This window comes from Mixophyes fleayi, chromosome 10, assembly GCF_038048845.1.
Source record: "Mixophyes fleayi isolate aMixFle1 chromosome 10, aMixFle1.hap1, whole genome shotgun sequence".
Lineage (NCBI taxonomy): Eukaryota > Metazoa > Chordata > Amphibia > Anura > Limnodynastidae > Mixophyes > Mixophyes fleayi.
The window spans coordinates 15,866,229-15,919,427 of NC_134411.1; the positions used below are offsets into that span (position 1 = coordinate 15,866,229).

The following is a 53,199-nucleotide window of genomic DNA, read 5'->3' on the forward strand; positions in this document are numbered from 1 at the left end:
CAAGAACAGTTTTGTGATGAACAATGCCCTTTCCAGCATGATGGAGCATCTTTCCATAAGGCAAAAGTGATAACTAAGTGGCTCGGGGATCAAACATCAAATTTTGGGTCCATGGCCAGGAAACTCCTCAGACCTTAATCCCATTGAGAACTTGTGGTCAATCCTCAAGAGGCAGATGGACAAACATAAATAAAACCCACAAATTCTGACAAACATTGATTAGGCAATAATGATCGGCCATCAGTCAGTATGTGGCCCAGAAGTTGATTGACAGCATGCCAGGGTGAATTGCAGAGGTCTTCAAAAGTAAGGGTCAACACTGCATATATTGATTCTTTGCATAAACTTAATGTAATTGTCAACAAAAGCAACATCTGACAAAAAGGTCTAAAAACACTAATCTAACAAACTTTGTGAAAACCAATATTTGTGTCATTCTCAAAACTTTTGGCCATGACTGTAGATGCACAACCTATAGAAGGTCTATAAAGGTCATATTTTGCGGCTCACAGTAAATAGTACAGATGCAGATGGACCCGGGACACCTGGACAGAAATATTGCAGTAGTGTTTCTGTTCAGGTGTCCCGGATCTCATTGTATGTGTCTGATCCCGCAATTCACTGGGTCTCACTGTGGCTGTGAGCATTGGAACTAAGACAGTGAAGATAGACAGTCTGACAGTAAATGAGAATCAATCAATTGCACTCTGATTTGCTGCCTCTTCCACAGTCATCCCAATTTCGCAAAATTGAAAGTTTGAAAATTTTAGCTTAGTCTTGCGACTGGGGCATGAACAAAGTCTCATTTTCAATACCTGTGCTTAGGAGCCAGCTCAGGACAGGTACATAGAGTGATAGTAATAATGCAGACAGCGAGCCTGAATGTGGAGGAGATGTGCTCCACGGGAGGGCTGAATGTAGACATGTACTACAGGTCAGGGGTGGGGAGAAGAAATGTGCTATAGAGGTGAGAAGGAACTAAGGGGCACATTTATCAATATTAACATAAAGTGAAAAATAGTTTTCAATCCTTATCGCAATGATAAGGATTGAACTATTTCTCACATTTATGTACAACCCAGCACAGAAACAGCAGTTCCGAAAAACTGCTGTTTCTGTGATAAAAAAAATCATACTTACCCGCCTCTTCGGAACGCGATGTCCCTGGATCACCTCCTCGTTCTCTTCACTCTTCTTCTTTCAGCAATTGCGCATGTACAGTTCTAAGAACTGGACATGCGCACAAACATCTCGCTCGATCTCTGCAACTATAGTTGCAGAGAGCGAGCGGTGATTGACAGGGAGGGCTCTGCTCTGCTATTCGGAGCAGAGCTGACAGCACTGAGATATCTCATTTATGATAATGTACGCCAGCTTCAGCTGGCGTACATTATCAAGACAAGTTCCCGAAAAAAAATATTTTTCGGAACTTGTTAGATTGCAAGAGGGAGCAGTCACCATACTATTGTATGGTGACTGCTCGCAAAAACGATGAGGAGTGCAGAGCAGCAGATATCCATGATATCTGCTGCGATGCACCTTTAATAAATTTGCGTAGGAGACATGGTGGCCTAATTTACACGGTAAGTGCACGATAGTGTACTACCGTGGTTTCTTAAATATACCCCTAAATGTGTTACAGGGGAGGACCAAACCATACTATCTATGTGACATGGCTACACCTCCAACGTGTCAATACCACGTCCCGTCCATCACTTCTCTATCACCACTGGGACTGCCGCAGAGTAAATTAGTATGACTTAACTGCAAAGAGGCTCCTCTTTTCCTATAGTGCATTCTAAATATTTTACATTTTTAAGCAAGGTAACATTTTATTGCAGCTTCATCAAATTAGTATCAAATTTTCCAATGTGACCAACAGACAAAAAAAGCTTGTGTCCCCCTGCACTAAAAGATATGTGGGTCAATAGATTAAAAAAACCGTATGGCCTAACAATCTGGCCTTTTAGATATGTGCTTGTGTGGCTAGATTTATTGCCATTGTTCACTTTGAAACAACCCCCCTCCCGCTTCGTCCGACACATTCTTTAATGTTTACCTAGCTATTAAAACCTCCAATGAAGGTGATTGTTTCACTGCTGCATGAGGGATATTTATAAAAAAATAAATCAGAAAAAGTATTTTCTGAACATTTCTGCTCTAGTGTTGCAGCTCTCTGTGAAGATACAGTAAAAACATCCCTGCCATAGTGAGAATTGCCTAAAGCACTCCGTGAAACATATGATGGGTTAATTTAGACTTTTTTCCATGAGGAATCTTTTTCGGGAAGGAGAATTAATAAGGATTATATTAGACAGACCCCTGTGCTTTATTGCAAAACAGGATTACAGGGATCAACTAATGTAAATAAAAATGTAACTTAAAATAACTGGGGCTGAGGGCAAGGTTAAAGTTATGGTGTGTGTTAAGGAGGGTGGTTTGGAGAGTTTGGGGGCTTTATTCTGTTTGTAATAAGCTAGATGCAGAGATTAATGGAATTGAGTGACACTTTACAGTACAGAAATTGTGCTGTCGAACAAACTTTGATAGGAGTAAAGAATCATTCACAAGAAAGAAATATTAAAGGCACATTCATGAACATAAAAGTTTCTATGAATGTAGAGAATTCAAATACAAGAGAAGTCTGTGACAGGTCATTATTACTAGGATGACTGAGGCTACTTATGATAAGAATATGTTTTCCAGCTTTAGACTAGTTAAGAACGAAGTTTGTTACAGTTCAAGAGCTGCAGGTTTTAAACACTTGATTCGGTTGAAATGAACAAGGTCAATGGCTCTTGTTGTGTCAGATGTGGTATCTCACAGCTCACACACTGAATGTGCACCAAGAGATGTCTACATACACTTTACATCTCTACCCCCTTCTCCCGAATCCTCAGTCTGCATGCACTTGCTGACTCCTGCAGCTACAACAATTTTTTTTTTATATTTTGTTTTTTTTGGAAAGAGAGAAATCTGATCTAAATTTAAACAGCAATCATCAGGAGCTTTCTCCCATTTTTGTTAAATGAAGGAAATGATTCACTGCCTTTGGAAACGAAGTATGCCAAATCCCAGGCACGTTCCTATATAAGGAGTCTGGGGAGTGAGGGAGGGGGAGAGGGTTTGTGAGGCTCCTCCTGTTAGGATCAGAGGTTTCTGGTCCTCTGGGAAGCAGTGTCTGATCTGCACAGCTTCGGGCAGGGGGTCTCACTCCTCCCCCAGGGAGTTCCCACACTGCAGGCGGAAGCAGAGGGATCCTCTCTCCATCAAGGAGGTATCAGACATGGGGTCATTTGCCCCTTTACTTGATTCATTTTAACACCATCAATCACACTATTTCTGCATTATCCACTGGGCAACCCATTAATAGTGATCCACCTGTATGCTTGCATCACCCTCTCACCCTTCACTTTACCTGCATGATTACATCACTATACATGTTTACTTACATCACTACCTGCATGATTACATCACTATACCTGTTTACTTACATCACTTCACCTGCATGATTACATCACTATACCTGTTTACTTACATCACTACCTGCATGATTACATCACTATACCTGTTTACTTACATCACTACCTGCATGATTACATCACTATACCTGTTTACTTACATCACTACCTGCATGATTACATCACTATACCTGTTTACTTACATCACTTTACCTGCATGATTACATCACCATACCTGTTTACTTACATCACTTTACCTGTATTATTACATCACTATACCTGATTACTTACATCACTACCTGCATGATTACATCACTATACCTGTTTACTTACATCACTTTACCTGTATTATTACATCACTATACCTGTTTACTTACATCACTTTACCTGTATTATTACATCACTATACCTGTTTACTTACATCACTACCTGCATGATTACATCACTATACCTGTTTACTTACATCACTACCTGCATGATTACATCACTATACCTGTTTACTTACATTACTTTACCTGCATGATTACATCACTATACCTGATTACTTACATCACTACCTGCATGATTACATCACTATACCTGATTACTTACATCACTTTACCTGTATTATTACATCACTATACCTGTTTACTTACATCACTACCTGCATGATTACATCACTATACCTGATTACTTACATCACTTTACCTGCATGATTACATCACTATACCTGTTTACTTACATCACTTTACCTGCATGATTACATCATTATACCTGTTTACTTACATCACTACCTGCATGATTACATCACTATACCTGATTACTTACATCACTATACCTGCATGATTACATCACTATACCTGTTTACTTACATCACTTTACCTGCATGATTGCATCACTACCTGCATGATTACATCACTATACCTGTTTACTTACATCACTTTACCTGCATGATTACATCACTATACCTGTTTACTTACATCACTACCTGCATGATTACATCACTATACCTGTTTACTTACATCACTTTACCTGCATGATTGCATCACTACCTGCATGATTACATCATTATACCTGTTTACTTACATCACTACCTGCATGATTACATCACTATACCTGTTTACTTACATCACTTTACCTGTATTATTACATCACTATACCTGTTTACTTACATTACTTTACCTGTATTATTACATCACTATACCTGTTTACTTACATTACTTTACCTGCATGATTACATCATTATACCTGTTTACTTACATTACTTTACCTGTATTATTACATCACTATACCTGTTTACTTACATCACTTTACCTGTATTATTACATCACTATACCTGATTACTTACATCACTATACCTGCATGATTACATCACTATACCTGTTTACTTACATCACTTTACCTGCATGATTACATCACTATAACTGATTACTTACATCACTTTACCTGCATGATTACATCATTATACCTGTTTACTTACATTACTTTACCTGTATTATTACATCACTATACCTGTTTACTTACATCACTTTACCTGTATTATTACATCACTATACCTGTTTACTTACATTACTTTACCTGTATTATTACATCACTATACCTGTTTACTTACATCACTACCTGCATGATTACATCACTATACCTGTTTACTTACATCACTACCTGCATGATTACATCACTATACCTGATTACTTACATCACTTTACCTGTATTATTACATCACTATACCTGTTTACTTACATTACTTTACCTGTATTATTACATCACTATACCTGTTTACTTACATCACTACCTGCATGATTACATCACTATACCTGATTACTTACATCACTTTACCTGTATTATTACATCACTATACCTGTTTACTTACATTACTTTACCTGCATGATTACATCACTATACCTGTTTACTTACATCACTTTACCTGTATTATTACATCACTATACCTGATTACTTACATCACTACCTGCATGATTACATCACTATACCTGTTTACTTACATCACTACCTGCATGATTACATCACTATACCTGTTTACTTACATTACTTTACCTGCATGATTACATCACTATACCTGTTTACTTACATCACTTTACCTGTATTATTACATCACTATACCTGTTTACTTACATCACTACCTCCATGATTACATCACCATACCTGTTTACTTACATCACTTTACCTGTATTATTACATCACTATACCTGTTTACTTACATCACTACCTGCATGATTACATCACTATACCTGTTTACTTACATCACTTTACCTGTATTATTACATCACTATACCTGTTTACTTACAGCACTACCTGCATGATTACATCACTATACCTGTTTACTTACATCACTACCTGCATGATTACATCATTATACCTGTTTACTTACATTACTTTACCTGTATTATTACATCACTATACCTGTTTACTTACATCACTTTACCTGTATTATTACATCACTATACCTGTTTACTTACATCACTACCTGCATGATTACATCACTATACCTGTTTACTTACATCACTATCTGCATGATTACATCACTATACCTGTTTACTTACATCACTACCTGCATGATTACATCACTATACCTGTTTACTTACATCACTTTACCTGTATTATTACATCACTATACCTGATTACTTACATCACTACCTGCATGATTACATCACTATACCTGTTTACTTACATCACTTTACCTGTATTATTACATCACTATACCTGATTACTTACATCACTACCTGCATGATTACATCACTATACCTGTTTACTTACATCACTACCTGCATGATTACATCACTATACCTGTTTACTTACATCACTACCTGCATGATTACATCACTATACCTGTTTACTTACATCACTACCTGCATGATTACATCACTATACCTGATTACTTACATCACTTTACCTGTATTATTACATCACTATACCTGTTTACTTACATTACTTTACCTGTATTATTACATCACTATACCTGTTTACTTACATCACTACCTGCATGATTACATCACTATACCTGATTACTTACATCACTTTACCTGTATTATTACATCACTATACCTGTTTACTTACATTACTTTACCTGTATTATTACATCACTATACCTGTTTACTTACATTACTTTACCTGTATTATTACATCACTATACCTGTTTACTTACATCACTACCTGCATGATTACATCACTATACCTGATTACTTACATCACTTTACCTGTATTATTACATCACTATACCTGTTTACTTACATTACTTTACCTGCATGATTACATCACTATACCTGTTTACTTACATCACTTTACCTGTATTATTACATCACTATACCTGTTTACTTACATTACTTTACCTGCATGATTACATCACTATACCTGTTTACTTACATCACTTTACCTGTATTATTACATCACTATACTTGTTTACTTACATCACTACCTGCATGATTACATCACCATACCTGTTTACTTACATCACTTTACCTGTATTATTACATCACTATACCTGTTTACTTACATCACTACCTGCATGATTACATCACTATACCTGTTTACTTACATCACTTTACCTGTATTATTACATCACTATACCTGTTTACTTACAGCACTACCTGCATGATTACATCACTATACCTGTTTACTTACATCACTTTACCTGTATTATTACATCACTATACCTGTTTACTTACAGCACTACCTGCATGATTACATCACCATACCTGTTTACTTACATCACTTTACCTGTATTATTACATCACTATACCTGTTTACTTACATCACTACCTGCATGATTACATCACTATACCTGTTTACTTACATCACTTTACCTGTATTATTACATCACTATACCTGTTTACTTACATCACTACCTGCATGATTACATCACTATACCTGTTTACTTACAGCACTACCTGCATGATTACATCACTATACCTGTTTACTTACATCACTTTACCTGCATGATTACATCACTATACCTGATTACTTACATCACTACCTGCATGATTACATCACTATACCTGTTTACTTACATCACTTTACCTGTATTATTACATCACTATACCTGTTTACTTACATCACTACCTGCATGATTACATCACTATACCTGTTTACTTACATCACTTTACCTGTATTATTACATCACTATACCTGTTTACTTACATCACTACCTGCATGATTACATCACTATACCTGTTTACTTACATCACTTTACCTGTATTATTACATCACTATACCTGTTTACTTACATCACTACCTGCATGATTACATCACTATACCTGTTTACTTACATCACTTTACCTGTATTATTACATCACTATACCTGTTTACTTACAGCACTACCTGCATGATTACATCACTATACCTGTTTACTTACATCACTTTACCTGTATTATTACATCACTATACCTGTTTACTTACAGCACTACCTGCATGATTACATCACCATACCTGTTTACTTACATCACTTTACCTGTATTATTACATCACTATACCTGTTTACTTACAGCACTACCTGCATGATTACATCACCATACCTGTTTACTTACATCACTTTACCTGTATTATTACATCACTATACCTGTTTACTTACATCACTTTACCTGTATTATTACTTCACTATACCTGTTTACTTACATCACTTTACCTGTATTATTACATCACTATACCTGTTTACTTACAGCACTACCTGCATGATTACATCACTATACCTGTTTACTTACATCACTTTACCTGTATTATTACATCACTATACCTGTTTACTTACAGCACTACCTGCATGATTACATCACTATACCTGTTTACTTACATCACTTTACCTGCATGATTACATCACTATACCTGATTACTTACATCACTACATGCATGATTAGATTGCTGCACCTGTGTATCTACATCACTGTATATTTCCACCACTAAACTTGCACAATTACTGCTTATCATTGTGTCTCTACATTTACCTCATTGTAACGGTATATTTATATTACTGTACCTGCTTAATTACTGTACAGTATTTATCCTGTATACATCTATGACAGCAGCTGCATGTTTTCTGTACATGACTGTACCTGCTTGATTACTGTACATCCCAGTACCTGTATAGTTACATCACTGTATACTTACATTATTATACCTGCATGATTAAAATAACCAAAACCTTATTTTTCACTATACTCATTCAGCCATTAAACTTACATGTATATTTTTTTTTTTATCATTCTGTCTTCATGTTTATATTGCCCTTATTGCATACCTACATGTTTACATGTTACACCACCTTGACTTCATGCTTACATCTTATTACCTGTAAATTTATATCATCTCAACTACATGAGCAGATCACCATGGTCAAATGCTTACATCCATTTGCATGATTACCTTATCAATAAGCTTACATCACCTTCATGACATGCAGAAACCTCAAGTCACCTTGTATGCACCAACGTGATCTGCACCTTACCTGCATACTTACATAATCTTATCCACATATCTATATCACTTTACCTGCATCCTTACATCATATCAGTATACCTATATCACCTTACCTGCATACTTACATAATCTTATCTACATATCTATATCACTTTACCTGTACTCTTACATCATATCAGTATACCTATATCACCTTACCTGCATACTTACATAATCTTATCTACATATCTATATCACTTTACCTGTACTCTTACATCATATCAGTATACCTATATCACCTTACCTGCATACCCATAGATTGTAAGCTAGCGAGCAGGGTTCTCTTACCTCTCTGTCTGTATGTATTACCCAGTATTGTTTTATTCCTGTTTGTTCCCAATTGTAAAGCGCTACGGAATTTGCTGGCGCTATATAAATATATGTTGATAATGATGTTGATGGTGATACTTATATAGTCTTACCCGCATATCTATATCACTTTACCTGTACCGTTACATCTTCCTACCCACATTGCCTTACTTGCATACTTATATAATATTATCCGCATTTCTATATCACTTTACCTGTACTCTTACATCATATCAGTATACCTATATCACCTTACCTGCATGTGTAAAACTCCCATTGTCCAATAGATTGTAAGCTTGGGAGCAGGGCCTTCTCACCTCTTTGTCTGTTTTACCCAGTTTGTTTATTAGTTTACTATGTTTGTCCCCAATTGTAAAGCGCTACAGAATATGTTGGCGCTATATAAATAAATAAATGATGATGATGATACTTACATAATCTTATCCACATAACTATATCACTTTACCTGTACTCTTACATCATCATATCAGTATACCTACACCACCTTACCTGCATACTTACATAATCTTATCTACATATCTATATCACTTTACCTGTACTCTTACATCATCATATCAGTATACCTATATCACCTTACCTGCATACTTACATAATCTTATCCACATATCTATATAACTTTACCTGCATACTTACATCATCTTATCAGAATACCTACATCACCAAACCCACATGCTTACTTCCACTCATATGCATGTTTACATCACCTTATCGATAAACCATTATCACACACATTTACATGGCTATACCTGCATGCTTACATGATATTATCAACATGCTTACATCAAGCTTACATCACCTTACCTACATGCTTACATCTTATTAGCATATCTCACCTTACCTAATACCTGTATGCATACTTACATTAACTTATCAGCATACCAACATCATCATAACCATATGCTTACTTGCTCTTATATGCATGGTTATATCACCTTATTTAAACATTTAGATCACCTTCGTTACATATATACATCTTCTTAAAGAAATACCGTATTTCCCCATGTATAAGACGCACCTTAATTTTGGCCCCGAAATTTGAAAAAAATATATATTACGGTAGCTGTCAAAAAAGGCAGAGAGAGTGTAATGGCCGGCTGCTCTGATTGTGATCAGAGCAGCCAAGCAGCACTCTCCTTGCAATCAATCCCCCCCCCCCCCCCCCCCTGCTGCCACTGTGCCTCTGTCCCCCTCCTCCTGGATCCCTGCTGCCACTGTGCCTGTCCCCTTCCTCCTGGATCCCCGCTCCCCCTCGATCCCCCCCGCTGCCCGCTCCCCCTCGATCCCCACTGCTGCCCTTGTAACGCTGCCCCACTCCCCCTCAATCCCCCCACTCTGCCCCTGTAGCGCTGACCCCCCCCCCCCCCCCCCTGCATCCCCGCTATCCCTGTATAAGACGCACACAGGTTTGAGACCCAACATTTTTGGGAAAAAAGTGCGTCTTATACATGGGGAAATACGGTACATGTGTCATCTTCCCTACATGCACAAATCACTTTACTCGTATGCTTAAATAACCTTAGGTACTTGCTTACATCACCGTACCTGTATGCTTACCTCACTGCTCCCGCAAGCCTCCTTTATTCTGCCTGCATATATACACTATTTCACCATTCAGTATTCCTTAGGTAATTTATTATACATAGAAAGAGCTAGCAGCAAACTGCTCATATGGGCAGCATTATACTCACATGACTCTACGTATATGCATATACTACACACACTCTGGGCCTGATTCATCAAGGCATGCAAAACGAACATAATGTGCGTTTTTCCAAAACGCGCGTAAATCGGGAATACGTAAATCCGTATTAAACTGCAAGTGGATCTGAAGAAAGGTCTCTTGTTGACTTCGGGTCTAGGTACGCTCTGCTGTAACAATACATTGAAGGATACGTACAATACATATGTGGAATATAAAGACCCAGCCGAACGCACAGAAAAAAAAGCATTCAATTATTCTCACCTGTTAATAAAAGTTATTAATGAAAAAATATTGAATTTTTTTTTTCATCCCCCCCATAACATACATTGATCATGATGTTATTAATGTCTCCTGTACATCAAATGCATTTCTACACTTGCTGCTGATTATAAACATATGTCCTACGTACAAACGCGATCGCCATCACTATCACTTGTAAAAATCACGTACCTTAGAGATGCCCAAAGCTTAAATCGTATGTTGCTGCATGCGCTCACGCTTGGCACGCCCTTGCGTTACATTGACTGCGTGCATACTCCTTTTCCCCTACCTGTTCCGCCCATGAAATGATAGGCTGTCGCAAGTGTCCTCTGCGCTCGAAGATGAATTGCATGCACTTGCATTTTCAGGCGTATAGTTCAGTTTAGTGAAAAATACGGCAAGTATCGGCATTAGGTTCCTTAATGAATCGGGCGAAGTATGTTTCTGTTATTCACTCACATGCATGTCTTTTGGTTGCTTACTTCATTCATTATAGTCATCCCCCCACCTGTATGTGTCTATCATTCCCCTCTCCCCAACCTGCATCTTACACACTCAGGCTACTCACTTTGTTACATTACACTCTATTTATGTGTGCTTACATTTACATTGCTCATCTTAACTGTACATCCAGTATTATGTATCTCATTATAGCAGTCTTTATATTACATACTTCCCAACAGGGTCAGACTGGGCTGGGGGGCAGGGGGGGCATATGGGTTGGGCCACCTGAATTTTTTTCCCTTTAAAATAGGATGCTGAGTCAAGTGTTGCCCCCCGGGCTAAAATTTGTCAGCCCTCCCTTGCTTCCCAACATTACAGGTTTTGGTATCGGAATACCGGAGTATCTACCTCATGATAGAGGCATGACTGCACCACAATGAGAGTGTGGTGATGCCCTCTCAGGGGCATGTCTGGCACCTCTGAAATGTTAGGCTGTCCACATTCCCCTACCCTCCCTTGAAAAACACCCTTGTACCTCCAGCACCCACTGTGGTATGCAGAGCAATGGTGAACAGGACATAACTATCAATATTCCCAGCAGTCAAGACAAATCTCCTAAGTGTCAGGAGGGCTGCACAGTCCCCCAGTGTTCTTATTTATCCCTTTGTGGGGTGGTCACTGACATGAAGGGGCAGGAGTTGGCAGCTTCTAAGAAGAGAAGATGCTGTCCTGCCCCAGGTCCAAACAATGTAAAAAGTGTGGTGGTGTGTGTGTGTGTGTGTGTGTGTGTGTGTGTGTGTGTGTGTGTATGGGGACGGGGGAGGGGGGGTGTATGGTGCCTGGGGAGGGGTTGACTAGTCTGAAATAATTAATCCATAACAGGTTCTTATTGTATCATTATATAAATGGTGCCAGTTGTACTACTATCCCTGTATAACTAATGATAGTTGACATACCTCCAGTTGGTGTATGATTTGCTTGTATCAATCAATGTAAGGAAAATTCTTTAGAAATAGAATAAATAATACAATTTAGCTCTATAAATAACATTGAAGAGTGTGCACACATGCCCTATTTTTACGGCTCATTTAATAAGGGTGTGAGCACCTTTTTTTTGTCAGTTTTTATCTCCTGTTTGTGTGTAATGTTTTCTGAAGTTGCTGGGGATAAATCAACCTGTAGCCAATCAGATCATCAGAATGTTCATAGCATCATGGTAGATGAGTGTAGTAGGCTTGTGTGAGACTGTGGTCAGGTTCGAAGGAAGCTTAACAGGCACCCTAGGTGCTGCCCCTCACCCACTTGAAAGTGGCGCCCACCCTTAGAAATGAAAGCTGAATCTCGGCTGCTTCTTATCTTATAAGGTGGGATGTTGAGGTGTCAAAAGAGTGGGAGTGTGGTATTGAGCAGTTATATAACCCAGTATCACAATCCCAGCGTATCACTTACATTGAAGAGCAGCAACCAACAGCTTCACAGGTGAGAAGCAGTTGGTTGCTTCTCCTTAATGTCAGTAGCCAGCACTCCATGTTGGTGTCACAAACAGCAGTCACCTGAGCCTGTGTGACGTGTGTGTGACAAAGAGTTAATCACGGCAAACCCACCTTGTCTGTCTAGCAATCATCATCATCATTTACTTAGCGCCAGCAAATACCTTAGTGCTTTACAAATGAGAACAAACACATAAAACAATACAGGGAAATAGAGACAGTCAGAATGGTAAGGAGGCGCTGCTCACAAGCTTACAACCTATGGCAATGATTAAAATCCTCTTTTTTATATTACACACTTACTATTTATCCAAAAAACTGCCACCACCAAGATTTATTTTCAAAAGATCCCGTTCTTGGGTTACTCTACTTAACTCAAAATACTATCACAAGTTATATCCCACTATAATTAAACTTTAAATCAACCAGAGTTATCATTAACCGTATAATACCCTGCGCTTCAGCTATGTGGAGTTATATATGACCAAGCTTAATTAGCACATGAATTAGTTAAGAACACAGAGACATAACCTTATTACATGAGGCTTAATATGAGAAAATTCTCACAATGCTTAATGTATCAAAATTAAGATAAAGTGACACACAGTAATATAAAATGATAGAAGTGAGTTTCTTGCAAAAAATAAAAAGGAGAAATTCAGAAATGGAAAATTCCTGTCTATTGCGGGAAGGCAGAGAAATATGGACATATTCCCTAACACAGATTGGCTTCTTGGAATATGACCATATTTTATAACATACCATATACATATACCTTATAAATCTAATCCTTCAACTCAACCCTCCTGTCCTGTAAGGTAAATATGAGTGGGCTGTGTGTATGCTAATGGGTTTTTACAACAGCCTTTTATAACTGCTACTGCACACACAATTTATTTACAATCACGTATAAATATTTATATACAGGACTTATAGAAGAATGTTTGATATTTTAAATAATATATTTTGTCTAATTTACTTCTGTATGTCTTGAATTTAGAAGAGATGCTTTGCTGTAAGTATACAGGGAAAGACGTTTTCTCTATGCACAGAATGTGTCTGCAGATGTGTGCTTTTATGTCTGTATTTTGAGTCTATATCTATGTGCAACTTAAATACCACACATAGATGGGTCCTGTACAAATATTCTGTTCCGAGAAGCACACTTTCCAGCCATCTAAATAATATATTTAAAAGATACACGTAACTCAAAATACTAATGCATCTCAAATAGTGTAGCTAAAGACCTTGTCCACACTCTTACTGTAGTCCACTTGCACATGAATGCCCATATCCGTCTTGAAAGTGCAAGATGCCGAAGGTGTCAGATACATGTGGATGAAATTACTGCTGCAAGTTATGTACATGCCCAGTGCTACAATTTTTACATCAAGCGCAAAATGACATCACTCGGATGCACTTCCATCCAACATTAAATTAGATGCTATGGGCAAGTCAAAAAAGGAGTAAATGTGATCCTGGACAAACCATGTTATAATACAAGGGGTGCAAATTAGTTTGTAATTTTACACATAAGGTAAACACTAACTGCTTTGTCATGTAGCACACAAATACTTGCTAGCTTTATTTTTACACTGAAACTTAAAGTTGATCTAGGACATGCCCTATCCCAACTATAAATTTGTCCCCACATTTTAAATGTACCTCCAGCTCCAATGCAAAATGGTTTTAACAAGGTGCAAATTTACTCCTTTTTTCGCTTTGCTCTCTTTAATGACTCAGTCCTATGTGTCTAGTTAAATCCTATCTTAAAAATGTGCATTTTTCCTAAAACAAACAAGCAAACTTTATTTAATAATGCATCCCAGGCCATTGCTTATGTAAACTTCTTTTTTATCCATAATATTATACTTACGCTACTGTGATTGTACTTTCAATGGTTTTGTTATAGAATCCAATGCTGTCAAGAGATACGCTACTGTGATTGATTGTACTTTCAATGGTTTTGTTATAGAATCCAATGATGTCAAGAGATACCAAGTGCAACAGTGCAGAGCAGGTTCCATTTTTGGAAGAATGGAAGGCACGTAGAGAAAGAATGAGGCTTCGCTCCTCTTCCTCTAGCCTTGTTGGGAGTAAGTCCATAGAGATACAGGTCCATCAAGAAGTGGATCTCCAAACACAAACCTGGGCCTCACATGCTGGGCAAGAACATGAAAAAGATGTTGAGATATTAAAGGTAACAGCAGTTAGTAACAAAATCCAGTCTCTTGGGTCTGCAGATGTTGAAGCCCATGATCCAGTAACATCTAAAACCAAGGAGAAAAAAGGGAGTACTCAGAAGAAGCATCGTACTCAAATTGAGAAACGGAAACTAAGGGAGAAGAGGCGACCCACTGGGGTAGTAAATATGATTCCATCAGAGGCAAGTGAGAATTTTTTTTATCTTTTCAGAGTTGTAGGACTCATTTCTAGATTAAAAAAAAACCTTAATGCAGGCTTATTTCATGCAAAAATGAAAGTTCAGTTTTGAGTGGAATACCATTCAGTGGTACATTACGACAAAATATTACTTATCTGGAGTCCAGGTTGTCCCCCACTTTGGTGACTCTCCCTATATATATATGTTTCTTACTCCTACAGGCTTTCTTCATATAGGCAGAGATAAGGAAAGTATTGTTGGCTCACGGCAAACATGGAGAACCCACCAGATTGGATGGATTTACAGACCTAATATTTATTAATGATATATTATTTCATTTCTATATATATATTATAGAGTTTTAACTTATAGCATTCCATCCACACTGCTTTCTTAACCACAATGGCTTTTTCCTTTAGCCCAGTTGAAACTTAAATTGCTACTTATAACTCATAACTAATGACATCTTAGGCCCTTTTAAGATCTCCAGAGACCTTTGTGTGTAGTCTACCATATTAACATATACACAGAATGTGGAAATATGTAATCAGATGAAAGTGAAAAGACCAACTGGTATTCCAAATGTGTTGCTATTGTTTAATCTAAACTGTACATAGGAAAATCAGATCTTTAAATTTCATTTTTTATTATTTAGCAGTTTTAATACTCTACCACTTGAAGTTGCAAAAAGTCACAATGTTACTCCTGAATTTTTCTTTGTAAATGCATTAACTTCTTTGGATGAGTTTCTTATATACAAAATACTTATTTTCCGATCCTTCTTGTGTCATTTAATATATTTGCTATTTAGCGACAGGGAGGGATTTATTTAAAATCAGTTGTCTAATTTTTGATATCCCCTCCGTAAATAAACTTGGCCCCAATACCATAAACTGAAGCAGAGATTCAGTGAGCGTTGAATTTCTGCAATCAGATTTAAAATATCCATATCACTTACAAGGTTTTCTTCCCTCCATGCTGATTTCCCGTACACCATGCTCCGATTTAAAATTTAAGAGCAAATCCAGCTAAAGTGTGCACAATTACTCCAAGGAAAAGCATGTTGTGATGCAAAGGGAGCAAATACTTTTTTTGCATGCATGAAAAATATTGCCTGCACACAAATACTGACAAGATTTACTTTAACATTCGATTTAGAGGTCATCTGGGATGTGCTCCCTCCCAATTGTAAATCTGTCTGCACAGAGCAACATTTTGCAAAACTGTACCCTCTAGCTAGATTTATTCTTATCTCTAAACGAGGCTTTGTATGTCTAGACCAATCTCGGTCAGGTGTACCACATGACTGTTAAAATAATTTATCTTCGCCTTCCAATGGTTGCCAGGTGCTTACTGGCCTCAAAGCACTCGTAGAGGGTCACATATTTTCACATCATCCTGTTCATTTGTATCCTGGCCTTATGAAAACCATTATAAAATCTGTAATTCCGACAGCATTTCCTTGCCACCATCCCATATCATACCACTATAGTGTTGGAAAGCCGCACTCTAATCTATAACAGGTGCTCCTTCAACTTCATCACTCATCCTATTCTCAATGCCCCAAAGAATCCCCCGGAAAGAGCCAACTGGAAAAACTTCAGTTTTAAACTCTGAGGAGAGCATCCGTCCCAATACTACTTCCAAATGAGTTTGCCTGTCTTTGGCAACAGAACTTGTCCATCTTCATGCAAAATACAAGTTCAGCTACCCTGTTTTCAATACTTGGTACTGGCCCTCGAAAGCCCTATATTCTGCTCCACTGGTATCCATATAGCCAAAAAGAACTGAAAAATTTGCCAGCCTCTTTTCGCAAACCACAATAGCCAAAATCACAAGCCTGTGACAACTTCCCCATTGTCCTGGAAATAATAATTTTTTAATAACTTCTATCATCCTCCTCTCTCCTGCTCTCGTCCCTTCCCATTTGGTCTAGATGAAATCGTTCCAACGGGAGTAAAGAAAATATTTTCACATACTCATCTCTCCAAACCTTTTACTTAACCTCCTGTTTGAGGTGGGCCTCAAGCTTCCCTTCAAAGCAAACATATAGAGTCCCCTTGGCTATGTCAGATAATTTACCTGCCCCTCCATTTGCTGATCCCCCCCAAGCTCACTCACAGGGCTGTGCTACCCGAGTGCTCTTGCTCACATATATTATACCCACATACCTGCACTAACCACTACCTGGTCCCTGATAGGTTGACTCTATTGGGGCTATAACATCAATGAGGATACAGTACTTGTTGCAATGAACGGCCATGACATTCATACTGTATTGCCTGATGCAGTGGCCGCTACCTCATAATGCATCACATAGTCTCTGAATCCACTCAACAAGCACAAGAGCTTTTATCATGACCCCCTGTATTAATAACACTGGCTCCCTCTCTCGGACACACACATTGCACAGTCCCACATCAGTTTGTGAAGAATAGAATGCTGCACCTGGGAGTTATGGTGATCTGCCACCCTCACTTGTTGTGCCTCCCGATACAGCCATACCTGATCCCAGTTCAGGGCCCCTGACACAGCTGTTTATCAAGTGCTGACACCTGTTCCTGGGTCTCCTCTGCTCCTCTAACACCAACCTGTCTGCAGACCTAAGATGCCCTCCCTTGTGGGACCAAAGAAGCAGCTACACTCGGTCTCCACTTCTCACAATGATTGGGTGTCTGTATGATCCTGATCTTCTGCACTCTTTCACCGAGATCTCCCCTGGCTCTTCTCTCCTCCAGTCATGAGCCATGATGCCTTGCATGATTCCAACTGTGTAGACCGTGGCCAGTGCAAGAATTCTTCCTGGGTTGCCTTCCTGCCAGAGCTCTATGCTGTGGGATGTTCCTACAGGAGGGGCTCCAAATGAGGTGCAGACCCAGAGGGTGGGTGATGAAGGGGGGGGGGGGGGGTTTAAAGGACAAAGACACTCTGTCAGCTGTGATCATCCAGCGTGTGTGGAGGATCCAAGCTTTTCTTCACTGAATTACTCCCCCATATAAAAATTCAGACCACAATGTGTGGTATTAAACCACACTCTTCCTCTACTTAGCATTGTAACTGCAGTAGAGCCAGAGCTTATTTAATAGCAGCAATGCTGCAATGATTCTAGTGAAGAACCCCAATCGGACATATAGATGCTATCACAGGCAGACTACCATCTGAGAACACTCCTCGTTCCTCTACACATAACCCCACTAGAAACATAAGCACACCCTTTAGCTGCCTCACCAAATTATTGCTCTTCATTATACAATATGTCTTTCCCAGTATACCGTCACCGTCTTATTCCCCTTCCAGAAATGCTCAAATGTTCCATAATATTTTTAAATGTCAGAAAGTCTTTACAAGCTCTTTCATTTTGTAAACATCAGCGATGCCATTGTGGGGTAACCCCAGCCACTTCATAGCAAACATCTGGTAAGTTTATGGATTAATTTAGAAGAAGAACACTTGTTGCTGTTAGTGAATAACTCGTATGGTTACTCTTTAGGACCCTGATGAGAATGAAGATGTTACTGCAAATAATGATTCTAATGAGCAAGAAGCTGTCAGTCAGGTGAGAAACAATCTCATGAGCCTTCACCGGTAAGGAGGAACAGTATAGTTCTTATTCATCTCCCTACACTTTACTATTTACTGTCAGTATATTTCCTCTATTTCTAATGTGTGCCCTACACCGAGTCATTTTGTGAGCTGAACAAAGATGGCAGGTGCACTTTTCAGGTCTGGTTTCCTCTCTGACTCAGCAAAGAAATCAAAGGTAGGAGTCATTGAGGTGTGAAGGTGCTGGAGAGGTAACAGAGGAGGATCCTCCATGCTAGCTATCGACATTTTTTGAATGCAAAAATGTCGCCAAACTCCTTTGTGTCTTCTAGTATATGAGTTATGGGTAGTCAGACGTTTGCCGGGTCGTTACACAAGTGGGTAGTCAGACGTTTGCCGGGTCGGTACACAAGTGGGTAGTCACAGATGCAAGGAAGTGTAGCAAGTAGCAGGAGCTGAACAGGCAGAATACTCAAGCACATGTCTGATCCAGGAAGTGCCTATTATAGGCCCAAACAGGAAAAAGGATCCAAGATGGATTTTCCTTGATGCCATTCTGACCATCTTGGATAACAGCAAATCTAAGGGTAAGTTTATGAATACAGAGACCTCTAGTGGTCGGAGGTGCAAATATCAGAGTAATTCCTTAAATTTGTTCTGTAATGTAAATTGTAAGGAAATTACTGTACAATTCACCAAGGTGCAGTCTGGTTAATATATGATGGAATGTAGATGTTAAGGATCTTAACTAAACCTGGGATACTGCTATTAATTTCAACCACCAAGGCCAGTACCTGAAGTGAGGGGCCACAACTGCTGCCATAGTGATGAATAGAAACCAATTCTAGATACCAGTTTTATACGAACGATATGTCAACTATAGTAATATTCCCAGCTACAGTAATATCCCCAGTTATGGTATTATGCCAACAATACGATTAATTATAGTAAGATGCCAGGCTATAATATCCAGCTATAGCAATATGGCAATACTATTCATAGCAGTAGTAAGATTATCAGTAATATGCCCAGCTGTGATAATATGTCCAGCATTTGTGCCTGCTCCAGTCTTCTCCTCCTCTGACATTGTCCACTCATAGTATTGTTGCCTTGGCAGTGCTCAATCTTTGTCAAACGTAAGGTGACAGTGCATCTAATTGGCCATAGGCGATACTCTAAACAAGTTTAACCCCTCCCCCCTACACCCACACCAGCATAGAGAAGAAGGTGGTGAATAAAGAAAATCTGTATTAACATATGTCACAGGGTAATTGTGACATGGAGATAGAGACTCAAGGAACCTGCTTCTAGGACCTAGAGACGCCCCTGAATAGTACAGGAATGCAAAATGATTTATTTTACCCAGCCTGTGGAGATTCAAGATGACTTCTAATATGATTATCTAAACAGTATAATGACTAATTTTTGTGAAGTCTGTAGATGTCATTTAAGCTAGGTACACACTACACGGTTTTCGTCCAATAATCGGCTCAATCAGCCGACATACGACCGCTCGTTCAAAAATCGGGTCAGTGTGTGTTGTGACACGATGGTCGAAAGTCTGCCCAAGTGGACGATTGTCGCCTCATTTGGTTGGTCGTACCGTTAAATATTTTCGTTCCAATCTCGTTTCCATTGTGTAGTGTGTATAGGTTTCCGACCGATCCACAACAGTGAGTACGAAATTACAGTCATTGCTCACGACAACATGGCTGTAAAAAGTCACTAAAGGGACGTCCGCTCTTCCCTCTATCGTCCTAAACAAGGCTAGTGTGTATGCAGTCCATTGACCGTGCGATCGGACCATTAATCGCATGTAAAATTACTTGGCATAAAAAGTTGGTCGAAAATTCTATAGTGTGTACCCAGCTTTAGGCAGTGTATAGCTGCTGTGACCAGATTACCTTGTTAGTTATGTAGTGAAAAATATGTGCAAAATAGCTTTAGAATCAGAGAGTTCTGTTGTCAGAACCCTCCAATTTTAAAGTTGTTTGTAAAGTATATTATTTTCTAATATGTATTAAACCATTATAATTTATACAAGAGGTACAATTTTCAGATATTAAAATAACAAATGACTTGTCTATTCTAATTTATTTCCCGAAGACATTTATAGTATATAATTTATTTGTTCATTCTGTTTTCTCAGGAAGTGTGGCTATCTGAAGGAACAAACAGGTATGTGTTTGTCCTGTGATTGGTAGGTTATCTAACAAACTTCTTGAAGCCATTCTATTTTTTTTCAATCAAGCAATTGAAATTCCAATCAAGAAATATTCATAAAATGAATAACTAATAAAATAGTAAAATAAAATATTAAATAAATAAAATTATAAAATAAAATAATAGTAAAATAATAAAAAATAAAGTAAAAATATCCTTATAATGGGATTTGAAAATGTGACAATATTTTGTAGGAAAACACATTCCACATGAACAACTTTAAAGATGTTACATGTTTGAAAGATATGTTATGAGTACTTAGGTTCATAGGGCCTGATTCATTAAGGCAAGCAAAGGAAAAAAAAGGAGTAAATTTGCACCTTGGCAAAACCATGTTTCATTGGAGGTAAATTTTAAAATGCGGGGACAGATGTATAGTTGGAGTATGGCATGTCCAAGATCAACTTTAAATTTCAGTGTAAAAATAAAGCTAACAGGTATTTGTGTACTACATGAAAAAAGCAGCCAGAATTTTCCTTAAATGCAAAATAGTGAACTAATTTGCACCCCTTGCATTGTAACATGGTTTGTCCAGGAGAAAATGTACTTCTTTTTTTTGCTTAGCTTGCCTTTGTGAATCAGGTCCATAATGTCTGTCTTTAGTGTGTGTGATGTCTTCACAACATGACCTGAAGGTGGAAAAGATATGTGTCAAAACATTATTTAAAAGTAAAGGATAACACAAGTATTTAATACTATATAGCAGAACCAAAGTGTATGTGTGTGTCTGTGTGTGTGTGTGTGTGTGTGGGGGGGGGTGGGGGGGGGGGGGTGGGAGACTTTCTGAAAACAGGTGCAAAGGCAAAGTGGTGTTGAGTTAATATCTGAATCTAAAAATTAGGAGACTTTAAGAGGAACTTATCACTGTATATAAATATAGATAGTATCGGTAGTAAATATGTATTTGCATATTTAGTTTCACCCTCCCCCAAACAGAATAGTGTCGGTTAATCACTTTTCTCCAGCATGGTGCCGCAAAGCTCTGCATTACCAGACCATGCCTCAACAGTCTGCAGGCTCTGCGATAGATCCTTCTCTTTCCATTCAGCCTTTGGTAGTGAGGTTATCTCACACATTTTTAGAATACATATATAAACTGCAGATTATTTAATAATGTTATTTCTGTGCCATTTCAGATTGTCAGACATTCATTTTCATGCACCAGCTTCAGACAATAGAGATGACAGCTTGAAAGCAAGACAGTCATGGATGGAGGAGCTTCAGAAGGTATGGACAATGATAGACAACGATTTGTCATCTTTATCTTCAACTTACACTTTACAAATCTAGGGCCTGATTCATAAAGGATCTTAAATAAAGAGAGTTATCTTATTTCAGTCTCCTGGACAAAACCATGTTACAATGAAAGGGGTGCAAATTAGTATTCTGTTTTGCACATAAGTTAAATACTGACTGTTTTTTTCATGTAGCACACAAATACTTGATAGCTTATTTGTACACTGAAATTTAAAGTTGATATTTGTGTGCTACATGAAAGAAAATTCCAAGCAGCCCCGGCGTTAAATCAATAAATTATTAATACGATTAATACTTAGGCCTTCCTCCAGCCCCAATATTAAAGTAATAGTATTCCCATGTAATAAATAAACCTATTTCCCTCCCTCAAAACAGCCCCAGCAGTAGATTAATAGCATTTACGTATAATAAATATACCTATTTCCCACAATTGTCACTGCCATTAAAAAATATATATTCACATTTAATAAATAGACCTCATGCTCCTCAAACTCAGCCCCACATTCAATTAATAGCCCCCAAACCACCCCATCTTAAATTAATAGTCCTCACTACAAAATTAAATTGCCCCACCATCACCCCACAAACAAAATAGCACGCATTAGTTAGCCACCACCTACCACACACACATTACATTGCCACAAGCCCGTTGTGCCATCACACACATTACTGTGCCCCTTCATCACCATGCTGTGCCTTCTTATGATCACACTGCTCCCTCCATGCTGCTTTTGACTCCCTCTTCTTCTGGCTCCCCTTTATCACACTCTGCCATCCTGCTGTTGCTCCCCCCTTCATCACACTCTGCCAGGCTGCTTTGGCCCCCCTTCACACTCTGCCATGCTGCTTTGGCCCCTATTCACCCTATGCCAGGCTGTTTTGGCCCCCCTTCACACTCTGCCATGCTGCTTTGACCCCTATTCACCCTATGCCAGGCTGTTTTGGCCACCCTTCACCCTCTGCCAGGCTGTTTTGGACCCCTTTCACCCTCTGCCAGGCTGGCTTTGACCCCCCTTCCCACTCTGCCATGCTGCCTGTGGCCCCCCTTCACTCTCTGACATGCTGTCTTTGCTCCCCCTTCACTCGCTGCCATGCTGCCTTTGCTTCCCCTTCACTCGCTGCCATGCTGCCTTTGCCCCTCTTCACACTCTGCCATGCTATCTTTGCTCCCCCCTTCACACTCTGCTATGCTCCCTATGCTATCTTTGCTCCCGTTCCTTCACTTACCTTTTCTATCGGCTTCTTTCTTCTCTTTTCTTCTATTCTTCTGTCTTTTTGAGACTCCTCTCTGCACCGCTCTTCACTGAACGTCGGGCGTAATGGCGTCACACCCGACATCCAGTGCAGGCGGAGCAGAGAGGAGCAAGGAGGGGCGCCGGCGCCACAATCACGTGAGTATGGTTTTTTTTTTTAAAAGTGTCCGCTCCCCCCCACCAACAAAGAGGGGAGCGATCAGGGTCGGGGCCTATATAGCCCGGCTCCCCGGCGGGTAGTCCGACCCTGGGTCCATCTTTATAGTCCCTGCACTGTGATCAGTAAATTCTCCAGTAAGAGTTAATTATTCACCACGTTTTTTGGTGAGCAGAAACTTTATATTTAAAGCCCTCTTTAAAACATTAGTGAGACCTAGGGAAAAGCTACTAGTGGACACAAAACCTGTTTCCAGCATATATAGAATAACTGTCAAATGTATGCCAATCTAGAGTATGTCAATGTCAAGTTTTCATATAATAGCACAAAAAGACAAATCATTATGGACCTGAGTCACTAAGGAAAGCAAAGCATAAAAAGGAGTAAATTTGCACCTTGGCAAAACCATATTGCATTGGGGGGGGGTAAATTTAAAATGTGAGGACAGATTTATAGTTGGGTTAGGGCATATTCGCATCTTCAGAACCATTCCTTGATGAATTCAGGAGTGGGCAGAGCTGATTTAGGTGCATGCTTTGATAAATCAGGCCCCTATGTGTGCAAAATAAAGTCCTATCAGAGCACACAAAAAAATAAATATTAAAACACATTAATACCTGTTAATAATATAAACAATAATAAAAATAATAAAAATAAAAAAAGTTGTTTTTTTTACATGTAATACATTTATCAGGATGTTGTTAAAGCCTACTGAACATAAAATGCATTTATACAGTTGCTTGCAATTGCAAACACATGTTCTGGCATTCATATGCGACTGTAATCACTATCAAGTGGAACTTACACCTGCTATGTAGCTGGTGCCAGTGACATGGCTAATCACGTACCTGAGGGATGCAAAGAGCTTGAATTGGAGGAATGCGTGTGTCATCTACATCAGTACTCCCTTCCTGTACACTGACTACATGCATACGCCTCTTCCCTCCACAGTTGCCACCTTCAAATCGTAGGCTGTAGGAAGGGTCATTTGCGTTCAAGGATGAATTGAAGGTTGCGTTTATTGGTGAAAAGTCAGTTTCTGAGCATTCGCAGAGCAATTTTGCACAAAATACGCCACCTAATGGTACTTATGTTCCTTAATGAATCAGGCTCTTTGTCAATAAAAACATTACTACACAATTACTATGGGCATTTCAGAATTAAAAGGGTAGGTTTGAATTACTGTTTCAGTCACTGTTCAAAGCCCAACTGTGCCAAATCCCCATATTAATTAAGTTCCCATCAGTCCATACACAGCAGTAAATGAATAATAGCTCATGGTCAAGTCAGCCTCCAGCTACATAATGGTAACAGGAGGGTATTGGTTGATTGGTACTGTGAGCTGTGTTTGTGTTTTATTAGGCAGTTAGAGGCAAGAGACAAGAGAACAACAAAGTGAGCACCCAGCTGAATGACAAGGAGGAATCTCTGCTCCTTCTCCAAAAAGAAATGAAGACCCTGACTCAGGTAAAGCTTCTGTACCACTCTGCATGTTGAACGCAGGCTCCCAACTCATGTATATAAATGAAAGCTGCACCTCTAAACCCTTGAACATAACTACATTGTTTTCTGATTTAGGTTTGGCAGATAAAATAGCTCTGGGCATATATTATAGTTTCATGCAAAAAAAAATCATTCAAACATATACACAAAAAAGCATATGAACAAGTGGGGGTCATCCTTTAAAATCGGTAACTGACACCAGGCTTTGACCCGCATCATGTGGTCACCCTGTCATTATGTGAACCAACCCCGACTTGGTTAGCATGGGTCTGAAATGCCTAGGAGAATCAGGACCACATAAAATATGCCCCCCTTCCACCCCAAGAGTCAACCAACTCAATTCTGAACAGCACTGTGACCCTGTAAGAAGTTAAAAGTATATATTAAATATTGTTGTCAAACTACAAGACCTTGCAAGCTCTAGCAGCCAAGTCACCAGGCATGCTTGAGCTATGGAACTGCAAGTGCCAGCATGTCCTGGAAACCAGGGTCCACTGGAACCTATAGTTCCCTCATAGTATGTAATTGAAAAACTGCACAAGCTTCTGGTCCCCCTGCTAAGGTAGTAGCCAGCACTAAAGATTGATGCAGTCATCATCACCAGCACATATCTTTGCATAAATCCATAGATACAGGCAAAAGAAACAGCTCCTAAGATCTGGAGATGTGACTAAGTCTAACAAGGCAGCATCTCCAGGGAACCTGCTACACTTATGTGTGCTCCCCCTACTGGATTCTACTTGCATGTCACAGCCCTGGTCTGTCTCTCCAGGCGCAGGTGGCTGCAAGTGCAAGTAATGGACAATTCTAAACCAGGCCCTACATGTCTAGATTGCATTCTGTACAATAAGTGGTACTGTCTGGGTATGTTCCATGAGATAATATCTGCACTAGAATAACATGACATATCACAGAGAAGATCTATCTTACCATTGTTGGTGGTAACCTCTACAAATAGTTTCCATGGGGGTCTGTGTCTACACTGTCAAACAAGAAACCTTGCTGGGCACCAGTCCATGAATCTTGTCTACTCCACTGAATTTAACATTGGTACACAAACTGGGGAATCTGAGCCTAATATGGGAGACCTCAGTGTGATGCAAGAATGGTTTACACACTGTTAATATTAAGCCAGGCTGTGATGCTATCCACATGTGTGGAATATGGAAGTATATTATAAGGTCTGTAAAGAAGTCCTGATAAATTTACATTTATGTCACCATACTGGCACAGTTTGATTAGTCACACCTATGGAGATGTATGTGACCCTGCCCAGATATACAATGGCTGGTGATCTGAGCTACTAGACTCAGGAGCAATGTTTAGAGACCTCTTTGATTATGAAAAAATGATGTGGTCGCAAATATTTACAAAATCATGAAAAATATGTGAATTGAATTGCGGGAGGTGAAAAAGTATTTTATTGCCCCCTATAAAGTGTTTGTCTATTTCTGGTACTTAGTGCCTATTGCCTAATGTTATATAGCTGAATATCCTTCTAAATATGCTTCTTATCCCCCAGTTCACCTTTGGCAGGACGAAGAACCACCAAAGAGCAAGTAATGAATGGAATAGAATAGGGCAAAGTACATAACAATTATAAAATGTAATTTTAAGTAATATAATAAATGCACACAGGTTTTCAGACAGTTCCTAAGGTGTAATCATTTGTGTCGTAGAAAATGAAGAGAGCCGAGGATGAGAACCAGAGGCTAAAGGAAGAGAACCAGCTGCTGCTCAAGACGATGGGGCAGCTGAGCAGCTAAGACCACATCCTGAAGTTTCCCACCAAACTAAGTGGAGGACGGGTAGAAATATCTGCTCATCCACCAGTTACTTACCACACAGCATTTCAGAGTCAGGGAAAGGAGATGATGAAGAACAGGAAGTGTGTAAAGCTTGGGGTATGAAAACACGTGAGCTATAGACTGAATCGGTGAACATTGGAGAAACCAGAAGGCTCTAGTTTCAAGTGGGAGTCTAGAGGATTTGGGAAAAAAAAAAAAAAGTTGATGAAACGTCAAAAGTGCTGCTCAGTCCACACTGCTCATATTAAGGTGTACATAGGGCTCTAAAATTAATTTCAAAGCCAAAGACGCATACTGTGTTTTACTTTCTACAATTAGCATCCTTGTATACGCTGTCAACAGTTCAATTACTGTGGGAATACACTGCTCTTTGCTTCCTAAACAGATGTTATTAGCTTGTCCTCATGTCAAATAGTGGTTGACTTTCATTGATTATTGTACTTTGCCGTTGTAACACATTTTCACACTAAGTGATGTCTCATCTGTTACTTGGATACGTATGGACAGGTGGAATTACATTTTGTTTTATCAAAGCAAAAAATAAAATTTTGCTAAAATGTCCCTGGTGCTGTACTACATCTCCTAACGGTTCCAAATGCAAAATTAGGACACCCTCCTAGATCTGCCCAGGTCATGCCCTCACCCAGTCCTGGTGCTGTGTCCACATTCCTTTTCCAGCAGCCAGGGGCAGGCTAGGCTGGGGTGGGGGGGGGGGGGGGCAGAGGGGCATCTGCCTCCAGGGCCGGCCACATAGTGGGCTACCTTTGGCTGGGTCACTGCGCCACCTGCATATTTTTTTTTCCTTTAAAATGTTCCTAATGGGCTGCTGAGTCGAATCTTGTTCCCCCCTCCCCCGGGCTAAAATTTACCAGCTCTCCCCTAACGGCAGCAGAGGAACTCTTCATCTAAAAAAATTGCCGTTTGTTGGAGGGTGCTGTACATAAAGTGGGTCATGTAACTAAGAGAGACTGGTACAAAAGAATTAAACTACTAATAGTTTTCTTGGTGTACAGGAAGAGATTTAGGGTAGCATAGCCACAAAGATTACCCCCCATCAGTGTTCTTCCCAGCTCCTATTTCCCGGGTGCTCCACCTGCCAGATTTTCTTGCCACCCGGCTCTTGGGGCCCAACAGAGTCCTATTATAATAGAATAAACCGTTGTTTCACTATGTGAGAACTACAGCCAGCAGTGTGTGTTAGACCACTGACCACCAGTCTGACTAGTCCTGGCAGGTGTGGGCATTAGCCTCCAAAATGCTTCGATATTATTGCAAAGTATTACAACTGCCCCCACCCGGCTACTTCTTAATGTCACCCGGCTGGCATATTTTTCTGGGGAGAACACTGCCTGGTTATTTACTAGTTAAGCTTCTTACCAAATAAGCTATGTTGATAAATGAATACCTTCATATCAGAGAAGCAGCCACAGCAATTTGGCAGTCTACATGATTTCAGGTCTAAATTATTATTTTTTAAAGCACCAAAGTTGCCCATAGCGCCATACACCATGGATGACAAAGCATAAAGCCAGAAGAACACAGAAACGTACAGTGAGACAGAGAGTAAGAGGACCTTGCTCGCTAGAGCTTACAGTCTAAAGAATATATTACGTCAGGACATACAGTGTCTTGAAAAGGTTTTCAGAAAAATTCCCACATTTTATTGAATAAACAAAATCTACACTGATCTTTTGTTCTTTCTGAAATTTTTATTTCTACGACACAAAAATTATTATTTCTTTATGTGACATTGTTATGTTACAATATCTTTAGAAAAAATATTGCATGTATAATTTAAGATTTTGTAGAATTTTTTAACGCATTTTCAGCTCTAAGGTTTTGGTGTAAGTATGTACCAGCTTTACACTCTGTCGAGAGTGATTTTGGCCCCTTCTTCCAGGCAGATTTGCTCCAGGTTGTTCAGGTTAGTCGGATGATGCTTGTGCACCCTAATTTCCAAGTAGGGCCACAGACTCTCAATTGGATAAAATTAATGCTTTGACTGGGGCATTATAGTACATTCACCTTGTCTGTTCTTGAGACACTTGAATGTTAGTTTGGCCTCCAAGCATCAGTCATTTTGCAAACTAACGGGTTCATTTGCAGTATTTTCCTGTATGTTACATCATCGGGTCTACTCTACAAGGATTTTCAGATGCATGTATAACATTCTGTATACACAACAGCACAATTTTGATTTTGATATATTTTGTTTGTTGAATTTTTTTGGCATATCGCTGCAGGGATATATTGCTTTCCCATTCAGTATATTAGATGTCTGACATGTGTCTACTGTGCAAATTATTTGCTCCAAGCAGTGATCGCTGGTTAATGTTATGTGTGCAGTACTGTTTAGGGGCTCAAGGTGGCACTATAAGTCAGATATTATGGTGTACGAATTGTAATTGCAATATATGGGAAAGAGATGAGATCTTTAAATATATGAGAAAGCATGACAACTGCTTACAGCAGAGACATTTGTTATGTCCAACACAAAAACATATATAGGTATATATATTTGAAATTACACAAGCATTTAAAACTTGTTTATTAATATTTCAAAGTAAATTTGTATAAATGTTTCATCATCTCTTTAAAAACTCATGAATACACTTATCCACTAGATGGTAATCTCTCTAATGAGCATAGTTCTCTCTACTACTATTTGTTTTCACACCTGTATTTTGTCTACCATGTATGTCCCTGTTTTATGTGTGCTGGTGCAGAGCACTGTGTAGCCATACAAACCAACAACAACAACAATATTAATAATAAATAATAATAATAATAATCATAATAATAACTCAGTTACTTACTGTTAACCCTTCAGTAAACGGTGAATATTTATTTAGGGCTGTTTCATTGCAGGGACCCCTAACAGTGCAGGTTTTCCAGGTCACAAGTGAAATAGTTACGACCACCTGTGGATCTTCCAAAATGTGTCATTCAGTAATGAATACACCTGTGCTCCAGCTGAGAGATATGGAAAACCTGCACTGTTAGGGGTCCCCGAGGACTGGGTTTGGGAAACACTGGTCTAAGGGCTAGATTTACTAAACTGCAGGTTTGAAAAAGTGGAGATGTTGCCTATAGTAACCAATCAGATTCTAGTTATCATTTATTTAGTACATTCTACAAAATGACAGCTAGAATCTGATTGGTTGCTATAGGCAACAACTCCATTTGTTCAATCCCACAGTTTAGTAAACATAACCCTAAAAACCAGGCTGCTGGTGAGTCAACAGCAAACAAGTGAGAACAGCCTTTCTTATAGGGTATTGAAAGGAGTATCCAGTAAAAAACAAAAAAAATCTGGATAATATTCATATGGCAATGTCAGGATGTTGAGGCCTTTTTACCCTTGCATGAGCCTTGTCCAGAGGGCTACACTCTCCTGTCTCACCTGTACTTACCTGATTTATACCAATATGTGCACAGAAGCTTTACTGACATGCTGGTATAAATAATGTAAGTGCATAAGAGGGACAGCAGGGAAAATTTGGCCTGGTGTGGCACCTGTTCCTACACTCCATCTCATCTGTATATAGGACATACTGGATATAACTCGCCCTTTCAAGCTGTTTAATTACTGTTTGGATATTTAGCTGTCATTCACTGACCGACAATTACCTAGGGCAGGCCTTGCTAACCTGTGGCTCTCCAGGGGGTACATTTATCAAGCTGCTGGTTTGAAAAAGTGTAGATGTTGCCTATAGCAACCAATCAGATTCTAGTTATCATTTATTTAGTACATTATACAAAATGACAGCTAGAATCTGATTGGTTGCTGTAGGCAACATCTCCACTTTTTCAAACCCGCAGCTTGATTAATTTACCCCCAGGTGTTTTGAAACTGCAAGCCCCAGCAAGCTTTGCCAGTAAATGGCCAGCCGATCTCTGGCATGATGGGTTGGGTACTAGCGAAAATACCAAAGGGAATAATACTGATATGAAAATGCCGAAAGTGTAAATACTGACATGGAGAAAATCCCAAGAGTCTAAATACCTACATGTAGAAAACACCTACATGGATAAAATACCGACAGTGTGATTGCCGACAGTGAAAAGGCAGACTGTCACATGTACTCCCCCAGTGCTGCCAGCCTTGTGCTCATTGGGGGAAAATCGGGGGGACAAACAGTGTGGGGTCAGCCCAATTCTCAGCCAACCAGCCATAGGCTTAGCCAGCCAGGGCCGGTGACACCATATCAGGGGAACCTGCAACAGGGGGCCCCACTGTCATAATGTTATCCATCCCCAGGCTTGTCAGCACGGGGCTAGATTACCTAGGGAGATGGGGCCCACAAAAAAGTGCATGCCTCCTCCCTAAGGGTACCCAGCCCTGTGCTGACAGCACTAGGGCTCTTCACACACCCCTGGGTGTTGGGTGTGGAGTAATAAATGTGTACAAATAAATAAATGTATCAAACACTATTTAACATTGCTGAACTACAGGTCCCAGCAAGCCTGGGCTGCCATTAAGAGTTTGGGCATGCTGGTGCTTGTAGTACTGCAAGCACCAGCATACCCATGGTTTTCAGGGCATGCTGGCACTTGGGGATCCACAAATACCAGCATGCCTTGCCACCCAGGACCGCTGTGTCCTGTATTGCAGCAATGTAAAATGTAAATAAAACACGAGCCTTCATTAAAACAATATTTTATAAAAAAAAACAAAAAAAACATTCTTATTTACCAACACTGTTCTTCTTACATCTTTACAAACTAGTCTTGTAAGCTTTTAATCCAAAGTGAGTGAAGTAAAAAAAAAAAATCCAAAAGATGTGAAACCCCCGCAATTTTTTTTCCAGTGATTGTAAAAAAAAAAAAAAAAAAAAAAAAAAAAAGCCTAAAAAATATTCCAAGGGATGTAAAAAAATTAAAAAAGGAAAACCCAATTTTTTTCCAAGTGATGTAAAAAAACAAATCTTCCATCTGGCAGGTTGATCCCCAGCGTGGGAAAAAGCACCCTTGATGACGGCGTCAGGGGCAGGGTAAAAGTCCTGACGCTTTTTCCCACGCTGTCAGAAACGCAGCCGGCAGGGTAACATCCCACATTTTCACTGTCAGCAATCTCACTGTCGATACTTTATCCGTATAGGTATTCTCTACATGTCGGTATTTAGACTATCGGGATTTCCTCCATGTCGGGATTTTCCTGCCAGTATTATTTCCATTGCTATTTTCACTGTCGGAAATATGACTACCACCAGTCAAGGTGCGCTGGGACTTGTAGTTTCACAACACCTGGAGAACCACAGGTTAACCAGGCCTGACCTAGTGGGTGCTAACATTATTCATGGAGATTAAGTGTGTACTTGGGATATCAATTTAATCTATGCATAAAACAAACTTTAGCAATTTTAACAAAAAACAATCGCCCATATGTTTCAACACAACAATATGCCATTGGCTTATATGGAAAATGAATTGTTTGTCCCTCACATTTTTTTTTATAAAGAGCTTTGGCTGGATTAATACTAAACCACTGTTCAACCTAATATTTTTTATTATTATTGATTTTACACTTTACTTTAAGCATTTTCTGATAGTGTGTATTTATCCTTACATCCATATGCCTGCTAGCTGGAAACTGCAGCTTCTTGCACGTGGAACAGGATTATTAATTGATCCCTGCTAGTCCAGGCATTCTTATTAAGTTGTGAGGAAGTCAGAGTTGTAAGATGTCTGTATCACACCCTTCTAATTATGTGGTAAGTATTTTGTAATTATGTGGTAATTTGGCTTTTAAATAGCCTTTACACTGAGCCAGTTTAATGCAGGTGTGGCACTTTCCCAATCTGTTTATACTCCGTGTAAAATTATACAATGCACATTATAACAAGGTTCATTTATTTTTTTGCCTGTAGAACACCTTTGTTTATATTCACTCACCTGCTATTTCAGGTGTTTTGGTTTGTCATACCTTGTTCTAGTTTATTTTTCAGTAGAACGCACTTTACATGTACATTTAATTTCCAACATTTAAAAATCATTTCCAGGGGCTCTTTCTGTCTGGGCAGGGATTATCGTGACAAATTGTGAATCACTAAATACCTGTCACAATAGTTCCCTCTCCTGCAATAGGTGCTTTCTAACCAGCCAGAGTAATACAATACTGAAGTAAGTTTGAACAGAGTATCAGCGCCAACATAGAAAACTTTAGGAATGAGCCTGGTGATGCCGCTGTAACCTGCTGAATCCCTTCCCCAAGCTCTGCTCTTTTCAGAGCAGAGTGGTCCTTGATTAATGCTGCTTATGCCTTAGGGGTGGGGGACAGAGGATGGAGGGAGACCCTGGTACCTCCAGGCCTCAGCCCCTGCACCCATGGTAATTTCGCCATTGAAAGTAGAGATGCTCAGGCTCGGTTCCTCGAACCAAACACACCCGAACTTATGGGATCCGAGTACTGAGCTCTGTACTTTCGCACGCCCTTGGAATCGAAAATGAGGCAAAACGTCATTGTTACGTCGTCGGATCTCAGATCTTGCGATTTTTGGATTCCTTTTTAAGATCCAACATAACGGTGGATGGGAGTTAGGGAGGTCGGGCTCGGCCCAAGGACAATTCCATCTTCCCAAGGACAATTCCATCTTGCACCTTTTTTCTTTTTTGCCACTGCTGTGTGCCAATGTGTCCTAGATGTGCTGGGAACTGCCGTGTGTTTGAGTCATTGCTCTGTCACTTACCATACAGCCAGGTCGCTGCAGTATTTGTCTGAAAGTGTATGAAAATAATATTGTGATCTGTGAGGTAGTCAAACTTGACTGCAGATGACTTGAAATTAGTGTTATTGAGGTTAACAAATTCTGTAGCAACAAAATAAGAGGAAAAATATGTGATTTTAGCATATTTTAGGATTTTTTCTAAAAATACCAAAACCAAAACACACAAGAGCGATTTTGCCAAATCCAAAACACGAAGCTAATCCAGATCCAAAACCAGTTCACGGGGGTCAGTGAGCATCTGTAATTGAAAGTCTTATTGTAAATAGTGTAAAAAGTATTCCAGTAATCTTAATTCATACAATACACTGAATTATATGTAGCACAATGGGAGTCTGCAGGAATTTTTAATATGATAAGGTAAGTTTGGTTATTTGGCTTATATTGCCTGGTTCCCCACTAAGCGAACTGGGTCCAGGTGAGGGAAGAAAATGACAGTGCAGTTTGATGGAGCATTTAAGGCATTAAACTGCAATCTGTACATTTGGAATGTGAGTGCTGGAAATAGAGATCCTACAACATAACCCTTTCCACTCAACACAAAATGCTCTGCTCCCAAACTCCACATTGATTTTCTTATTGCAGTTCATTAATTGATGGGTGGGTATTTTTGAATATCAATGAATACATTTAGATTTGGTAATTGCAATAAGAAAATAAGTGTAAAGTTCAGGAACAAAACAAGAAGGTTATAGGCTGATACTAAAATAAATATTATACCCACCTAACATGAACACATTGGGATTGCACAATCGGTCACTTAATACTGGTCATGTATGCAATACACACATAGTTGCCTACTCTCCCGGAATGTCCTGGAGACTCCAGAATTTTTGGGAGTTCTTCTGGACTCCCGATAAAGCAGGCAAACATCCCGGATGCAGCCATCTCCGTTGTTGAAGAGGGTGGACGTGGCATTGTTTCGTTAGCTAGTGGCTAAGTTTTTCAAACATCTTTGAAAAAGTTAGCCACTAGCTAACGAAACGCCTTAGTTTCATGGTTCCCATCTTCTGGAAACTTTTTTTTGGAGTGAAAGGAAAGGATTATCCTTGATATCATCCTTATGCTTTCCAAGGTTATTCATCCGCATATCCTTGAGGAGGACTAAGATTGTATAACCAATATCTCTGCAGTTGCAGAGACGATTATTAGGAGCTGAACAGCTGACAAACAGGAAACATCTGATTGCAGTGCCAGAGAACGTATGTATTTGAACTTCTCTATCTCGATCTGGCAATATTATCTGGATATACATCCTTAATTCATTTGTCCAGCGATCACTCTCAAGAAGTAACGGGACCGAGAAACATAACCATACGTGGTGAGTCATTTGGCGGAGTACGGAGGATCCAGTGCCCATACCACATACAAGGAGATTACTAAAGAGACCCACACACAAGGTCCCAAGATCGGGTAATGTGGAGTCTGAGACCTTGCAGTCTCACTCCGGACACCACTGCATTGTTAAACCATCAATTAAGAGAGAATACATCTTATCTAGAGGAATATGTTGAACGGGTGAGACCATTCCGATCATTACACACTTTTTTATTTGGAACTTAAAATCCCTACAACACATGTGTTACAACAGATTTTTAATTTTAATTTTGGTTTTTATGTTGTACTGGCCAGACACCTAATTTACAAGACACTTGGAGGTGTGTCACACTCCATTTTACGAGCCTATTATATCATATATGTTTTGAACAAACTATATTGTATATATTCTAAGTTTGAACTAATAAATGTGTGATATCTGAGATCTGCCTAATCTATTCTATTGATATTAAACTAATCATCCGACAGTTATTTATGCTTTATCCCTCTGGGCGCACCCTGTTTAATTTGCAGAAAGACAAGTATCTTTGAGACGCTCAGTGCTTGATTCAGAAGTGGCTGCATGCACTTTAATTTGGCACACCTCTACTGTACACTGACTACGGTAAAACGTCCATTCCCCAGACTGCAGTAAGTGTCCTTTTCTTAGTGGACGCAGCGAACAGAGCTGCTTTCACAATCGTATCTCCCTGTTCTGGGCATACACAGTGTGATTTTGCATTCGATACTCTCAATTCATTCATTCTGCCCTGCTGATTTATTAGGCCCTTTAGGATTAGTTGATGTGTATTTTTTTTTAATCTACCCAGCACTGATATGTAAGTGAGTGACTGCTGATTTAGTGATCAGACTGGTTATATTATTCCACGAAGGTAAAGATTAGTGTCCCATGTAAACTGGGTAACCCTAAAAAGAAAGATTTAAACAATTGATCTGATTAGGACTCCACCCTGAACAGTTGCATTGAGAACCTGGGGCCTGATTCAACAATGTACGAGTCTGCTGATTTTGGGCCTCATTTAGAGTCGGACGCAAAGTCCGTTTCAGGCGCATCCTGTACATTTCCACACCGAACTCATCAAACCATGTCTTTGCAGTTCTTGCTTTGTATACTGGGGCAGAGTCATGTTGAAATAGAAAACAGCTTTCCCCAAACTGTTGCCACAAAGTTGGAAGCATAGCACTGTCCAAAATGACTTGGCATGCTGAAGCATTAAGATTGCCCTTCACTGGAGATAAGGGGCCTAGCCCAAACCCTGAAAAACAGTCCTATACCATTATATCTCCTCCACCAAACTTCACAGTTGGCATAATGCATCATCAACATTTATTTATATACCGCCAGCAAATTCCATAGTGCTTTACAATTAGGAACAAATACTGCAGTCAGGCAGGTATCGTTCTCCTGCCAAACCCAGACTCGCCCATCTGACTGCCAAACAGAGAAGCGTGATTCGTCATTCCACAGAACACGTTTCCACTGCTCCTCAGGTAAGCGGAGATCAGCGACAGTACACTGGATAGGTAGGGGGTGATGATCCACAGCAATTACCACTAACGAGTGGAACAGGTAAGCAGAGATCAGTGGCAGTACACTGGATAGGTAGGGGGTGATGATCCACAGCAATTACCACTAACGAGTGGAACAGGTAAGCAGAGATCAGTGGCAGTACACTGGATTGGTAGCGGGGGATGATCCATAGCAATTACCACTAACGAGTGGAATGGGTAAGCAGAGATCAACGGCAGTACACTGGATAGGTAGCGGCCGAACACCATGAGGAGGAGAGGGAAGCTACTTCCAGGCCAGAAGTAGACATGACCAATGGGAGAACAGGGCAGGTAGAACAGGTGAGACAGTCTGCGCAAGCGCAAGACCGCCACCGACATGACAGCCGGCAGGGGAAAGCGGAGAATCAGGAGGAGGGTAGGCACGCCGGTCCTCGAGTGGAGGCCACGGGAGGCCGGCGTGTGACAACTGGAAAGAATTTGTATCGAGTAAAAGATTTCTTTAAGATTTCCTTGACTTTACCCCAGATGTTAGAGAACTTGCAAAAAAATTGAAATGTTCGTATGGAGTAAAGTTTGGATCACCGCACTGACTATAAGATTTTACCCAATTGTAATACACATATCCCTATAAATATCTCCTAAATAGGATCTCTTAATTGGTGAATGGGGTGCAACCTTGAAACTCCAGATATAATCTGAACAAAAAGGAGAAAAAAAGCGAAGTTTCTGATATAAGGTGCACTAAATCTTCTGATAGATAATATCGATAATTACCATCCTATAAAACATAACTTTTATTGGGTAATGACTTAAAAGCGAAATATACTAAAATATAACAATTAAAATCCCATGGATATAAATAAAAGGCTGGATACACTCAATATAGTACCTATATAATCCCACTATAAATTATATGGTACAGAGGTATAATAGTGTGATTAATATAAATTAGTCAGATAGTAAGTAAAGAAACATACGCCATAATAAGCAGTTATGGCTCTGATATAATGTCTGTTAAATAACAGGCTATGCAGGCTGATAATGTCCAGCTGGCATATAGAGGTTGGAACAAAATTATCCCAATTATCTCTTATAAATCACAAACGCTGGTATGTAATTCCTTCTGACTCAATCCTACAAATCAACAATCAGTTGAAATGGAAACTACCCTGCAGCATATTCAGTAGCATAACATGTGAAGTATAGCAGAAACGTTATTAGAAAATTGTAGTAGCTAGTATGCTATCCCTTCCAACTCATTCCTGCCATCTGTAATCAGTTGTGGTATAATCTCCCCTGCAGCATATTCAATAGCGCTATATGGTGGATAACTCAGAGGCGCTGTCACAGACTGCTGTTATGGGGAGTGTATTGCTAACTGCCTGCTAGGTTTCCCCTCTAACTCTGGGCTTATAGGGGTAGTTAAATAATCAGACTCCTCTTAGTGCCAATATCGAGTGTGGCCAGCTGATACGCCGACGCGCGTTTCGCTGTTGCTTAATCAAGGCAAGCAGACTGAATGAACTGACAGTTCTTATATACTGTCAGTTCTGTGTGAACATGCTGGCATCACCACATAAGGAGCCAATCATGTTGGGGTATCGTACGAGTGAGAGGTGTAGCTGCCAATAGGGAAGAGACTCTCTCAAGACTCCTCCCAGCAGTCATTATAATTGGTCAAATATCGGCAAGGATTAAATTAAATGAATCAGATAAATGAACCCTATTTCTACGGATAAGTAAATGAAACCCACTTTGTATTTGATAAATATTTGAAGTATATAGCTCATCATTCTTTTTCTTTATATATAAAGAACTGCATATCATCATCATCATCATCATCATCATTTATTTATATAGCGCCAACATATTCCGTAGCGCTTTACAATTGGGGACAAACGTAATAAACTAATAAACAAACTGGGTAAAACAGACAAAGAGGTGAGAAGGCCCTGCTCGCAAGCTTACAATCTATGGGACAATGGGAGATTGACACATGAGGTTAAGTATACATTTTGCATCTTGGCCCAGCCAGACTGCAAAGGTAGGGTGACTCATAAGCTAAATGATCCTGTCACACAACAATGTTGGTCCGGGGGTAGTTGTCTTGTGTGAAATTGTGTAACAGGCTAAAGGTAGTGAGGTTAAGATGGTGGTTGAGGAATATTATAAGCTTGTCTGAATAGGTAGGTTTTCAGAGAACGCTTGAAAGTTTGTAGAACAGAGGAGAGTCTTATTGTGCGAGGGAGAGAGTTCCATAGAGTGGGTGCAGCCCGAAAAAAGTCCTGTAACCGGGAATGGGAGGATGTAATGAGGGTGGATGAGAGACGCAGATCTTTTGCAGAACGGAGTTGCCGAGTTGGGAGATATTTTGAGACAAGAGAGGAGATGTATGTTGGTGCAGCTTTGTTGATGGCCTTGTAGGTTAGTAAAAGTATTTTATATTGGATTCGGTAGAAGACAGGCAGCCAGTGTAGAGACATACAGAGTGATTCAACAGAGGAATAGCTATTTGCAAGGAAAATCAGTCTTGCCGAAGCATGCAAAATAGATTTTAGGGGTTTGAGTCTGTTTTTGGGAAGACCAGTAAGGAGGGAATTGCAATAGTCAATGCGGGAGATGATTAGTGCAAGTTTATAGTCCCGCGGGGACCCGCTGTATAACGCTCATAGAACGATCTTAAACAGTGATTCTTATAAGTAAAATCTACTTCTGCTGACGAATCAATGGACACACGAAAGTACCTACATATTGATTTATATAGCATCTAACACACCTCTTCTTGTAGGAAACTATCGTTATCAGATTTATAATCACTTGTTAATCCACTGATTAATGCTCACTACAAATGATCTTACAACCATATCTATATTTAACATATAAACAAATACCTTATATTACCTATTGCATAAATTTGACGTGTCTTATTTATTATTTAACTAATATTGTTATATACCAAAAAAAGGTATATTTCTTTAATATTTTACATAAGTTTAGTGATTGTATGAGTGATGAAATCTCTAATATAGAGTTATAAAATTATGAAGTGCTAAAAATATTTAACACTATAAATCAGTTCTATATAACCAATCTATCCTGTCATATATCTAAAATATATCATTATATAATTATATTCCTAAATCCTCATCTTAAATTGTGTTATAATTAATAAAAATGAATATTCATCATGAATGATCCATTTGATCTTCATAATGTTAGTGACAAAAATTTGTGAAATATTAGAAGTCAATTCTGACTATTAAGTTTAATAATAACAAAAATAATTATTAAAATATAGTGAATAATTGTGTTTGTGTATGAAGATTAATGTGATACCTAAGTAATAATTTAATATCTGAGTGTCACTTAAGGATTTGTTACTGGTAAGTTAATATGGCTTTTATTAAAAAAATTGAAATAACAGCAGGAACCACTGAAGATGGTAAAGATGCCAGTTTTGGTAGCAGGGGATGGCAAACGAGGAACAAAAAAATGGAGGAATGGAAGAAGCCTAATGAAAGAGATTATTATGGGCGAATTCCACACAGATTAGAAGATCTGCCCAGTTACCTTGATTAGCTGCAATATATATTCCTAGGAATGTTTCCAGATGTTACATTGAAGTTGTTGAGGTAATTTGTACTGACCACAGATTGAGCAGGCTGCACTGAATGTCACAGTAGAGACAAAGATTGTATTTAATAAAAGTCTTTCCAGGAGAAGGGGTAAAAGAGATGATCTCCATGATGACTAGGACACATTTGAGATCCACTACAGGCCAATTCTCTGAAGACATCTGACAATCAAACAAATGAGTGTAATAAAGCATTCACCTTTCAGTTTTTGGTACCAGGTTGGAAGGTCATCACTAAATGAAATTGAAAAAAGAATAATGGCCATCTGTCTTGATGGGGATTAAGTTACTGAGAAGTCTGAAGGTTCAGAATTTTTTTGTGGTCTGTATAAATGGTAATCGAAAAAGGTGAAGCCTCCTGGTGTTAGCTTTCTTCTAAGTCAGAAAAGTGATAATGATTGGCAATAATAATTTGCAAAATGTAAGAATTGCTGCTAAGCATTGGGGCCAATAGATTGGTGTCAACCAATAATAACATGTAATTTTTTTGGATCCATATGAAGACCAGTGCCAGCGACTATTTATTCAAGAAAGGGGAAAGGTTGCTGTTCAAAGAGATATTTCTCAAGTTTACAAAATAAATGGTGGGTTGAATAAGGATCGCTGCAACGTGTTTCCTATGGGACTGGATGTCGGTGGAGAAAATTAAGATATTGTTAATCTACACAATGACAAACTGATAAAATCCTGAACAATGTAACTAACAAAATTTTGACAAACAGCTGGGTTCTTGCATAGCCCAAAGGGCATAACCAACTACTCATAGTGACCATCCCAAGTGTTGAAGGTGGTCTTCCATTTGTCTCCCTCCGTAGGCAGCTCAATGGATGCTCCTTTGGTGCGAAGAAATAATTCAGTTATTAATGGTAGAGAGTAGCCATTTTTTCCATGCTAACATTGAGTCCACGATAGTCTATACAAAGGCTATGTCCTCCCGGCCATTTAAAATAGTGAGGGCCATTCAGATTGCTCCATCATGGGTGAGTCCCCTTGCAGAGACAGAGTAATTATGGTTATGAGACTGACAAGCCGACACAGTGTCCCGGCTACTAAGCCGAGATGGCAGAGGCAGGGTGTGCGACCAAATAGAAATAAGGGCGTCTTGGCTGCCAAGCAACAGCCAGGATGGAGAAGGTATAATGAGCTGTAAATAGGACACACAACCTATAAAGAATTCAAACAAGACCCTATGAAAAGATACCACAAAAAAGTACTATAACTCCTAAACAATGGACTCCACACAGGAGTCATCAACAAAAAAGAACATGAAAACATAGAGACCTGACCAAACAAAAATCCAAGAATATCATTATTCTACCACCTTCACAAGATCCATAAACATCTAACAAACCCACCAGAGAAACATGTTGACCCAGGAATCAGCTCCCTTACCTGCAATCTTTCTACACACATACACCATTACTTCGTCCAATTACAAGTTTGCAAAAGAGTTACCTTAAGCACATTACGCAATTCCTAAAGATCCTGCACAAGCAAGAATGGAATCAAGATTACAAACTGTTCACTTGTTACATCATTATACACAGTCATAGATAACAAGGAATGGTGCAGAGTAAGTAATACGACCTCTCACAACAATTAATACCAGGTGTACAAACCAGGCTCCTCCTGAAAATAAATAACTTCATCCTCAACCACAACTACTTCTAGTTTGAAGGTAAGTACTAAATGCAAACAAAACAACAGCTATGGAAACCAAGTTCGCCCCAGCTATGCAAATCTCTTCATGGCGAAGTGGCAGAGATACATTGAAGCTATCCTGTTTATATTAAATGGAGACCAGAAAGAATTAGAAGGATTGCTAGTGTGCTAGTATGACTTTGAAGTGGTCCTTTTTGCTGTTTTTTTATTTTAAAATGTTCTATTAGTTTTTGCATTAGTTAGCTTTTTGCATGTTGTTCATGTGTTCTACAGCTTAGTGGTCCCATTATGTGCATGGAAGGCTGATAAGGCAGACTACATTTCTAGAATTGTAAGTTGTGTTTTCCTATTGTTTCTCCAGTTTTTGTTGTTATGGCTAGGTAACAATAATTCCTGTAGGTATTTTGCTTTCGTATATGTTACTTATGGTCCGTCAGCGAATAGGGGGCATATGTATTCATTGCTTTTCGATATTCCAGTATTTCTCTAATATTTTCTTTGTGTTTATTGTATTGTTTGATCTATCTAATTGTATTTTCTTTTGTTGTTTGTAAATGGGTGAGGGATTTTATTTTAGGTTTATGACGTCAGACCTGGTTCTTTATTGGAAAACTGTACCCTCTTTCATTAATTTCTCTGTCAAGTCTTGGGCTTGGTTGAGAAAGATAGTGTTTGGAGTGCAGTGGCTGTATTGCAGGGTATGTTGTTGATAATGAGAATTGACAGCAGTACACACAATATATTGATCTATACTGTACCTAGCCTTTTTCCTTTTCCACCTATTCAGTCCAATTCCTTCTTGCACACTTTTATCCATACATGTACTCCTTCATCTCTGTTCCTCTCCATCGGCAACGCCAACCAGAATGCCTCTGCCATCCCCCAGGCCTCTGTTTCCCCTACGTTCAACCTTCCACAAACCTTTTTACCCTCCTACTTTACCACACTCTATGGGCTAGATTTGCTAAACTGCGGGTTTGAAAAAGTGGAGATGTTGCCTATAGCAACCAATCAGATTCTAGTTATCATTTTGTAGACAGTAATAAATAAATGAAAACTAGAATCTGATTGGTTGCTATAGGCAACATCTCTACTTTTTCAAACCAGCAGTTTAGTAAATCTAGCCCTATGTCTTCACTACTCATAACAAAGCTTACCCTGTTCTAATCCCCTCTTACCATTACCTCTACTTCAACCTTTCCCTTTCCCATGTCCCGTCCGCCATCGCTGCCCCTACACACACCTTCCTCCCTTCACTTAAACTCATCCCTCCTCATCCTTACTTTTATATTCTTGTGCCGCCTTTTACCTCACCATCAACAATGGCAAAGCATATCTCTATCACTCGATGGAGTCTGGCTGTTACCTACTGTGTCCTGTTTGTGGTGAACACCTCATCTGCTCTCCTGCTGGTCACAGTGTCTGGCACCCTGCATCTCATCTTCTCGACTCTGCCTCCTTATAGCAGCAGACATGCAGATGTACAAGAAACTTGTATTTTTGCTCACTTCATAGGCCCATCTGTGTCAAATCAGGCACACTCTGTGCTGTGTAGAGTATTAGGCTGACTTAGGTAATTATTCCAATGTTCCCTGGGATGTCTAGTGAATGACCCTTGTCCTTGTGGTCAGGTTTCACCCACTGCTTCTAGCTTTCTGCATATCGGTGAAGGCTCTCAAAATGTTGGTCAGTATATAGTGCAAATTTGTACATTCGCTTCAGAGCTCCTGTGGAACAACAAGGCTTTGGTTTTCACCTTCTGGCAGGGTCTCACAGATAAAATTGAGGATGGATTGTCTTTCCGTGAACTCCTGTCATTTTTGTATTACCTTGTGCAATAAAGTGGACAATCATTTCAGGGAGCGGGCAGCACCCCAATCACTCTCTGTGCTTCCTGAATTCTGGATCCACTTGAAACTTTATCACATTTTCTGTGGTCTCTAAACTTCATATTCCCACCCAATATCTTATTTCCTCATCTGAAGCACAGCTATTAATGGTAGGAAGATCCCCAAGGGTAGTATTTCATGAAGAACATTTCCCTTCAGTCAGAATCTTACTGTTGAACTTTATTTTTGTTAATTATTTATTTTGAATGGTGAAACAGTTGCGTACAAGGAACGTGACAGTAGAACCCTGGTACAAACACAACTGGAGGGGGACCACATTTGCCACACTTGGGCCTCACTTGGGAAAGCTAGGTGGCAGAGGGGAATGTGTGTTCTGCAAACTGCAATGGGGTGCAGACTTAGTTAAAAACATGGCCCCTATCATGCCGGTAGTAGATAATCTCTTCCATAGCTGCAATGTGCCAGATCTGTTTTTGAGGGTAGAGAGAGCCGAGGGAAGTACTTTTCCAGTTGAGTGTTATAAAGGATGTGGGCGCCGTCAGTATGTGCATGGTCAATTTCAAGGAAGGAAAACCAGTGAACTGGCGACAGGGTCATGGGCGCCCAAGGCTCATTGATGCACATGGGGAGCAAAGGCTAGTCTGTATGGTCCAATCCCACAGGAGAGCTACTGTTACACAAATTTCTGAAAAAGGTAATTCTGGCTATGATAGAAAAATGTCAAAACACACAGTGCAATGCAGCTTGCTGTGTATGGGGCTGCGTAGCCCAGACCGGTCAGAGTGCCCATGCTGACCCTTGTCCACTTCTGAAAGAACCTACAATGGGCATGTGGGCACCAAAACTGGACCATGATGCAATTGAAGAAGGTGGCCTGGTCTGATGAATCTTTTACATCATGTGGACGGTCGGGTCAGTGAGTATTGTTTACCTGTTGAAGAGATGGCACAAGGAAGCTCTATGGAAAGAAGGCAAGCCAGTGGATGTAGTTTGATGCTCTGGGTAATATTGTGCTGGAAACCTTGGGTCTTGGCATTCATGTGAATGTTTCTTTGACATGTACCACCTACCTAAACATTGGTACCACCTACCTAAACATTGTTGCAGACCAAGTACACCCCTTCATGGCAATGATATACCATGATGGCAGTGGCCTCTTTCAGCAAGATAATGCGCCCTGCCACACTGGAAAAATTGTTCAGGAATGGTTTGAGAAAGATGACAAATAGTTGAAGGTGTTGACTTGGTCTCCAATTTCCCTAGATCTCAGTCTGATCGAGCATCTGTGGGATGTTCTGGAAAAACAAGTCCAAGCCATGGAGGCCCCACCTCGCAATTTACAGAACTTAAAGGATCTGCTACTAACGTCTTGGTGCCAGACGGAACACATTCAGAGGTCTTGTAAAGTCCTTCCCTCGATAGGTCAGCGCTATTTTGGCGGCACGAGGGAGATCTGCACAAAATAAGGCAGGTGGTTTTGATGTTGTGGCTGATCAGTGTATGTCATCATGTGATTGGAGATGAGTGAAATTGATGCTGCGCACATGAAGTTTTTCCACCCACAATCTTGAAAAAGGTGGCACGTACACCTACTTACAAATGATTAAATGTGATTCAGGTGAGCTTTTTTAAAGATCAAAAATGATCCCCACTGGCATCAATTTTCATTTGCATATATGGTTTTATTAATACTTAATGCTATTTATAAGTCCTTCATTTCTCCATATTTTTAAAAGGTTCTAATAAAGGTTACATTTTAGGTGAATTAATAACTCCCCACTAATTTCTCTATGCTATATAATTAGCATTCACCACATCTGTGATTTTGGGACTAACTAGTATCATTACTATATTTGCCTCACTTACCGTATGCTTGGTTTAAGAGTTTCTTAATAGGTCACTGTGTCTGATTAAACAACATACCGGTAATTTAATTTGCTTTATGCTTTCTTTTGTTGTTTGGTCTTGAAAGTTAAGTGCATCATGACCTTGTAGTTTGCATTAATTTATCTCTGTATGTTTGCCAAGTTGTGTGATTAGCTATCAGCATCAATTCTTCTAAATATAGTAGTGTAAACTAATTTTAATGGATCGCCATGGCAAGGAGTTAGTGTACATAACGTGGCTTTCTATACTAAAAAGCATGTTCTTGAAGTAAATTAAAAAGCAAAAGTACTGTGATGGTATGGTACTGGTATGGCAGAAAGGTAATCCATTACGTAAGTGCTACTAAAGAGAATATATTTAGCATATGTCAAAATTGGTATGGCAAAAAGTATATATTATGCAAATCAAATTCAACTGTCAATAGTCACCACCACATAATTACATGGCCAGAATAGCCTACAGTAAACGGCCTCCTTATTCACACACATAGCCTCATTTTGTCCCTCCAGCTTATTTATGCCACCATTGCCAGTCACCACTCATGCAAATGCAAGTTACAGAGTGATAACAGTACTAAGATTGTATTTCCTATACTGAACTTCATCCGAATGGGAGTACAGTCTTAAATGCTTTAAATAGTCACAGACTAAGGTTATTTTCTGCATTCTATTTTGTTGCCATAGAAAATAATGGTGTCTCTGTCTAGCTTCCCACATATATTTAATAGAAACATGCAGTGAGAAGAGGGACAGGTGGGCGAGGGATGAGATACTCCCTTAAACACTAGAAAGAAATAAGAGCAATAGATTGAGGGGAGGAGTAGTCCTGGCAGTGTAAGGCAGATGAAGACCAAGCCTCTGATTGAAAGGCGCCATAGTACTGGTGGTTAGCCCTGTATATGATGCTTGGCATAAACATTGAACATCTTGAAACCTGTAGGGCTCTATAAACATTAATAAAAGTCATGAATGGCTCTCCAGTTACTCTCCTCTAAGGATGGTAATGCAATAGCAGTGTTAGCAACAGCATCAGTTGGCACCTGGTCAAATGGAAAGGGAACAGGACACTCTGTAAACAAATAGAAAAATGCCAGACTCCCTCTGAATCTCTGGACTGGATCTGACCTTCCTTTGGACCTCTGCACTGCAATTGGACTCTCCCTGGACCTCTGGACTGGACCTGGATTCCAGTTTGTACTGTATCCCTGGCAGCTTACTCCTCTCTAGAATTGACAATTCCCTCTGTGTGCTTGGCAGCTTTCTCTAGTAGCTTGGCAGCTTTTGCTAATATTTTGACAGCTCTTAGCTAGGTTGGCAGGTGAAATTTGTAGCTATTTCTGTCAAATATGCAGCTTTTTCTGCGATACTTGCAGATCTCATCTCTTTATGTGGTAGCTGCCTTCTGTGTTTAAGAAAGTAAGTAAGTGGCCTAAGATACTTAGGGTCTAGTTAAAAGCCTAATATGGTGTAAACAGGTCCCATTCTCTAAAAGATCCAGGGTGCTCTGCTGCGTATACCTCCCGATCTCCAAATGGCAACCACCCATGTAATTATCCAGGTGATGGTTAGAATTTAAGCCAGACCCCATCAATGTACAAAAGTCAATTTACTCACATATTCCGGTGATGTTAGCTGGGTCATCTTTTCCTTTTGTGCTGCTCCAGGAATCGTGTATTAGGCTAGGTACACACAAGAGGTTTTTCAGCCAATTATCAGGTCAAACACTCGAGAAATTACCTTTTAGCCCAATATCGCATTAATGTGTATACTTACATGATGAACGAGAGTCATTCCAAAGTACTGCACATCGTTTTATTTGATTGGTCGTTCTGTTTAAAAATCTTGTTCCAACTGCCTTCCGATCCTGCAGTGTGTATAAGTTCACGACCAACTGCCGGTAGTTCCTAAAACAGCGACTCCTTCCGGTACTGGTATATGTAAATTTAGGATGTCTCTACCTCTCCGACTTGGTGCGTTGTCAGAACGTCAGGTAACTGGGAATAATGTGCTTTTAATGGAGAATCAATAGTAAACCTGTTTTACACGCTCCATATGACATTTATGTGTTGCTGTATGTAAGCGTCCTCTTACCATATTTGGAAATACTTATTCTCATTACATTATTAGGTATTTTCTGACGTGACATGTGATGTTATATTTGATTGCTTATTATTATAATATTCTTATGTTTATGTGTATTGCTTTTAAATATTATAGACAGTAAAACCTCTATGTCTATAAAAAGAGACAGAGCGGCATGTGACCCAATACTATACAAAGTCCAACACAGTATCTTCAACACAATAGCCTATTTTCAGGCGGCTGACAGCTCCCAGAGCCGGAAGGTGTATCTGGAATCAATCTAGGAACAAAAACACAAGGAACAGGGCGCCACAACAGTGTAATACTGTTTGTATGACAGTACTAAGACTGATACATAGAGTGATTAAAAAATTCACACAAAGTTTAAAGTGTGACAGTTTCACACAGAAGTGCAAATGTGAATAAATATGAAAAACGTGAGTAGAGACTTCATGCAACTCCCAGGAATTCCAATAGTGCGTATGCTTACCAAATATTAGGACTTTATAGCTTATCTGTGAATGGAATAATAATCTCCAAGTGTCCCTTGATCCTTCCAAGGATGATCCTCTTTCTAGGACCGGGCTCTTTAGTGATACTGCTCAGACTTCCAACAGTACACAAAATAGATGCAAAGAAAAACCAACATAGTGTAACACTGTATACACAGTGGGTTTATTGCACAAAAAGTAAGTAATACACTTACATTAAAACAATTGAAATATGCTTATCTGGGTATCTTTAGGCAGTCAGCAGCAGATGGTAATGAACAATCAGTCCAGCTGTTAGGTCCAAAGCCCAGTAACACCAATACTTCCAGAGCAAGAAAATAAATTAGTCCAATCTAAGAACATAGATCCTCAACGCGTTTCGTCTGGTATGTAGTAGACTTCATCAGGAGGTGAAAAGATAATTTATCTTTATCTCTGTGGCCAAATATCTCAGGGTAGTAACCAGTCTCTACTCTATAGATATGGGTGTCCTTAAACTGGTGTCACACTCTTCCTTGGGACACCACTTGTGGAGGCACAACCGATAAAGTTGGAGAAGGAACATATCTGTCTTTAGCAGGGTAACTATGCACGTTGCTGGCTCCCCCCCATTACTGTATCATATGTGCCATTTTGCCCTACCACAATAGTCTTTTATGACCCCCCCGTGAGGACTAAAGCTCCCACCAATGTGCTGTGACTGACTTAGCACAACACTGCCTCCAGCTCTCCCTGCATAGCATTGTGGAGCAGGTTTAATGTGTCTTCCATAAGAATTGCTACTATAACACTAGCGCATTGCATGCCAATGTTGCTATGTCATATGATTATGCCACTATAGGAGGCAATGGGCTTGCTAATGCTAAGATAATTTTGGGATTATATTTAACCATACTAAGGCAATGGAGCTCCAAAACCTACTTATATTTAGTCCAACAGAATGCTCTTATCCATGTTCATGGTTTTTATTTTTCCAAGGTTATTCCGCCCAAGGTACATCAATAGCACGTCGGGCTGGTCCCCCTTTTTACCTATCCAATTCACTCCCACTGCCTTCTGCAGAAAATCTAATGGCGCCGCAATAATTCTATTACCGTTATTATGGTAAATTCAACTTGGTTTTCTGCTCGCGGCTCAGGAAGCTGCGAGCAAAAAGTCGGTGTTGAAATTACAGTAATAATGGTATTTAAGAGCACTATTACCGTAATAACGGCAATAGTGCGCAGGCCAATTGAATTCCCCACACTGAAACTGAAAGCAGAGGGGAAGCAAAAGGAATTTATTATGATGATAAAGCCGCTACTTTGGTAACTGAAACATTGTTTGCAAGCATTAAAGCTAATAATTGTGATCAAACCTTAAACTTAGGTACTTGTTCAAGAAGTTGGAAGCTTTTGTACACAGGGAAATATTAAGAGACATAGAGAGTTAAACTTTAAAGCCAGCAGCCACAGTTACTGTTAAACCTGATAAATATTGTCTGTACAGCACTGCCGAATTGGCAATGCTATATAAACAAATGATGATGATGATTCCCTGTGGGTTGATTCATAAATCAAATTAACAAAAACCTCATAACATACTAGAATTACTACCATCAAACTAGGTTTTACCTTACAGAGGTAATCCCACATATCAACAAGCATAAGTAACTGAGCAGCAATGTAGTTAGGAATACATTAGGCAAAGTAAGGCTCATCTACCTGGAAATGCTTTCAATGTGTATTTACTTAGTTTATGTTGCAAATTATACCTTAGAAATGAGGAAATCATCAAAATAAGACTTACAATGGAATGATGGGGCAGATTGTAGTAGATATTACAGCTTGGCAAAGAAAATCACTTTGAAGGCATTGATATTTCCACTGGGTCAAAAAGGCAACTTAAATGTCAAAATCAAAGGGTCAGAGGCATGGAATAAAACTGAGAAGAGCTCATATAATGGGGTATATAAGTTTTTTTTTTCCTACTGTAACCGGAAATGTAGCGTGATGGGGTAAATCATTGTTCAAGTGAAAAATTACAGACATTGTAAAAATTTCCAGACCAATAAAAAATAATTACAAGTAAATATTGCTTCTCATATACAGTTTTGCTTCATAGATGACATCTGTTGTTCAGATAGTGAACCAAATTGTGTACACAGTTACATACTCTGCTTGTGTAACAATGGTTGTGGAAATTCAGGATATGGTTGTTTAAACAGAAAGAAAAGTAGAACCTAACTCATTTATTACAATGTAGGCAACTTTATGGATTGAGCAATGTTTACAAAGTAATGACATAAAATACAAAAATTTAGACACGTAAACTATTACTGCAATGAGGCCGATTTCAAATGAGTGTTCTGATCAGTACCAGATTTTGGTTTGTAGCACCGGCGTCCTGGGTGGACTGCACATGCGCACTAAAGCACAACAGTGGTGGCAGAGTACTTAATCTCCCAGCAGCCTTAGGGAATAGTGCTGGCACCTAGAATCACGCAGAGGTGTTGCAGAAGGGTGGTATGCTGGGAAGACGGTTGACGGAGCTGAAGGACGCATGGAGGAGTAAGTGTGAGCTGGGTGGAGAGACAGGAGACAGAAAGAGGTGAAGGAAAGGTCTGTCACAGCAGAGAAACAAAGCTGCTGGCTTAAGCACCACGTAGTGAGAGAAAAGGATAACATCATAGAGACCCATTCAGCTAGATCTGTGCTCCTTCTACTAATATCATTGGACGCAGAGAAAGCATTCCGTAGAATTCACTGGGAATACATGTATGCGGTCCTACCTAAATTTGGCTTTGCAGGGTCCTTCCTGCAAGCCATTGCTACCCTGTACACTACTCCCTCGGCCAGGGTCTTCAGCAATGGGTTCCTTTCCTCTGCCTTTCCAATTACCAACGGCACCAGACAAGGCTGCCCTCTCTCCCCTCTGCTCTTTGCTTTGACGATGGAACCCCTGGCCGCTAAGATCCGACTGGCAGAAGATGTGAAAGCTACAGTCATCTGTACTTATCATAACAAGATTTGCCTTTGCGGATAACGTATTACTTTTTGTTACAAAACCTGAGTCTTCTATGCCCGCCCTATCACGAATTTTTCAGGAATACACAGAGGTATCTTATCATAAGCTTAATACTTCTAAATCAGAGACTCTAGGGGTGGCCATCACGCATGACTCTTTAAGGTCCTTAAAATCCTAATACAAATTTCAATGATGTCCCCTCTATTGACATATCTAGGCATACATATACCTCTGGACCCTAATTTAGTTGTTGAAAGTAACCACCAGCCATTATTGGGACAGTTCGATAAGATGACCAAATCCTGGGCAAATTTTGAGATCTCTTGGATGGGCAAGGTAACAGGTATAAAAATGATGCTGCTTCCAAAGATCCTGTACTTATTCCACTCTATCCCCTACCTAGTTCCTATGACCCTCCTCAAGACATTTTACACCATCGCATTTAACTTCATCTGAAGTAACAGGTGTCCCAGACTCTCTAGAGAGCATATGTTTAGATCTAAATTAAGAGGTGGCCTAGCCACTCCTAGACTGGAAACATACCAACACACTGCTATTCTTGATCAGCTTAGAGATTGGCAGGCTCCTTCCCCATTAAAACCTTGGGTCACCATTGAGCAGCATAGTTCCTCTCCATTCCCCTAAGTAGACCTCTTGTGGCTGGATAAACCCAGTAGACTGAATCCAGTGTCTACACTTAGAAGTGTCAGAGACTCCCTTACTATTTGGGACAAGATGTTGACCCTAGTACCGGAATATCACCTTCCCTCCTATAGCCTCTCCACAATTGCATTGTCACAATTGATTCCAGATCTCCGCCTAGACTTTTGGTATAGGCGGGGTGCTAGACGAGTGCAGGATCTTTTGGAAGGAGGGTCATTCCCCCCCCTTCTCACAGTTACAAGCCAAATACGATATTCCACCCCGTGACTTCAATAAGTATCTTCAAGTTAGACACTGGATACAAACTCGTCCCTTACACCTATCGGAGCTGAAGCTGATCCCCCCTGGTATTCAAATATCCGGGAAACCAATTTAGATATTACAATTTCAGCAGAAGATTGGGAGAAAATCTTTAAAATATATATAAGATATCAAAGTGTATCAACCACTCAGAGATGTTGATTAAAGTTGTACATAGGCTTTACCTTACTCCAGACAAGCTCCATAAAATCTGGCCTTCAGAATGCAAATATTGTTGGAGGAACTGTGGCGAGACTGGTATGCTTATGCACATTTTTTGGACATGTCCTAACCTTCAACCATTGTGGGCTGAAATCTTTGATTTAATATCACAGGTTTCTAAATCTAACATTTCCCCCTCTCCGGCTATGGCACTATTATATTTATACCTCCACATCTGCGGTGCCACAAGCAATATGTCACTGGTCATATACTTATTGCTGCTTGAGCAGCAATAGCACAGAATTGGAAATCCCCACTAATTCCTTCTCTTTCTAAAATTATCACAAAATCCAACATAGTTATGAGATGGAAACTATTGGTTTTAAATACTCTATAGCTGTAGCCTCCTCGCTGGTATGACTACTTTATGGAACATCGACCCTTACCTGACACTTAAACTCTGATGTGTGTTCTCTGAGTTGTGTATTATTGTCAGACCCAAAGGTACTCATTTTATAGTCTGGCTGTCTCTATACTTGTCTTCGACCTCCCCCGTCCTTTCGTCTCCCCACCTTCCATCTAGTTGTCTTTGTCATAAGTATTTTGTAATATATCTTTTCTCCTTTTTTTTAAT

General features: G+C 39.6%; 1 protein-coding gene across 1 annotated transcript; it reads left to right on the forward strand.

Moving 5' to 3' along the window:
* The first annotated feature begins 3,133 nt into the window (after positions 1-3,133).
* On the forward strand, positions 3,134-27,939 carry LOC142103775 (PRKC apoptosis WT1 regulator protein-like). The gene is made up of 7 exons (XM_075187971.1): positions 3,134-3,277; positions 15,103-15,513; positions 19,001-19,066; positions 21,203-21,231; positions 22,413-22,503; positions 25,306-25,410; positions 27,126-27,939. Exons 2-7 carry the CDS (start codon positions 15,109-15,111, stop codon positions 27,210-27,212), a joined length of 783 nt encoding a protein of 260 aa, XP_075044072.1. The 5' UTR covers positions 3,134-3,277; positions 15,103-15,108; the 3' UTR covers positions 27,213-27,939.
* Positions 27,940-53,199: the final 25,260 nt, after the last annotated feature.

Excerpts from the sequence above, each read along its gene's own strand:
- LOC142103775 (XM_075187971.1), top strand. The coding sequence starts at position 15,109 with ATGATGTCAAGAGATACCAAGTGCAACAGTGCAGAGCAGGTTCCATTT. Across the intron at positions 19,067-21,202 it reads AGCAAGAAGCTGTCAGTCAG|GAAGTGTGGCTATCTGAAGG; the intron begins GTGAGAAACAAT and ends CTGTTTTCTCAG. Across the intron at positions 25,411-27,125 it reads AAATGAAGACCCTGACTCAG|AAAATGAAGAGAGCCGAGGA; the intron begins GTAAAGCTTCTG and ends TTTGTGTCGTAG.